The sequence below is a fragment of the Vigna unguiculata genome, chromosome 5 (assembly GCF_037176805.1).
Source record: "Vigna unguiculata cultivar grain cowpea cultivar isolate G323 ecotype 2 chromosome 5, ASM3717680v1, whole genome shotgun sequence".
Classification (NCBI taxonomy): Eukaryota; Viridiplantae; Streptophyta; class Magnoliopsida; order Fabales; family Fabaceae; genus Vigna; species Vigna unguiculata.
The window spans coordinates 46598292-46670380 of record NC_140796.1 but is presented as its reverse complement, the minus strand read 5'-3'; the positions used below and the strand labels follow the sequence as shown (position 1 = coordinate 46670380).

At 29.0% G+C, this 72089-nt stretch overlaps 4 protein-coding genes across 4 annotated transcripts; 2 read left to right on the top strand and 2 right to left on the bottom strand.

Moving 5' to 3' along the window:
- The first annotated feature begins 32917 nt into the window (after positions 1–32917).
- LOC114183577 (chaperone protein dnaJ C76, chloroplastic-like) lies at positions 32918–36113 on the top strand. The gene is made up of 9 exons (XM_028070650.2): positions 32918–33244; positions 33524–33652; positions 33752–33881; positions 33972–34092; positions 34242–34323; positions 34881–34934; positions 35136–35174; positions 35564–35663; positions 35845–36113. The coding sequence occupies exons 1-9, from the start codon at positions 33014–33016 to the stop codon at positions 35973–35975; spliced, it is 1017 nt and encodes a 338-aa protein (XP_027926451.1). The 5' UTR covers positions 32918–33013; the 3' UTR covers positions 35976–36113.
- A 1614-nt stretch (positions 36114–37727) lies between these two features.
- On the bottom strand, positions 37728–38880 carry LOC114184007 (uncharacterized). Its single transcript, XM_028071233.2, has one exon. It carries the CDS (start codon positions 38715–38717, stop codon positions 37971–37973), a length of 747 nt encoding a protein of 248 aa, XP_027927034.1. The 5' UTR covers positions 38718–38880; the 3' UTR covers positions 37728–37970.
- Positions 38881–55751: 16871 nt separating this feature from the next.
- Positions 55752–58100, top strand: LOC114186332 (putative WRKY transcription factor 69). The gene is made up of 3 exons (XM_028074397.2): positions 55752–56108; positions 56200–56343; positions 57400–58100. Exons 1-3 carry the CDS (start codon positions 55957–55959, stop codon positions 57875–57877), a joined length of 774 nt encoding a protein of 257 aa, XP_027930198.1. The 5' UTR covers positions 55752–55956; the 3' UTR covers positions 57878–58100.
- A 1203-nt stretch (positions 58101–59303) lies between these two features.
- On the bottom strand, positions 59304–64194 carry LOC114184999 (ras-related protein Rab11D). Its single transcript, XM_028072459.2, has 2 exons — positions 63717–64194; positions 59304–60027 (listed from the first exon to the last, which is right to left on the bottom strand). The coding sequence occupies exons 1-2, from the start codon at positions 63935–63937 to the stop codon at positions 59592–59594; spliced, it is 657 nt and encodes a 218-aa protein (XP_027928260.1). The 5' UTR covers positions 63938–64194; the 3' UTR covers positions 59304–59591.
- Between the last annotated feature and the right edge of the window lie 7895 nt (positions 64195–72089).

The following is a 72089-nucleotide window of genomic DNA, read 5'->3' as shown; positions in this document are numbered from 1 at the left end:
TTTATCTTTTTTTCTTTTTTTTATTCATGAACAATTATTCTCTCTATTCATTTTATTTTATTTTTAATAAATATAAATTTACTTTATATATTAACTTAATAACATTACATTAATATCATCTACTAATATAATATTATTCATATTTAAAAAATAAAAAATACATACACACAAGCGCGATAGCGTATCGCGCCTGTGTTTATGATAATTAATGATAGGTTAAATTAGTCTTTTGATCCCTCTATTTGTTATGAAATTTCAGTTTGCTCCTCAAATTTTTTGTTGTCTCAATTTGGTCTTCATTTTCTTAAAAATGACTCAATTTGGTCATCACCGTTAACTTTGACCAAACGGTGTTAAAGTCAATGCCACGTGTCAATTTCTGTTTTTTTTAATATTTTTAATATTTTTTAATATTTTTTTTTAAATTTTTTAAATTTTTTAAATTTTTTTTATTTTTGACACGTGTCACTTCACAATTATGCCACGTGTCAAAGTGACTCAATTTGGTCTCTATATTTGTTTTTAGTTTCAATTTAGTCTCAATTTTTGTAAAAATGAAGCAATATTGTCTTTCATTAAATTGACACTAAATTTACTTTTTTATAAATTTTATGGTGATATTCTTACTAAAATTAATGTTTTTATTAAATATTTCTATAAATATTTTAAATTAACTTTAAATTCTACACAAAAACATTAGACTTTGATTTTGTTTTGAACTTGAAATTTAGTTCCTAAACTTATGTATGACAAGTTATTTGATTTTTAATTTTTACTAAGTTTGTATAATATGATACACTTGATGCCTTTATATATGATGACAAAATTGTTAACTTTTGAAATTAAGTTTGAGGTTTAATTTTGTTTAATAATAAAACTAAAAAAAAATTATTTAAAAATATTTCTACAAATATTTAATAAAAACGTCAATTTTATTAAGAATATCATCATAAGTTGTATACAAAGATTAAATTGAGTCTCAATCTAAGGACGACAATATTACTTCATTTTTACAAAAATTGGGACTAAATTGAAACTAAAAACAAATATAGGGACCAAATTGAGTCACTTTGACAAGTGGCACAACGATGAAGTGACACGTGTCAAAAATAAAAAATTTTAATTTTTTTTTAAAATATTAAAAAAAATATTAAAAAATTCAAAAAAACATAATTTGACACGTGGCGTTGACTTAACATCATCTGGTCAAAGTTAACGATGAGGACCAAATTGAGTCATTTTTAAGAAAATGTGGACCAAATTGAGAAACAAAAAACTTGAGGACTAAAATGAAATTTCATGACAAATAGAGGGAGCAAAAGAATAATTTAACCTTAATAATAATAGTAATAGTTGTTAATAATATAATATTTTTGGAATGCCAATTTTTTTAAATTAGATATGATACTAATTATATTAATAATTTAATAATTATTAATAATTTTACTACTATCGTTATAAAGAACATTTATAATAATATTATTAATAATTACATATAATAATACTTATAAAAATATTACAAATAATAATATTACTTACTATTATTATTGTAATAATACTAATATTGCTTATAATCAGGGTCATTCAACGGTTTGGGAGGCGTAAAGAAAATTTAAAAAGTAAAGCCTTTTATTTAAAATTTGTTTTTTGGGTTTTTTCTTTATGAAAAATTATTTATTAAAGTGTCATAATTAATTTTATTTAACATTTCATTTCTATATAATAGGGCTAATCTACTTAATGTTTCTTTAGACATTGTTGATCTTAAATAAGTCTTTGAGAACCTCCTTCCTTTCGACTAAAGTAACTATTGACTCTTACACTGAAATTGTTAAGATTATTCTATAAGCTATATATGCATTTGGAAAAAAAATTATTATTTTTATATAACTAAGAATGTCAATTGGTTTATCATTTTCCAAACTTATAATTTTCCTTAAGATATTTAATTATGAAAATAAATCAAATCTATCGATATCCAACAAATGATCATGTTTTAAAGATTTTTTAAGTTTTAAGCATTTTTCTTTCAAAGATATATAATCTAGTGTCTTTAACTTCCAACACTAAATCAAAAACCAAAAATATCTTCATATATTTTAATTTGTTCAAATTTATTCATAGCTCATGTTTGTGATGCAATTAAAGCGTCAATTCTTCTTTAGAATATTTGAATAGTCTAATTCAAATTTGTTAGTTCACATATCTATATTTTTTGTGAAATAAAAAGTTATAATATATAAAATATTACTAAAGATAAATATATAAAACAAATGAATTAAAACGTTTTAGTTGTCAAGAAATAAACTCGATAGTAGACTTGTAGTATCTTGAAGTCTCAAGTAGAGATGTCAACGGGGTGGGTAGGGTACGACTAATAGCTTCCCCGTACCCTACTCGGTGGATAAATATCCACCTCGTACCTGTACCCATATCGTTGGGTATCCGTTATGCGGGTTCCCGCATAATTTTTTAATATCCATGAATATCTACGGGTATCCGTGAGTATTTACAAAAAAATAAAAACAAATATTTAACAACATATTTTAATCATAAATTTAAATAAAATATAATACATAACATTCATAAATTTTAAACAAAGTCCAAATAACCCATTTAAATGTGTTGAATCACAGTTTACAGAAATGAATCTATTTTTAATCTAATTGGTAAAAAAACAACTCATTCGAAATCAATATGTTAATATTTTAATCATGTTTTTATTATTTTTTAATTTAAATTAGAGTATAGCGGGTACGGGTACAAATATTATGATACCCCGTTCAAAATACCCATTACCTGCGGATATCCATTTACAATATTCATTTCCTACCCGTTGCAGGTTTTATCCGTGGATACCCACGTGTACAAATTTTTTTGATATCCCTAGTCTCAAGTCTCTTTTTCGTTCTCAAGTCTCAACTTTTTCATAAACCTGCAGAGTAGTTTATTTTAAGATTAATCATCAATGATAATAATTAAAAAAAATTATTAGTCTTCTCAACTCATAGTATATATTTTTTCCCTAAACTTGACTTATTTTTCTACAAAAAACCCAAATTTGAATTATACTCCAATTAATCTATTATCCACTAAAAGACTAAACCGCAATCTAATTAATAGTTTTGGAGAAAAATTCAGTTTCTCGGCAAGATATATGCAAAAAAAAAAACACTCGAAACTCGTAAATTGAAAAGTATCAAAAAACAAAATTGGATAAAAGAAACACATTTCTAATTATAATATAAATCCAAAATAGAATAAAAATAACAACAACACAAATAGAAAGAAAAACATACTAACAATAATGATGATGAAAAAATTAGTACACAAGGACAACATGAGATTAAAAATATTGAGGAAATGTAATATACCAAAACCTTAAAAAAATGACTCTTAGTAGTAATTTTTTTTTTGAGACCTTCTTTACCTTGAAATCTAGAGGGAGTGTTTCACTTGCTTTATTCTTGAGCTGACCCTGCTTATAATTTTACTACTATCACTACAAATAATATTTATAATAATAATAATATTATTAATAATTACAAATAATAATATTACTTATTATTATTGTAATAATACTAGTATTGTTTATAATTTTACTACTATCACAACAAATAACATTTATAATAATAATATTATTAATAATTACAAATAAAAATATTACTTATTATTATTATTATAATACTAATATTGCTTATAATTTTACTACTATTACTACTAATATTTATAATAATAATATTATTAATAATTACAAATAATAATACTTATAAAAATATGGGTTAAATATGTTTTTGGTTATTCAACTTTTAGTGAAGATTGAAATTGGTTCAAATTAGTCCCTTTTGAAAATCTTGAACCAATTTAGTCTCTCAACTTTATAAATGTGTGGATTTAGTCCTTTTAAGTACATTTTATTAAGTTTATTTCACGTTTTAAACACATTTCAAGGTTTTCAAGAGGGATTAATTTCAATTTCACTAAAAGTTGAAGGACCAAAAACATATTTAATCCTAAAAATATTACAAATAATAGTATTGCTTATTATTATTGTAATAATACTAATATTTCTTATAATTTTACTACTATTACTACAAATAATCTTTATAATAATAATATTATTATTAATAATTACAAATAATAATACTTATAAAAATATTACAAATAATAATATTACTTATTATTATTGTAATAATACTAATATTGCTTATAATTTTACTACTATTACTACAAATAATATTTATAATAATATTACTATTAATAATTAAAAATAGTAATACTAATAAAATATTACAAATAATAATATTACTTATAATTAATACTATAGTTGAAATCATAAATAAATAAAAAAATTAAATTAAATTGACTTTGGTAGGATTTGAACCCGGGTTCTTTTGTACCAGAGTTTTAAAATGATGAAAAAACTAATTTTTGACATTTTTTAATAGAAAAAGATGGATAATGTAGTAATTTTGCTAGTATTTTTTTTTCTTAATATAATATATAATAGATATAGTAATTTTGATAATATTTGTTTTTAATATGTAATAGATTTTGGGACAAATCACCTTAAAATAAAATACATGGATAAACATGTAAAATAACTTCAATGCACAAGTTTCGGCAAAATGAATATAAAAAAAGATAATTAAATGGCAAATGAATAAAATACTAATTTTGGGACATTTGTAAAAAAAAAGTAATAAAGTAAATTTCTGAGTATCTTCTTTTCTTATATTATAATAAAGTCAAATAAATAAAATAAAAAATTAGCAATGTCACACTACAAAAGAAACTAACTTTTGAAACATTTGTCAAACAAATAAAATTGATACTAAAATAAATTTCCTAGTATTTTTTTCTTATATTATAATTATAATAAATATAAATAAAAAAATTAACAATGTAGAATGATTAAAAATTAATTTTTGAGCCAGTAGTAAAAAAAATAAAACGGGTAGTAAATTTCTTAATATCTTCTTTTTTTATATTATAATAGATAATCATTTTAAAATCATACTAAAACCCTTTTCTATATTATAATATATTAATAAATATGGATTATTTTTGGAAATAATATTATTTTTAGAAATAAAAAATACATATTTCTTCTAAATTTAATTTTGTTAGAAAATCAAGTAATTAGAAATCATAAAATAAAAATAAAAATAATAATATAAAAAATTACTAACTTAAATATAAATTATTATATAATAATTTATTAAGTGACCAATTAATTAAAAATTATAAAAGGAGAAAATTAAAAATGAAAAAAATAATATACAAAATTTAATACTTTAAATATAAGTTATTCATTAACAATTTATTAAATGATCAATTAATTAGAAATTATAAAAAGATAAATTAAAAAAATTGTAAAATAATATATTTTCATTTTCAAGACACATAAGTTTAAAAATAATATAAATGGATAAAAATGTAAAATAACTTCATTGCTTATGTTTAAGCAAAAAAATTATAAATAAAAACAAATTAAAAATGAATAAAATTACAAAATTAACCTTTGGGACAATTGTCAAAAAATAAAATGATGATAAATTAAATTTCCTAGTATCTTCTTTTCTTATATTTCTTATATTGTTCCTTTTATATATATATATATATATATATATATATATATATATATATAAAATAGATGATATATTGAATGACCAATTAATTAGAATTTATAAAAAGAAAAAATTAAAAATGAACAGAACATTATAGAAAAATTAATATTTTAAATATAAATTATTCTTTAATCATTTATCAAATGACCAATGAATGATAATTTATAGAAGGATAAAATCAATAATAATAAAAATGTATAGAAATATATTTTCTTTTTAGGACAAACTAGTTTAAAAATAAAATAAATGGATAAAAATATAAAATAACTTGGATGCACATGTTTCAATAAAATAAATATAAATAAAAAAATAACAATACTAAAAAGTTAATTTTTGTGACACAGTTAAAAAAATAAAATGGGTAATAAAGTAAACTTAACAGTATCTTTTATTATTTCATTATAATTTTAGGATAAATTAATTTAAAATAAAATCAATGGATAAAAGTGTAAAATAACTTCGAAGCACGACAAAATAAATATCAATAAAAAAATTAACAATGTCAAATGATTAGAAAATTAATTTGTCAACAAAATAAAATGGATAATAAAGTATTTTTTTTTTATATTATAATAAATATAAAGGTTAAATATGTTTTTTTCTCTTTCTGAAATTTTAGCCTAATTTAGTTTCAAACTCTATAAATGTGTAAATTTAGCCATTTTAATCAAATTTTGTATTGAACTTTACAGTATCTATAATGAAAGCAAAAGGGAAAGAGAAAGAAAGAGAAAAACTTCTTATGAAAAAAGAAAGTATATTGTATGTTTGTGTACGTGAAAGAAACTATACAAGTACATATATATATAAGAAAAACTACTGATAACAGAAACCTAACTACCAAAACACAGAAAGCTAGGGGTAAGAGCGGGAGCTGAACGTTACAAATATGGGTATATTATCAGCCCCCCTCAAGCTGGGAATAGATGTTTTTCATTCCCAGCTTGGAATGATGTATATGGAAGGTTTGTGGGGGTAGAGGCTTAGTAAAAATGTCTGCAGCTTGGGAGGAGGAGGAGATAGGGAGGAGTTTAATCAAGCCATGATTGATCTTCTCGCGTATAAGGTGGCAATCAATTTCGATGTGCTTTGTTCGTTCATGATATACTTGGTTGGAGGCGATTTGAATAGCAGAGTGGTTGTCGCAATAAAGGGTTGCAGGAAGTGTGAAAGGAAGCTTGAAGTCCTGAAGAATGTAGGTCAACCACTGAATTTCACACGTAGTGGAAGCGAGGGCACGATATTCAGCTTCAGAGCTGCTGCGGGAGATGGTTTGTTGCTTCTTGGATTTCCATGATATGAGGGAATGTCCAAGATAGATAGAGAAGCCGATTACAGATTTGCGTGTTGAAGGACAAGATGCCCAATCAGAGTCACTATAAGCCTTAAGATGAAGATATGTGTTGGTGTGGAAGAAGAGGCCCTGACCAGGAGTACCTTTTAAATAGCGGAGGATACGTTGTGCAGCTTGTTGATGAGAGGTGGTAGGAGCATAAACAAACTGGCTGAGATTGTTCACAGCAAAAGCGATATCAGGACGGGTGTTGGTGAGATAGATCAGACGGCCTATGAGTCTTCTGAAGGAGGAAGCAACATTATCATCAAGGAGGTGGCCATCAGGTTGTAGGCGAGATGTTTGGGCCATTGGAGTAGGAGCAGGTGCACTATTCAGCATGCCTGTTTCATGAAGCAGATCAAGGGTATACTTGCGTTGACTGAGGTGAAGACCAGTGGAGTTGCGTGCAATTTCAAAACCTAGAAAATAGGTAAGATCACCGAGGTTTTTAATGCGGAAGTGTGAGTGAAGCAGAGTAGTGATGCGGGTGATTTCTTGAGCGTTATTTCCCGTGAGCATAACGTCATCGATATAGACAAGGATAGCAGTAAGAGATTGATTAGTATGGTTGAGAAATAAGGAGTGATCAGCAGAGGAACATATGTAATTGTTAGATAAAAGAAAGGAAGAGAGCTTGGCATACCATTGGCGCCCTGCTTGTTTGAGACCATAGAGGGAACGTTGCAATTTGCAGACTTTGGAGGGATGAGGGGAATGAAAACCCGGGGGAAGTTTCATATAGACCTCCTCGTGAAGATCACCGTGGAGAAAAGCGTTGTTTACATCAAGTTGTTATATTATCCAGTGTTGAGATGTGGCAAGGGCAAGTAATAGGCGAAGAGTGGTGAGCTTGGCAACGGGTGCGAAGGTGTCGAGAAAATTGAGTCCCTCAAACTGGTTGTATCCTTTGGCAACCAGTCGGGCTTTGAAGCGTTTAATGGATCCATCAGAATGATGTTTAACCTTGTACACCCAGCGGCAGCCAATGACAGTTTTTCCAGGTGGTAAATCTGTGAGAACCCGTGTGTTGTTATCTGCTAAGGCTTGTAATTCATCCTGTATTGCTTGAACCCATCGAGGATCCTTTGAAGCATGGGTGTAACTATGTGGTGTATTAGTGGAAGATATAAACAATATAATATGTTTAAAAGAGGGAGAAAGTTGACTATAATTTAAGTATTGAGTAATGGGGTATCTAACAGTAGTGTGTGTTAGGAAATCATTAAGATAAGAAGGGACATTTCGTTGTCTGTTAGACCGTCGTGGTGGATCAGTGATGGTAGTGGAATTTGGGGCAGTAGCAAATGGTGGAACGATGTCAGGTAAAACAGAAGCATTATCCGTGGTAGGTGTAGTAGAGGGGCAATGTGGAGTATCATCAACATGTGTACGTGTAGTTTGATCAAGGACAGTGAAATCATGCATGTAATGTGCAGGGGTGGGAAGGGAAAGGGAATTGTGATCAGGTGAGTTATGAGTGATGACAGAATAAGGAAATGTGTTTTCATGAAAAATGACATGACGTGATATATCAATTTGGTGAGTGTTTAAATTAAGAAACAAATAGCCTTTAGTGTGGGGTTTCAAACCCAAAAAGATTCCTGAAATAGCTCTACTGTCAAGTTTTGTGCGTTTTACAGAATGGGTGGATATATAGCATAAACAACCAAATATGCGAAGCAGAGAAAGATCATATAGAGAACCATATAAGCGTTTGTAAGGAGTGTCATTTTTAAGCAAAGGTGTTGGTATGCAATTGATTAATAAAACAACATGTTGAGCTGCAAAGCACCAAAAATTATGAGGTAAGTGAGCTTGGAAAAGGAGAGCACGAGTGACATTAAGAATATGTTGGTGTTTGCGTTCCACAATACCGTTTTGTTCAGGAGTATAAGTGCATGAAGTTTGGTGAATAATGCCATATTTAGTGTAAAAAGCATGCATAAGAAATTCAGAACCATTGTCTGTTCGAATAACTTTAATAATAGTTTGAAATTGAGTATGGATGTAGGTAACAAAGTCAGAAACATGTTTTCGAGTTTCAGATTTAGCAATTATATGAATGAGCCAAGTATAACGTGTACAACCATCAACGATAGTAAGAAAATATTTAAAACCATTTATGGATGTAGAACATGGTCCCCAAATGTCAATATGCATGAGATCAAAAGGTTTTAAAGTGCGATATGTGCTAAGGGGAAAAAGGAGTTTTCTTTGTTTTGATCTATGACAAACATCACAAGTGTCGGGATTTTTAGCAACAATGTAAGAATATTTTTTATGTAACAAACATAATCTTTCATTGGAGGGATGGCCTAAGCTGGAGTGCCATAGAGTAGTAGGTGTAGTATTACATAAAGAATGAGAAGAAGTAAAAGCCGCAGGGGTCAGTACATATAAACCAACATGAACTTTAACTAAACCAATCTTCTCTTTGGTTTTCACATCCTGTATCATACAGCCAGAAGAAGAAAAAGTGAGATCAAAGTGATGAGAGTTAACAATTTTAGAAACAGAAAGAAGATTGAAAGAGAATTGAGGGACATAAAGAACATCAAGTAAGTGAAAGTTAGTGTGAAAAGCAACCGTGCCAGTATAGTGTGCAGAAACAGTGGAACTATTAGGAAGATTGATATAGATGGGGGTGATGCGTTTATAAGAAATGAAATGATGTAAAGATGTACATATATGATCTGTAGCTCCGGAGTCAATGATCCAAGAATTAGCAAGAGTCATGTTGTGGACATTACCAGCCATTGAATGAGTGGAAGAGATAGATCCAACTTGGTTTACTTGTGCAGTGGGCGTAACTGTAGCTGATTTTTGAAAAAGATCTGAAAGAAGTTGAAATTGTTCAGGAGTAAGTCGGATATCACCACTGTCAGTAGAATTTGAGGAAACAGAAGTTGTTTCTTAGGAGGTGACGTGATGAGCTTGAGGTGATTTCCCAGAGTGAAGTTTATGTCCGGGAGGATAGCCATGTTTTTTGAAACATATATCAATGGTATGACCCAATCTATTGCAGTAGGTGCATATTTTCCTGATGATTTTTGTTTTAGAGGATTTACAATCTTGGTTGGGAAAACCATTTTTGCGGAAGCAAGCAGATTCATTATGGCCAGGGCGTTTGCAGTAATTGCAAGTATTGGAAGATGTAGCAAGAACAGTATTGGTTCCAGTGTTAGGTGATGCATTGGATGATGTAGATGGAGATTGATGTGTGTGTCGAACAGACGCAGTGAAAGATCCAGCAGCAAATTGGCGTTCTTGTTGGATGACAGAGGAGAAAATCTTTGTGACAGGAGGTAGAGGTTCAAGCAGTAACATGTGAGTCTAGATGTTGTGAAAATTGTCATTGAGGCCACGTAAAAATTGCATAGACTGGTCTTCAGACTTACGGAGAGAAAGAACAGAAGAAAGAATGCAAGAGCATTTGGGTTTGCATGTGCATATGGGGTCGGGTCGGAAGTTATCTAATTCATCCCATATGATACGAAGTTTTGTGAAATAGTCAGAAACAGATAGGTCACCTTGGCAAAGGGTTGCAACATCCATTTGGAGAGTTGAAATGCGTGATCGATCACCTTGAGAGAATCTGTGTTGTAGGTCGTTCCAGATAGTGGCAGCATTATCCATCCATAAGATACTGGGACGAATGGAGAGGGATACTGAATGGACAAGCCAAGAAATCCCCATATTGTTGCAACGGGTCCATAAAGCATATGTGGATTCTGTGGTGGCAGGTCGAGGAGCAGTTCCAAGAACAAATTCAACCTTGTTCTTGGCATTCAAGGTAGTAAGCATCGATCGTGACCAAGAATGATAGTTTGAATCTTCTAAGACAGGAGATACAAGAGGGGTTGCAGGGTTTTCATTGTATAAGGTAAGGTAACTGGGTAGAGGGGTTGGTTGGGTTGATTCACAGGTTGGTTAGGTTGATTCAGTCATGGTGTAAGAAAGAAGAGGAAAGATAGGGTAAAGAAAACCAAGAAAGGAAAGAAAGAGGATTTAAAGGGGTACGTCTGATACCATATTGAACTTTAAAGTATTTGTAATGAAAGCAGAAGGAAAAGAGCGAGAAAGAGAAAAACTTCTTATGGAAAAGAAAGTATATTGTATGTTTGTGTACGTGAAAGAGACTAATTCAAATTTTTATTGAAAGCCAACGAACAAAACATATTTAATCCTAATTATAAATAAAAAATTAACAATGCCAAATAACCAAAAAAACTAACTTTTGAGATACTTGTGAAATAAATAAAATGGGTAATAAAATATATTTCCTGGTATGTTCTTTTCTTATATAATAATTATAATAATTATAAATAAAATAATTAACAATTTCAAATTACTAAAAAATTAATTTTTATGACACTTGTCAAAAAAATAAAATGAGTAATAAAGTAATTTTTCTAGTATCTTATTTTTTTATATTATATAATATTTCATATAATATATAACATTTCCTATATTATAATATTAGAATTTCTTATATAGATAATATATAATAGATTAAATAACCAATTAATTAGAAATTATAACAGGATAAAATTAAAAATTAAAAAAATAGTATAAAAAAATTAATATTTTAAATATAAGTTATTATTTAACATTTATTAAATGATCAGTTAATTATAAATTTTAAAAGGATAAAACTAATAATGAAAAAAATTGTATGAAAATATATTTTTAATTTTCAAGACAAATAAGTTTAAAATAACATAAATGGATAAAAATGTAAAATATCTTCAATGCACACATTTCAACAAAATAAATATAAATAAAAATAATTAACAATCTCAAATGACTAAAAAATTAACTATTGGATAATTTGTCAAAATAATAAAATGGATAATAAAATAAATTTCTTAGTATCTTTTTGTTTATATTGATAATGGAAAATAGATTAGATAAGCAATTAATTAGAAATTATAAAAGGATAAATTAAAAATAAAAAAATAGTACCTAAAGTGTAAGTTACTTATTTTAACAATTTCTTAAATGACCCGTTAATCAGAAGTTATAAAAGGATAAAATAAATAATGAAAAACTTTTTATAGAAATATATTTTTATTTTCAGGCCAAATCAATTTTAAAATAAAATAAAGAGATAAAAATGTCAAATAATTTCTATATACATGTATCAGCAAAAGAAATATAAATAAAAAACTTTAACAAGCCAAATGACTAAAAAACTAAATTTTGAAACATTTGTTAAAAAAATAAAATGGATAATAAAGTAGGTTTACTAGTATCTCATTTTCTTATGTTATAATATAATAGATAATTGAGTAGTATCTCCTTTTCTTATGTTATAATAGATAATAGATAGATAATAAATAATAAATAATATATAATAGATGGTAAATAATATATTGATAAATATATATTATTTCAGAAAAAAATATTATTTTAAGAAATACAAATAAAATATATTTATTTCTAAAATTAATTTTATTAAATGATCAAGTAATTAGAAATCACAAAAAGAATAAAATTAAAAATAATAAATAAAATAGTTACTATTTTAAATATAAGTTATTATTTAAGAATTTATTAAAGGAAGAATTAATTAGAAATTATAAAAGAATAAAATTAATAATGAAAAAAATAGTATAGATATATATTTTCATTTTTAGGAAATATGAATTTAAAGATAAAGTAAATGAATAAAAATGTTAAAAATTCTATGCACATGTAACAGCCAAATAATTATAAATAAATAAAAAACTAACAATGTGAAATGACTAAAAAACTATCTTTTAAAATACTTGTCAAAAAAATAAAATCGATAAGAAAATAAATTTTCTAATATCTTTTTTTCTTATTATAATTCTTATATTATAATAATAAATAATAATAGATAATAAATTATATTATAATAAATAATAGATAATAGATAATAAATTTTTTATTAGTTCCTAGAAAAATATAATGATAAACAAAAATAAGTTTAAATTTACAACATATTTCCTTGTTGTTATCGGTATTGTTCATAAATATTCTCAATTATAATATATTTATTTGTGTAAGAATTAATAATAAATTATTGGTATTGTTGATATAATATTCTCAATCATAAATTATTTTTTATTTTATTTCTTTTTTTAAAGTAATTAAAATTTGAACTCGATACTTTTAATTAATTATTTAAAATTATTTTTCCATAATTTAAATTTTTTATTTTTATTTTTCCTCGCCATTCTAGAAGAAAAAAAAAGAGCAAATCGAATAAGTCCATAAGGAGAAATAATACTGTAACAGGTCTGTTTAGGAAAATATGTTCCGATAAAGTTAAAAAAAAAATCCTTTGAAAATTATTATTTTGAGAAAAAAATTATTTTTTATTTTTTATAATATTTAATTTTATATTTTATTATTTATTAATATTAAATGACATATTTTATTACCATAGAATATTTACATACATACAATTTTTAAAGTTTGGGAGTCATTGCAGCTGGAGATGGCAAATAAACTTGTATCAATGGGTATTGTCCGAACCGTTCTCATTTTGACGGAAAATTCTCGCATTGACTAGGTATGGATATGGGTATAGAGAATCTTCGACTTTTCAATTGGGTATGGGGATGGGTTTGGGATGTAGACATCCGCCCTGTCTCCATACTCGCCATAATATCCGTCTCTGTCATATCTCTGTCCCTGCTTAAATTATTAAAATATTCAACAATTAATTAATTAATTATATATATATATATATATATATATATATATATATATATATATATATTACTACACACTTTCTATATTTCTTCTAATTGTTTGGTTCATCATTAAATTCATTCGCATCTTCAATAAAACTCTCAATCTAAGTATTTAATAGCATAAACCTTTCTTTTACTAGTTAACATAAAAAATTTATATTCTTTACTCTATTATTATTAATTTTTGTTTCATTTGAAGAACCATTTTTGTTTCGCTAAAACAATTTTCGTTATTTTTCAATTATTGACTATGTTTATATTTGGAAAGTTTTCTGATCTATAAGGTATTTTTCATCTTATGTACCTTAATTATACATTTGTTTTCCTGTGTGCAATTTCATTCAATAGTCTCTCAAATTGTTTCTAAGACATACATTTGATAATCTTTTAATATTTTTATATGTTTATTTTTATCATATAGAATACTATTTTGATATATTTTATATAATTATTTTTTATTTCCTAACTCATTATAATCATACTGTAATTTTGTCATTATAATTGTATAAATAAATTTTATTTACTATAATATAAAAATTTAATGTAATTTTCATGAATGTTTTTATCACCAACGTATATTGAATTTTAAAAGATAAAAGATCTATGTTAAAATCTTATTATTATTAGTTTAATATTTGTTCTTTGCGTGATTTTGATCAAGTGATATATTATAATTTTTACTAGTGTATAAAAAAGATATTTATTAGAATTTAAAAAATTGAAGTAAACAGACATTTAAAATATATTTTAATTTGAATATTTGATATGCAATAGTGAATAAACGAAGTATTAAAATCAAAATGATAAACTTTATTATTGAAAGATGTTAAAACTAGGGATATTTCTATTTGGATAATTTGAATTGGAAAAAATTAAAACACTCATAATATGAAATGTGATTGTGCTTCAAGTATTCTTAACATGTCATTTATTTGAACAATGACATTTATTTCAAAGTTCATGATAAATGTGGTGAAAGTTCATGATCTTGAAGATTGCTAAACATTGAACAATGACTTATTATGTCATTTATTTGAACCTTCCAAAACTAGAACATTTCTTTTAGAAAATTCATGGAACCATTTTAGTATTGGATGAAGGATGAGTTGGTGGCTAACCATGATGATTTGAGTTATTTGAACTACCTTCCGGTGGAATAGGTCCTTTGGGAAGTTCATGGAACCTTATACTTTGATAACCTTTGACAACACACTTATTGTTGGAGTTAACTGAAAAATGCGAAGGTGGAACATTTCCTTTAGAAAGTTCATGGAACCCTTTAGTATTAGCTGAAGGATGAGCTGGTGGCTGACCATGATGATTTGAGTTATTTGAACTACCTTCTGATGGAATAGGTCCTTTAGAAAGTTTGTAAGACCCGTAGAATTTAATTAATTAAATAAATAATTAATTAATAAATATGGGAGGGGTAATAATTATGACATTAAATTATGATTGGTATGACGTGGAAAAATGCTAGCTCATATGGTTGAGAGCACTTTGATTGTGCGAGAGGACTTAGGTTTGAGTCCTATGTATGCCATTTTGTGTTATTATTCATCGTTATTTTAATATAGCACGACCATGTGGTGAAATAATATGATAATTAAATTATAATGGTTAGCATGAAATATGAATTGGCTTGGTGGTCTGGTATTGATTTAGCTTTGGCAGGGTGAGGGGTTCAAATCTTGGTGAACTTCAATTGAACACTTTTTAGTCATTTTTGGTTTTTGGCATGAAGGTGAAGGGTTAACGTAAACCCTAAAGAAATGGCAGCCAAGAGGGGGAAGAGAGGCTGGGAAACGGATCATAAAGGGGGTCCATGAATGGCAATAAACATCACCATTAAGTTTAGGTTCGTTTTGTATTATTACCTAGTTTTAGGACACCTTTAAAAGGCCAAAGTGAGGTAAGGAGAAGGGTTTTGGCAAGCTGAAAAATATACCAGAGAGAGAGAGCACGAAAATCTGAAACTTCTGTGAGTTGGAGTGAGACTTGAGGGGGGGCTGAATAGAAAGGAATCAAGGAGGGTTGGTGATCAAGGGAGGTTTTCTCAAAATATCAAGGTTGAAAGCTAAGGAACCAGGTTAGGGGAGTTTTCACGTTAGTCCTTTTGTATGAACATGTTTTATATGGCTTGTGATACGAATTGGATGCATTATTTTCGTGCTGTTATTGGTTTTCTGGAGTTCTGGAAATTTTCCAGAAACCGCCTGGCGGGCTGTTCATAGCCGCTAGGCGGTGCATGTTGTTTTCTGCCATTTCTGGGTTCCTGGGAAGGAACCGCCTGGCGGTACATACCCGACCGCCAGGCGACGCATGTGATTTCACCAATTTCTGGAATTTTAGTATGAATTGCCTGGCGGTGATGATCAATCGCCAGGCGACGCGAGTTGGTATTAGCGATTTTTGGTATAGTTTGGGTTCAGGGTGAGTATGACTGGATAAAAAGTTAGTGGTAAATGTTAGGGGGTGATCTGACATGTGTTTTATTGAATTGTAGCGTAATCGAAGTCGTAAATTGATGGAACAGTGCCTATGAGTTTAGGGTTGATTGTATGAGATCAGAATTTATGGGTTGAAAGAGGTTACTATGAAATAGGGTTATAGTAATAGTGGGTCATTGTAATTAAATATTGAAATTTGTTGGGTCTGTGATTGTATTTGGATTTGTGGGTGATGAGGATTCGTAAAGGAAGAAAAACTAGTTGGGCTTCGTGTGCTGGAAATTCTGAGAAAACCCAGAACTGATGTACCGCCTGGCGGCGCGAAGCTGGCCGCCAGGCGACGTAGGTGACAGTGCAGAGGGAGGGCTTATTGTGATTGAGCGAGTGTTGAGTGTCAGTAGGAGCTTGGTGAAAAAAAAAATGAGTGCATCTGGTTGAAGTTCGGAGACATAGGGATAAGAGTTGATGGAATGGATTGATATAGATGGTGGATAGGATGCGCGAGGGCGAGTATATTAGGGTGACGAGGCATAACAGAAACTGAGGTTTTGGTATGAGTCTTATAATTGGGTGAGGACAACATTGGACCTTGAGAGGTCTTGTTGGATGGTGGTAATGTAATCTGGGTATAGTAGAAACAAGTACAAAATATAGTGAGATGCACTTGTGTATCTAAGTAGGTTATAAAAGGGGGGGAAAGAAAAGAGGATGAGTATGGTAGGAGCATGAGTGCTGTTTGGTGAAAAGAGTGAGCTATATTAAAAAAAAAGATTATAAAAAAAAAGAGCATTGTGAATAGTCAAGTCCAGGGGACTTGTTACGAGTCAGATAGTGAGAATCGTATTGGGAGCTAGAAGCAGTGAACCATGAAAACTCGTGACAGGGAACTCAAGTGGAGTGCTGATGTACTGATACAGCGCCTGGCGGTTGGATAGGCTCCGCCAGGCGGCGGCGACACGAACAGTGGCTCCTGGAACAGCGCCCGCCTGGCGGTGTAGACTGTCCCGCCAGGCGGTGGTTGCAGACTTTGTGGGTTGAGGCGCTTGGCGCCTGGCGGTACGTGTCCCCCGCCAGGCGGTCTGGAAGTGGTGGCGCCTAGCGGTACGTGTCCCCCGCTAGGCGGTTTAGATGCTGTAAGTCCCAGTTGTTGGACTTCATAGGGTGTTCTACAAGGCTTCTGGTAGTGCTTTAGAGGTGAGGTTGCTGGAGTTCCTTGAGTTGTGGCTCGGAACGTATCCCTTGAGTTGTGGCTCGGGATAGGGGTTAAGCACGTGGTATTCCTTGAGTTGTGGCTCGGAATAGCATCTCTTGAGTTGTGGCTCGGGATGGCGGACGAACACGAGGAACCCTTGAGTTGTGGCTCGGGTTGGCGAGTGTGGCCGGTATGAGTGTGCTGGTTGTGGCCAGTACGGATGGGTCCAGATAGATTGCCCTCCTCAGTTGTTGGCTAACGAGTTTGGTAGTCTTGGGACGATACGGACTTTGTTTGTATGTGGGAACTCTACCTGGCGTTGCGGTGTATGATCCGTAGCATGTATTCCCGCACGTGCTCTATCGGTTGTGGCCGATAGGTATGGCAGCAAATCACCTTGAAGTAATTAGCAGACGAAGTAGAACACGAATAAACGTATTGGAGATTGAATTGAGAGAATAGAAATATTGGTCAATGTGGGAAGTTAATTTAAGTGATGATGTGTTTAGGAATACTGATTTATATATATGTGTAATAGCTTTGTGTATATATATATATATATATGTGCTTTATCTGCTAAGCTCACCCTATCTGCGTGTGTGTGGCGATGATCGTGTACGCGGTACACGGGAGCAGATGCTGGTGATGCAGGTGACTCAGGTGCAGCTTAGGAGCGGAGAGGGGATTGATCTGGGGAAACTTTTACTTGTATTACTTTGTTTTGGAAAAATTTGTAAACCCGGATGGGTGACTTAATAACGTTGGATTTTATTATATGATGGACGTTCTAAGTTTTTATCAGCAATTAATAAAGCTTTAAATTTTCCCACGTTTTGGGAAAAGAGGTATTATTAAATATGTTGTATTATTTATTCCAATTATTTATTTATAAATTAGTAATATCCTGACGGGATGTTACAAAGTTCATGGAACCTTATACTTTGATAACCTTTGATAACACGTCCATTGTTGGAGTTAACTGAAAAATGCGAAGATAAAACATTTCCTTTAGAAAGTTCATGGAACTCTTTAGTATTGGCTGAAGAATGAGCTGGTCGTTGACCATGGTGATTTGAGTTATTTCAAGTACCTTCCGGTGGAATAGGTCCTTTGGAAAGTTCATGAAACCTTATACTTTGATAACCTTTGACAACACATTCATTGTTGGAGTTAACTGAAAAATGCGAAGATGGAACATTTCCTTTGGAAAGTTGATGAAACCTTGTATTACCTTTGATAATATTGGAGTTTGGTGCTTTAGGGTGAATACTCCCCTTCTCTAGATTTGTGAAAAATATAGCATTTGTAATTGCTATATTCCATAGAAGAAACAATACCAAAAGAGAGCTTAATCTCATGATTTGAATGAGATGTGAAAATAAAGCTCGAGTTTGTTTCTAATATCTTATTATTTATTTGTGTGAAGAAAGTATTCGTTTCAATTTAAATTTATAGACTCATAAACATGAAAAGTTATCACAATTTTAACCCTAATTACATTTATATAGTAGTTTATTAATGAGTTATTCTGTGTGGTATGTTCAGTTTCTTCACCTTAATAAAACTATTGTACCTAATTGTTCTTCAATTATTTTTATTTGAAACATAATTAAGTGAAAAATACAAATTATAAAAATATGAAGTTTTTCAAAAATTTTACTATTACAATCAAATTAGGTATAAGTTCCTTAAGATTGAGGACATGTGAAGATAGAGGAAAATATAGTTTAGCAAACTCTTCTAATTCATCCTTTTTCGAAATTCACTAAGAAAGTTATACCTTAGAGTTTTAATTAAGTAAAGTTATAATTTTATCAATTTAGGTATTTTCATGTGAGTCTCTATTAAATTTTCACTGTTTAGTAGGTGTTAACATTTTTCATATATTTTAATTGAATTTCTATAATTTATAGTTTTTGTTAATTAGGTGACAAAATTATTATCTTGTTAAATCATCTTATTTTATCGTTTTATAGTATTAAAAAATTTGATGTCTATTAGTTAATATAAAATATTATTGATATTATTATTATTATAAAATGAGTAATCATTTATATTACTCATTGATGATGATATTATTTTATATTAACTACAAATTCTTGCATTTATTTAATACTGAGACGAAAAAAACAAAATGATGAAGAAATATATTAATTATGTCACCAAATTAAGAAGAAAAAAAAACTCAATTAAAAATATTTAAATTACGATATACTTTAAATTTAATTTAGCATAACTTATTTATTAAATTAATTATATTTATCAAATGAATAATTTTATGATATAATAAGTTATATGTTATTAAATAATTTACTAGTTCGAACAATAATACATTTAATATGGTATTTAATCAAGTTATTAATTATAAATATTAATTACAACAAATATGATTTTAGGAAAATCTCTAATAACTTTTTCTGAAAATATGTAAGAAATTTGTAATTTGGCTTAATTATTTCATTGGTCATTGTTTTTGTTAAGAAGTGTCAAGTTGATCCTCTAGTTTTTTTTTCTCAATTCGGTCCTCTCATCGTTAGTTTTTTCACAAACGATGTTAAAGTCAGTACCACATATCAATTTGTGGTTTTTTAGAATTTTTGTTTATATGTGTCACTTTATAGTTGTGGAATGTGGCACAACCAATGTGACATGAGAGTAGTAGTGTGATGTGACTAGAGATGTTAACAAAATTCGTACCTGCGAATATCTATTGATAAAACCCGTAATGGGTAGGAAATAAATATTGAAAATGAATATCCGCAGGTAACAGTTACGGTATGGGTATTTTTTATACCTGCATGTTAATAGGGCGGATACATGTATCATAGTATCCATACTTGTGGATACCCATACCCGCTATATTCTAATTTAAATTAAAAAAAATTATTAAAACATTAACACATTGATTTTGAATTGGTTATTTTTTATCAATTGGTTTTAAAAAATCTACATTTATTTCTAAACTATCATTGAACACTATTTAAATGAGTTATTTTCACTTTGTTTGAAATTTATAAAGGTTATGCATTGTATTTTTATTTGAATTCATGGTTAAATTTTTTTATTAAATATTAAATATTTCTTTTGTAAATACTCACGGGTACATGTGGATATTAAAAATATATGCGGATACCCGCACGAATATGGATACGGGTACGTGACAGATATTTATCCAGCGGGAAGGGTACGAGGGAGCTACTACCCGTACCTTACCCGCCTTGTTGACATCCATAGATGTGACAGTGTCACGTAGAGAAAATATCAATTTGGTCCTTACATTTGTTTTTTAGATTCAATTTAGTCTTCTTCTTTTTTTTGTAAAAACGAAGCAATATTCTCTCTCTTTAAATTGAGACAAAATTTATTTTTTGTATAAATCTTATACTAATACTTTTATTAAAATTGACATTTTTATCAAATATTTTTGGAAATATTTTTAAATTAACTTTAAAATCTATACTAAATATTTAGAACAAGTCACATGGGTGAATTGATATTAGAGCTGTCAAAATGGGTTGGAACCCGCGCGCCAACCTGGCTCACCACGGGTTTGGGCCGGGTTGGGTTGAAATTTTTTTTATAAATTTCAATACGGGTTGATTTTTGACCCGGCTCATTTAGAACCTAGCTCATCCAGGTTGAACCCGTGGTGAGTCGAGTTGACTTACCAACCCGCAGATAAAAGGGTCACACAAGTGTTTTTATTTTTTTTAAGTTGGGCTTTACATTTGGGTCATGTTAGGTTGTTTTTTTATCCAACACATAAATAATTTGTATTTTTTTTATTTTGGTTTGTATTTTGATTGTATTAAATTTTATTTAGATTTTAATTAGAATTACAATTTAGTTTTGACTGAAAAAAATAAAAATAATAATATTTTTTTAATTAAGTGAACCCGTGAACCAACTCGTTTAACCCGCCAACCTGTGGTGGACCGGGTTGGGTTCGAATTGTTTTAGCTTGCTAAAAAATGAGCCGGATTGAGTTGGCTCACTAAATCATTAACCCATAGTGGGTCGAGCCGGGTCGGGCCAGATTACCCGTTTTGATAGCTCTAATTGATATGGAGTTAACACATATTTTAATATTATTCAACTTATTAATTTTAATTTGTTCATATATTTTTGTTGTTGCATGATTTATGTTCCATTTCACATTAGATTTAATAATAACATTCAAACTCTAAATAACATGATTTTAAATATAACATATAAATTATATTTATTAAATGCATTTTTTATGATATAATACTTTATATATTATTAAATAATTTATTAGTCAGCATTAATACTTAATATGTAAAAGCCTTCCTTTTTTTCTTTTCTTTTCTTAAGAAACCAAACAGATAACCATTTTCTATATACATGCTAAAACATTTTTATTTGTTTTGGCTCAAATGAAAATCCCTTCATTTCAATTTATTTCATCTTTCCCCTTTCTCTTTGGGCTTAGGTTGTGAGGCAACCTAAAGAGAAGAGCTTCTCAACTCCACTCGACTCAAATAAGCTCCAAGGTAAGGGAATGTTGCTCTCCCATTCCCTTTTTCGTGAGCTGCCTTGAAGGCACATGCAATCTCTCTCCTTTTCTTTTTCACGTGTCGTTAGAAAGTCTATTAAGATTTTTCTCTTATTTGTGGCTTCAATGAAACTTTTGGAGTACTCATTTATGTTTCTTTTGTGGTTCTAGAAGTACCTTGAAGTTTGGGAGTCTTAGAGCGTTTTGGCAAGGGTACATTCTGTCTGGCATTCATAAGGTAAGAGAAGCTAGTTTTTTCAAAAATTCCATGCATATTTTTGCCAAGTAGTTGTTGCATTTTGAATCTATTTTGATAGGTACTATTGCATGTGTCTTGTTGCTATATTTTGTTGGCTAGAATTTTTTGCTATGGAAGCTTGAGCTATGAATCCTGGTGTACCATAATGGCCGAATCGACTACCATGGACCAGTGCCTATGTTAGTTGTTATGTCACAACACTCGAATTAGATCGCTAACTTAGGAAAGCCGCTAAACCGCTAATTAATAAGTACTCATTGAACTTAGAGGAATGCTACACGGTGAAACAACACTTACATGGTAGCCATACTTGGTAAGTAAACGGTCTTTCCTTAACCGGTAGTGCTTCCTACCTTAACTTAGAATAAAACAGTTAAACCCTTAGGACAAAATGTTGAATCTAAGGTCTGGGCTTAATCAGGCCCATATGACCTTAATAAAGGCCCAGCCCATAACCTAAACCAAGCAAAATATGATTAATGTTCTATAAATAAGAGTGGACCCCAGTAATTGAAGGTACGCATTTCATTAGTGCTTAAGACTAAGATTTGACTTTGAGAGCCCTTGCTGAATTGATTGTTAGAGCTTTTTTTTTGTAGGTAATCTCCAAATGTTTTACCAGGTGTCAAGATGCAAAGACATGACAAATAGGACCGAAGAACATCCATCAGAGAGGTTCAAGGATTGGGGTAAGATGAGATTTGAATCTCATAATAATCTATTATTGTCTCTATAGGAACACTTGGGGTGTGTCTATAGAACACTTGGGGTGTGTCAAAACATGCTTGTATTTGGGTTACATTGTGGCTTTTATGAATTGTTGATTGAAAGGGGTTATAAACCGAGCAATTAGACCAATTGGCACTAATTTACAACTTTTTGAACCGTCTAAAATTTTATAAAAGTGAAGGGTACCAATTGATGTAATTGAACAACTTAAAATCTTGAAAACTTTGGTTTCTGTTGATGTACCATTGAGCGACGCTTTAAGGGAGATGAGCGCCATTCAATTCACAAAAATAATCAAAAAGTGGTTAGCAAGAAAGGGTTGAGCAGTAGTTTTTACCGTTGACTGCCACTTTGATAAGAAATCCCATGACTTTGTGGCACTAAGCGCTATTTCCTACTGTTGGGCGCTTCCCAATTTTCTACTCTTCGTCCTTTTTGTAAAATGAAGATTCTTGTTATGTTAATTGTTGGACCGAGCTGCAATTTTAAAAGTGGGTCCTAGACATATAGTTCTTTACTTTGTCTGGTCAAATCTTGAATCAAAGGTCTCTAATGAGAGCAGTTGTTCTCGTTAGGTTCCCATAGATTAGGTTGTTGGCAACTTTGACCTTTGTTACTTGTCTATTGCATAATGTCTTTTCCTATATTGGTCCAATTAATTTGGTTCTTTTTGAATTGCGTTCTCGATTCAATTATCTTTAATTTGAATGTAAGAAAAGAATTTTTTAAGTTTTGCACAAGATGCACTTTTATTTTTAAAATCTCAAATAGTGTGTACCTATGTTGTCAAGTTGCCATTTGTATCTTTAAATAATTGTGTGAGAATGTGCATATTAATTTGGGATTTAGTAAAAGCATATGAACTATTTGGGTTTTTTAGAGATTGCAAAATATATGTGTGTGTGTGTGTGTGTGTGTGTGCGCGCGCATGCTTTTTATTTGGAAGGCATGATGTGAAATGCCAAAGATGCATGTTGTTGTGTTGTTAATTATGAATGGTTGAGGAACAATGTTGTTGTATGTTTTGGTGTGATGAGTTGAGTTGTATGAGTTAAGTATGATGAAGCAAAGTATGTGTTTCGTGTAATTCCAAGGGTCTCGTGAGTAGATTTTATGGTGACATATTTGTTTGACATAATTCCATGAATCTCGTGAGTAAATTCTATGGTGGTGTATGTGCTTGACGTAATTCAATGGGTCTCGTGATGGTAGTGTATGTGTTTGTCGTTATTCTATGGGTCTAGTGAGTAGATTCAATGGTGGCGTATGTCTTTGGCATAATTCTATAAGTCTCCTAAGTATAAATTCTATGTTGGCGTTACTTTAATCTTTTATAGTCTTCTCTTGTAAATTGTATGTGTTGATAAATGATTGATAAAATCTTATAACATGAATTATATGTTCTATATATGATACTAATTTTGTAAATTAGCTTACTCTCTCTTCTATATATGATCACCTTATTAATGTGAGCATATGAAAATGCAGGGGATAGAGACACCTCTCGTGGTTTGGGGAGTCAATTGTCTACGCATTTGAGTGGTATTGGCTCAAGTTAGGTATATTTTCGTAATAGAATCACAGTATAATAGTTCGAGAATGTATATGAGTGATATTACTATAGTTCTATCTTGTAAGACTGTACTAAGATACTGTTGGAAATCTAAGTATGAATCTAAGTCCCACTTTGAGTAAAAATGAGAAAGTTGAGCATCATATATTGATGAAGACTCATAAACTCATTGTCTTAAGGTTTTGGGTTAGAGGTGGTGTCAATCCGTTATGTATGGTTTGGGCTCATGTTTCATTGGTGATATATCTCTGAAGGGAAAATACTAATGTGAAGGGACTCACACTTGAGGGAAAGATTGTTGGGAATCCAAGTGTGAGTTGCAGTATCCTTTCTCGAAAGATCCATTAGTAGTATCAGAGACAAAGTGCTTCCTCTCGAGGGAGGGAAAATGTGAAGGGACTCACACTTGAGGGGGAGTGTAAGTCCCATATTGGGTAAAGACGAGAAAGTGGGTTACCTTATGTCTCATTGGTGATGTATCTCTCCAATGATCCTTTCTCGAAAGACCAAACATATACGATATACATTGAATTATCTTTCTTCTAAATATTCATAATTAAATATTTTATTTTAATAGTATTATACTATTAAAATGAAATGTTACATAATACTCAATCTATTTTTATAATATTTAGTAAAACTATCAATTATAAAAATTAATTACAGTGGACATGATTTTAAACTGTATATAACATGTATTCAAATTAAACAGTATGCTAATATGATTTTTTAGGTATATCTTTAATCTATTATATCAAATTTAAAAAATGAAATATGTGATGTAATAGTAAAAGATAACTCTTTTTTTTATCAAAAGGGACATTTATTTTTTCAAGCACCCTTACTCTTTGTTCGAGTGATAGAAGGAAGTATTAGTTTCAATTCAAGTAGATAGACTAATAAACATGTGATCACAAATTTCCTCATTAAGTAAGGAAGTTAATAATTTATACGTTATATTAATTATGTTTATTAAATGTATAAATATTAAGATATGGATAATGTAATATTTTTTTATACTTTACAATATTTTGTCTTAATTTGTTTTGGTGAAATTTTTATATTAATAGAGTATAAGATATATATATATATATATATATATATAATAATAATAATTTCTGAGACACATATTTTATTATTGTTACATTTTTTTTTAATTTCTTCTACCTTTAAAAAACCCTCCTCAATTTGTTTTCTGGAAAGCTGATTTTTCAAAGGGTTTCTCGGTATAAAAAAATCAGTTAAGAATTTCACTTCCGTATATTTAAAAAAATAATGTTCTACTGGGTTTATTTGAAGAATTCTTATTGAAAGATATTATTTATGAAACAAATTGAAGATATCAATTTTGTTATTCATTGTTAATGAAACATTTTAAACATATTATTTTGACTCCAAAAAATTAATGGTCAAGATTAGTCAGTACTTTCAAAAGTAAAAAAAAAAAAATACAAAAAATTATGTAATTTTTGTTAATTATAATAATTCAAGTACATATTTTATAATTATTAATTACGATGACATATTTGAAAATATAAAATGTCTATATATTAATTAACTATATTAAATATTATTAATTATTATTTAATTTTTTGTGAACGGTATTAAACTAGTTTATTTCACAAAATGCAGCATGTTGATATGAAATAGTAAATAAACGAATTATAATCATAATGAAAAACTTTATTATTGAAAGATGTTAAAACTAGGGATAATTTTTATTTGGATAATTTGAATCGGTAAAAATTAGAATACTCTTCGAATATGAGATGTGATTCTGCTTCGGGTATTCTTAGCACATCCTTGAGTTCCTAAACGTTAAACAATGAAACTTTTACTTTTGGAGTTTCTAAAAGATCTGTTGATGACTTATCATGTCATTCATTTGAACCTTCCAAAGCTAGAACATTTGCTTTAGAAAGTTCATGGAACCTTTTAGTATTGGCAGAAAGATGAGCTGGTGGCTGACCATGGTATGATCTATTTGAACTCTGAGAAGGTGGAGTACTTCCTTTTGGAAGTTCATGAAACCTTTCATGGAACCTTTTAGTATTGGCAGAAGGACGAGCTGGTGGTTGACCATGGTGTGATTTATTTGAACTCTGAGAAGGTGGAGTGCTTCCTTTTGGAAGTTCATGAAACCTTTCATGGAATCTTTTAGTATTGGCAGAAGGACGAGCTGGTGGCTGACCATGGTGTGATCTATTTGAACTCTGAGAAGGTGGAATACTTCCTTTTGGAAGTTCATGAAACCTTTCATGGAACCTTTTGGTATTGGCAGAAGGACGAGCTGGTGGCTGACCATGGTGTGATCTATTTGAACTCTGAGAAGGTGGAATACTTCCTTTTGGAAGTTCATGGAACCTTTTAATATTGGTAGAAGGACGAGCTGGTGGCTGACCATGGTGTGATCTATTTGAACTTTGAGAAGGTGGAATACTTCCTTTTGGAAGTTCATGAAACCTTATACTTTGATAACCTTTGACAACTGGTTTATTGTTGGAGTTAACTAAAAAATACGATGGTGGAACATTTTCTTTGGCAAGTTCATGAAACCTTGTATTACCTTTGATAATATTGGCGCTAGGTGGAGTATTTTCTTTTGGGTAAATACTCTCCTTGTCTAGATTTGTAGAAAATATAGCATTTGAAATTGCTATATTCCATAGAAGAAAGAGTAGAAAAAGAGAGCTTAAGCTCATTATTTTAATGAGATATGAAAAGAAAGCTCAAGTTTGTTTCTAGTCTCTTACTGTTTGTTTGGGTGGAGAGGAAGTATGTGTTTCGATTCAAATTTATAGGCTCATGAATATGAAATGTTATTACAATTTTAACCCCAGTTACATTTGTATAATAGTTTATTAATTAGTTCTTTTTGTGGGGTAATGTTAGTTTCTTCACCTTAATAAAATTATTGTATACCTAATTGTTCTTCAATTAATATTTATTTAAAAAATAATTAAGTGAAACAAAAATTACTAAAATAGAAATTTTGAAATTTTTTACTATTACAATCAAATTAGGTATAAGTTTCTCAAGAACAATGTACTTCTCTGAAAACCATGAAAACGATTAAGAAAAAAAGATAGTTTAGGAAACTCTTCTAAATCATACTTATTCAAAATTCCTCAATAAAGTTATACCTTAAACTTTAATTAAGTGAACTTATAAGTTTTTGTATTTTCAGGTGAGTTTCTACAAATTTTTTATTATTTATTAATATTTTTCATATATTTTAATTGAATCTTCATAATTTTTTTGTTGTTAATTAGGTGACTAGATTATTTCTTGTTCCATCATCTTGTTTTCACATGTTGATGCGATGATATTCGATTAATATAAAATAATATTGTGATTATTATAAAATGAAGGGTTAAATATGTTTTTGGTCCCTTAAGTTTCAGTGAATTTTGGAATTAGTTCCTCTTCAAAACTTTATATCAATTTACTCCTTCATCTTTAGAAATGCGTATATTTAGTCCTTCTTACCAAATTTTGTTAAGTTTATTTGACATTTTAAACGCATTTTATGATAATATTTGAGTTAACATTAAACCGAAAATGTGTCAAACTATATAAACAATTCAAATACTATCATGAAATGTGCTTGAAACGTCAATATTATTTATTAATCACAATATTATTTTATAGGCTTAATTATGTTTCGGATCTTGAAAAATTTGGGAACATTTTAGTTGAGTTTACTCAATTTTTGTGGTCTATTGAGTCCTCAAACTTTCAAAACTTTTCAATTTTTCAATTATAGTTATTATGTTACCTATGTTACCATATGGCGTGACAATTATCTTGCACTGTCACTCTACTTAAATATCGTCATATAATAAATTGTTGCAAATTACAATAATGACAAGAATCTCTATAGGGTTTGTTGTTGAATTTACCTAAATTATTTTTAAAGCTAATAAAAATTATAAATTTATAAAATTAAAAATTAAAAATATATATATTTTAAATTTATAAAATTACAAGATTATAAGATTATAAAATTATAAGATTATAAGATTATAAGATTATAAAATTATAAATTTATAAATTATGAAATATAAAATATAAATATAAAAATATATAATTTTATAAATTTATAAATTTATAATTTTATAATTGTATAATTTTGCAATTTTACGATTTATAAACTTTAAAATTTATATCATTGTATAATTTTATAAAATTATGAAACATGAAATAAACATATATCATTTATGATTTTAAAAATTTATATTTTTATAATTTTATATTTTGATTTTTTAAATATTATATATATATATATATATATATATATTAATGTTTAAATTTTATATTTTATAAATATTAGCTTTAAGAATAATTTTAAGTAAATACAACAACAAATCCTCAATAGAAATCTTATCATTGTGGTAGTTTGCAATAATATATTATATGACGATATTTAAGAAGTGACAATGCAAGATAACTACTATGTCATATGTCATGTAGGTAATAGACAAATTTAACTACAAGGACTAAACTGAAAAATTTTAAAATTTTGAATACTCACTGAAACACAAAAATCTAATAAAAATTTAAGTCATACGAATTTAAAACGTAATTAAACCTATTTTATATTAACTATAAAATCTCTCATTTATTTAATAATAATGACACATTATACTAATCATGTCACCAAATTAAGGAAAATTTTAAATAATAAAAGCTCAGTTAAAAATATTTAATTTATGACATACTTAAAACTTATTTGAGCCTAATTTATTTATTACATTAATTTTATTTATCAAATGACTATTTTTATGATATCATAAGTTATATATTATTAAATAATTTATAAACAATATTCAATACATTGTAAAAATTAATTACAATAAATATGATTTTAGGAAAATCTCTATAACTTATTTTAGAAATATGGTAAGAAAGTTATAATATTTATGTTATATTAATCATTTTTATTAAATGCATTTTTTATGATATAATAATTTATATATTATTAAATAATTTATTGGTCAGTATTTATAAAAAATAATTACAGTAGTCATGATTTTAAACTGTATATAGCATGTATTCAAATTAAACAGTGTAATAGTAAAACATCACTTCTTCCTTTTTTTTATCAAAAAAACACATTTTTTTGTTTGAGTGATAGAAGGAAGTATTGGTTTCGATTCAAATAGTACAGACTAGTAAACGTGAAATATGATCACAAATTTCCTCATTAAGTAAGGAAATTAATAATTTAGACGTTATATTAATTATATTTATTAAATGTATAAATATTAAGATATGAACAATAAATTCGCTTTTATTGGTACTGTATAACTTTGTCTCAATTTTCTTTTAAATTCTTATATATATATATATATATATATATATATATATATATATATATATATATATATATATATACTTACTGAAACACTAATTAGTGCAAAAATATATTATTTAAGATATAATTAAAAATTCTTAATTTTACTATTTTTTATGTTGAAATATTGCATAATATTAAATAATTAACTCTGATTAAAAAAATATAAATTTATGGTATTATTTAAAAAATAATTAATTATATTTGATTTTACTATATTGATGTTGAAGTTTGAAATAATTAACTCAATTAATCAAAATAATATAAATTCAGATTTTTAACTGACAAAAATATATTTTTGGTCTATAGTTTTTTAAACACAAAACAAACACTTCTTATTTTATTATTTAATTATTGATAATTTTTGTGTACATCAAATAAATTATTAAATGGTATAATATTTATGAACATTTTTATTTTCTAAATAAAGTAAAATTATATTAATGATTATTAAATAAAAATTAATTTAATATCGTTATTAACTAGTAGAATTTGATGCTTATTAATTATTTCTTAAAAGAAATCACTTATCCCATTTATTTTTCTAAGGGCTAATAAACCCAAGGCATTTTTGTACACGTCTCTTTTTCTCTTTTCAAATGGATTAACAAGCCAACGCTTTTAATGTTGACCCTACTATTCTTTGTTGACACCATGCTTTCACTTGATTGACCATTTTGCTTCTAATATCTTCCAATTTCCTCAATCAAAATTGATAGAAGACTGATCTTCTACAAAATTATCCAATAAAATATTCTTTTAAGTCACTCTTAGTCACTTTTCTATTGCTTCTTGCGATTTTCATTGTTTATGATTAGTAAAAGCATTATGACCGTTAATTTTTTTTTTCTTCTTTTTTTGTGTATCTTCTTATGTATATTCTGGTTTTTCTTTTCTTTGTGGTGTTTGTTGGAAATATGAAGACTCCTACCCGAAGAAGTTATTTTAGGAGCTAGGCTCCAAAGCATGAGGATAAGTTACAAAGAAATCCCACATGGAAAGGAAACATATTTGCTAAGCCACAAGTGCATCGCTCTACATAGTTTATAGAAACAGAGTTATACCTTTGTTTTAGGAGAGATTTTTGGAGAGAGATTTTTCTATATTAGTCTTGGGTTTTAGAAACCCTTTCTCTATATTTCTTGAATATCTTTAGAGAGCATAAGAGGGCATGGTTGTTCAAAGCATTGTAATATTTTCATCTATCATGAGGAGCTAAAACCTATGAATAATAATTGAACTAGTACAAGAGAGAAACAAAGTGGTGAAATCCACATCAATACATTTTTATTATACTGAAATAAACTCTTTCATTCAAATATGTTTTATACACTTTTCACACAACCCAAACATTATTTTATTCAAATCAAACTAGTTTAAAACATTGTGTATTCTTTCAAATCCTCTTTGATACGACACTTGTTGTATTACATCTATGCACTATACTTGTTAGATAAGTGATTGCATAAAGCATCCAACAATACATGAAAGACACTCTATTTTATGGACTTCATTTTCAATCAACTTTGTTGCCTAGTCCAGTTTTCCTAACAATATTTTGTGATGCTGATTGGGCCTCCGATGTTAATGATTGATGCTTTACACCTGGTGTAACTATATTCCTGGGTCCAAATTTAATTTCCTAGTGGTCTCACAAGTAGTAGGTTATTATCCATTCTAGCACATAAGCTGAGTATAGAAGCATGGCTCAAACTTCTGCTAAATTGACATGGATTTCCAAACTTCTTACATAATTGAATGTTCTTTTACTACACCTAAACTGTTCTGTGAATCAGAGTACAATACCTATAGCAAACAATCTTGTTTTTCACAATCACACTAAACATGTGGTAATTGATGTGTTCAATAATTGTCTATTTCTCACATTCGAGCTCTTGATCAGTGGATGCTATCTTGACTAAATCCCTCTCATATACATGTTTTGCTCTTTATGGCAAACTCAATGTGAAGAATTTTTCTACAGAATAATCTTCCCATTAATTTTGAGAAGGACCGTTAGAATAATATAGTTGATAGTTTATTTCAATTGACTTGTTTTAAGTAAGTTCTTTGTGTTTTGTACAACAATGTATTGTCTTCTATCACGTATAATTTCATATGTGACAATTGTAAGATTTTGTTAGTATTAACAAAATTTGTATGTCATAAATAGTTTTTCATGTGCATGCTTTAAGTGGTTTTTGATATCAATGGGATAGTTCTATTCATTGTTTATTTTTTTTCTCTGCTCCGATTATCTAAGAGAGTCTAATATGTGATAATTCTTGATATCGAAGAGTGGTACTTCTCGGTCGTACTTTACAAAATATTTATAAACATTATTTATTTTATCATAATTCCAACTAATTTATAATTATGACGGTCGCTGAAGGACAAATTTTTTGTCTATTTTTCAATATATGAAATTTCTTTCTTGCAAACAAGCTTCAACCTTAAATCAGATATTTCTTTTTTGTTTTGATGCCTTAAATTCAAATACTCCGGTCAAAATATTAGTTGCATGCAATCTTTTGCTTCAAGCAACAAAACAGGTTAACCATGCGTGCACGATAGCAATTCGCAACTTGGCATGAATATTTGGATAAAGCATATTAATCTTAAATTAAAAGGAATAAACTTAAATTAAAAATATGTCGTAGTCAAATTTAACATTTAATCCAACTTCATTTCATCCAATATGATGCACATTAATCCATATTAAATCTTTATCTATACAAATATCATAAATAGTATTTATTTAATTTTTAAAAATAATACTTTATTTATTTATTTAGGTAACAATTACTTAATTAATATTTACTTATCAACTTAAACTTTGCTGTGCCAATATAAATCAAATTTGTAATTGACCCAGCTGCAATGGATTATCCAAATGGGCCGAGCTATACAAATCAAAAAGCACTAAAGGCCCATTGTCGCTTTCTTTTTTCTGGGAACATTGCCTCATTTTCCGTACTTGCTAGATTCATCTTACGTTTGTTCAGACTCTGAGGATGTCTTGTGGCTGTTAGAGTGACATGTCAGCAAATTTTCTTCCCCTCAAGAAGTTAAAATGTATAATTAACCAAAATATTTGTCTGTTCAACTACAGCATCCTTTTTTTTTTTTAATATAATAATAATAATGTTTATGGCTGAGATTGTTTCCAATATTTTACAACTGCAGCAACCCAAGTTCACATATTGATTGGAACAAGGTTCTTCTGAGTGGAATTTGGTTTGGAATTATGGCTCAGTTATTGTCTCCAGTGTGTATGGAGGCACTGAAAATCCACAACCCATCATTGAATTTGTGTTCAAGAGGCTCATGGCGGATGCTGGTGAAGACTCCAAGTCATTGCACTTTTGTGACACAAAGTGGTAAGCGAAGAGGGTGTGGCAGAGTAAGGGTTACTGCTGAGGATTCAGTTTCTCCCACTGATACCATTGCAGATGATTATTATGCAGTTCTGGGTCTGGTGATGCATCAAACTCTCACTTCCTTCTCTTTACTTTCTTCTTAAAGTATTCAAAAACATGCACACATATTAATGAGTTAGGAAGTATTTCTAAGATGAAAACGTCTAAAAGTTTTGAGCTTACTGTAATCATTAGCCATGATCTGAATGTTTGCCAAATCTTAGAAAATGGAGAGTGAGAAAGATATTACTGGTAATTGGCTAAATCAGGTGGATTTCAAAAGCAAAATAGGGTTTTGTATATAATATAATTAACATGTGGTTGGTATGGTTTTGTAGCTTCCTGATGCCTCACCAGAGCAGATCAAGAAGGCATACTACAATTGCATGAAATCTTGCCACCCTGACTTGAGTGGCAATGATCCTGAGACCACAAATTTCTGCATGTTCATTAATGAAGTGTACACGGTTGGTTCCATTTTAAGCTTCTAAAGTTTTAAGCTTTGGAGGGAAACGTTGTTGAAGTTTTCTGTGTGCTTTTATTGGAAATTGACTATTGCAGTGCAGGTGCTAAGTGATCCCATCCAGCGCAGGATTTATGATGAAATTCATGGCTATTCTTTAACTTCAATCAATCCTTTCCTCGATGATTCAAGCCCAAGGGATCATGTCTTTGTTGATGAGTTCAGCTGCATAGGTAATTTCTCCTTCTCCATGCAAACATTATTACCTTAATACCGGTTATACTTGTAAGTTTTGCTGTGAGAAATTAAAAAGCCTTTTACAGGCTGCAAAAATTGTGCAAATGTAGCCCCTGATGTGTTTGCCATTGAAGAGGACTTTGGAAGAGCCAGAGCATTCAACCAATGTGGGAACCCTGATTTAGTTCAACAGGCCATTGACAGTTGGTATTTCTAATTATTTTTACTGACTTGGCGTTTTAGATTTGCTACTGTTTCTAAGAGTAGACTTAGATTTAGAACATTTGCAATCACAATAATATTTTGTCAGAGATTGCTGGAACCAATTTAACTTAACCTTTGTTTTTTATTTTCAGCCCTGTTAGCTGCATTCATTGGACATCTGCTGCACAACTATCATTACTTGAAGATGAGATGCGCCGTGTAGAACGTGTTAATGTAAAGCCTTAGTTATATAGTATATAAGTCTTCCACATTTTTTTGCTTTAACAATCTCTAAACACTGAAGATAAGTTCATTACCTCTTCAAAACAAGCAAAATCATCACTTCTTGTTTTGGCACATGCTTTTGAACTTTTCAGTTCGAGCTTCTTAACAGTTTTCTTGGTATTTTAGCATGTGAGGAATGAGTTCAGATTCTCTACTGGATTTTTCAATGTTGTCCTCTGCTGGATAAACAAAATACAGTGATGTTGATGCTTTAAAAATATATTTAATATATTTTAAAATATCAAAATCAGTGTCTATCCGTGTATTTTGAAGACACAACAGTAAAAGAACACAAAAGAAACCCAATAGAGAATCTAAATTCATGAGGAATAATTTCAATGTTCTTCCACATGTATAGTCCCTATGGCTTTTCTTTATTTCTTTTTTTTTTAATACACGAAGCTTTCTCCTGGTTAATTTTTTTAAACGAAAGAAGATACTGAACTTCCATATGAAATCAACAAACCAGTAAGTGATTTATTATATTGTAACTCTTCTATGAGCAGGTTGCCCTGATGGTATCAGGAATGGGAACAGCATCAATTGATGTTTTCAGAATGGTAAGAATAAAGAAACAAATGCAGGAATATTGAAATGTTTAAAGTAGCATGAAATGATAAAAAAATTTCTTTTCAGAATGTTATAACTCTGAATATTTCGTCTTTTAACTTGTAATCACAGATTTGACAATTCTTAATTTTCAAGCAGATTAAGTGTTGTAATAGTACTTCTCTAACATGATATCTATGTATTATTGACAGGCAAGTTCTAGATGGGAAAAGAGGCAATCAAAAGTCTTGGTTAGAACTCCTATATTCAATGTCTTCATTTTTATGTTTAATGTTAAAAATTTCACTTATTTACATGTAGTCAATTAATCTCATTATCATATTTATTTAATTCTCTCTTGAGTATAATATTATTATTTCTGGGTTGTTTCTGCATCCTATTATGTAAACTAAAAAAAATGTCACGGTACTAGAGGGAGATTGTGCTCAAATATTTCAGAATTCTGAGTTTATTAGTCCTGAGCTAATATTATTCACTTTTATAATGCTAGTGATCAATCAATGAGTGGTTTAGAAAATACCTATCTGAATAGACTTTTGTTGATATATTAATGAAAAATAATTTATGCATGACTGATTTAGTTTCAAGAAAAATCAAATATTCATGGAGCTTCTTGCAGGAAAAGGCAAAATTTAGAATGATGAAGCAAGAAGGTTCTGATAAGAAAAATTCATACTGGGACAATCTGTGGGGCAAACAAAAAGACTACCAAAGTTCAGGTACGAGGATGTGAAACTACAAAGGGGATATAAACTTCAAATTATTGTAAATTATTAAAATTTGCATTTTAGAAATCTCTGTTTTTTGTCTTTTTAGGTGTTGTATTGTTTTAGAACTTGGTTTTTTTGTATTTCTAGTTGTAGAAAATGATGAAGTTTTCAAATGGTAATTGTTTTGCAGATGAGGAAGTTGCAGAAAGAGCAAGAAGAGCTGCTTCAGCAGCACGAAGATGGAGGGAATATTCAAGGAAAGGTGTTGATAATCCTCTGACATTTAAACTCCCAGAAGCAAACCCTACCAAGGAAAAATGAACATTACTTAATTTACCTTCTGTATAATTTACTCCCATGTAATTAATTCATTTATAGCCTCTCATGAAACTATATGCATCAACTATAGTTATACAATATAAGAAAACTATTACTAACTCTTTTTACTTTTTTGGTTAAGTTAAGCTCGTCCTTTTACTTTTTTTTTTTTTCATAAACAGCTTTTTCTTGAATCATGGTTGTAGAATATTCTTTCACGTGTATCATAGCAGACGCATTCTTTTTCTTTTCTGTGCACAAATAATTGCAAACGAGTCTTCTCTTTGCAGATTCAAGTATGCAACCCAATAGACGAACATGAAATGCAAAATACACGACCAAAGCATAAACATTATACGAGGTTAATTATGTGTGATAAATCTTTTGCATAGCATATGAAGCAACTATATAGGATCGTTTAAGGTAACTTAACTTCTGGCTTGGTCTTAACGGAAAATGGAGAACTACCTGAATCTTTGTATGAGTGAGCAACTTTATGTTATAATCAGAAAATGATTAACATAATTGTAGCCTCCTAAGAGCACCAATGTTGTGGCCCATATCAATACTTGAGAGAATATACTTTGCTCGCACAAAAAGACGTTTCATACTTGACTTTTATGTATGGAGCTCCTCAATAATGTATATTTTGATGAATAATTTAGTACCAATTTGGTTCATGTGTAACTTCTTTTTGGTATTCAATGTCTAACTTCAACTTTAATTTGAAATACTCTAATCACATTGAGTTCGCCGTAGCAGGTACAGAGAGTCTTCAAGTCAGAATTTCTCACCATGTTCAACAATTTGCATCACCCGTTTATATGTAATTTTTTGAAAATAAAGATAAAATAAATAATAAGGATGAAAAAGCAATTATTTAAAATATAAATAAAGAGGCATTAAGAAGTAGTAATTATAAATTTTCCATTTGGGAATTGTATAATTGAATCCAAAAATATATTAAGAAGGGGATTTTGGTGAAATATACATGAAGAGTTAAAAATACCCATTGGATGATGGAATTTTCAAAACAATGTATACTTTTTAAATTCCTTGCTTAAATTAAAAGCTTGTGTATTTGATCACTCTCAAATTTGTTTAAAAGTATGAAAAAGTCAATTTGATCTAAAAATCGAGAAACACAATGATTAAAAAAATTGAATTTAATCTCTAACCTCTTTAAAGAATGCTTTTTGAGTATTGTCTGATACAATCATGAGACCCCATTTGGCAGTGGAGTTGCATGAGTGGATGGAAAGTGGAGATGACTTTGTTTTTATTTATCTTAAAGTGCCATAACAATGGGTCTTAACATTACATAATTCAACATTATACTAAAAGTGGCTGCATCCACTCGAGTGTAAATAATTACTAGCGGCCCTGTTTTTCTTCTTGTTTCTATCACTCAGACCCGGCCATTCATTTTTTTTCACTTAACAATATTATTTATTCAACTTGGGTTGGTGTGAGCCTGTGTCGACCACATCATTCAAAACCTATTGTTCAACCTATTGAGTTGTTCAGTTATCTAGAAAGGAGAAAACAAATAATTGAAGAAACATCAATAGTGTCTCAATGCACTTCAAAACAAAAAACAAACCAAAATTCTCTGGAGGTAGAGTTATGCTCCAAACAAGATGGAAAAATGGACCATTCATGTACCTTCTCTTCCTATCATATGCTTCATTTGTCAAACAAATTGATGAAAACTGCACATGGGAAAAATAGGGAAAAAGGGTACAAATTACAAAATATCACATTGGAAATGTATATGTACATGTATTATTGTTGCAGATAGAGTCAAACATATACATCTAAGGACTTTCAAAACATAAAAAACAACATTGTTGTTGCAGTTGACAATACTTTCCGTGGCGAAAGCCTAATAGATCGAATCACAGTCGTGATATTCGGAACGGTTACGCTTTTAAGTAGAAAGAGTTTGAATGCGACTAATAGTTATAGTTTTTAATCGAAAAGGGAAATCATTCATTGTTATCTTACACTAGATGCTACTGTATGAGCCCAGAACCTGAGATTATCCTTCATGTCTATCTCATTTCCTACAACTGGTACCCTCCAATTTAGCAATGGATTCACATATTTCTTTTGGTCTAGAACACCCCAAGCTTCTGATAAATAAGGCCTGCAAATCACAGTTTCATCAATGTTATGTTCTGAACTCACTTCTTCTGCATCTTCTCTTCCTAGCCTTTGCAACCCTGGAATCAGAGAAACCAATCTTGAGTCTTTGTCTTCCTCGGAAAACACAAAACCCAAATCCATAAACCCTTTTAGCTCCTTGAACTCAAGGTCTGAGAGGCTTCTTGTAGCTTTTCCTTTTCTGAAACTTCTTCTTCTTCTTCTTCTATCACTGTGACACACTTTTTTGGCAGTGACTACTCGTTCATCTTCGTGCTTTCCATTACCTTTTTCCAGTGGAAAATATCCCACTTCCTTCCCAGAAAGAATTGGCATCAGCTTCGGTGGTGTGAGCACAGAATTTGGTGATGGAAAATCAGAGAAAACACCCATGCTTGACCCCAGGTTTTGGTCACTAAGAGACCTCACTTGCAGTGTTGGAACTCTGAGGAGGTTTGAATCAAAAGGAAGCGCTTCCTTCACAAGGGACAAAGAGGTTGTGTCCGCTGTCGCATGAAAAGTTGACGAGGTTTTGTTGGTGAAAATTGTTGTCTGAAACCAGAAGGTATCAAACAGTTTCAGAACTTGTTCTGCATCCATTGCTTTGGTTCAAATGAATGCTGAGTAAAGAAACGTGTTTAGGGACAAGAAGAAGAAGAAGAAGAAAAAGAACCAATAATCAAGAATATTAATGCTAAAGGGCATTGCTTGATTGCCCCATACTTTATAGCTCCCATTTTATTGCAATGTTGGATATCTGAAGCCCTTTTCTCAAAAGATTTTGTTTATAAACCTATTATTTTAAAGAATTATGTTATTTATCATTAATTCTCAAAACAAATGTTTAAAAAACGAAAATATATAGAGGGTGTTTTCTCATACCTTGTCTTTCTAATTCAAAGATGTATGAATGGTAGCTTTTTTTAATTAAAAAAGAAATCAAACACACCCATAAAGTTTGAATTATTAAATCTGCATCTCTCAATAATGCAAATGTTACATTCACACTCTTTTTTTTTTTTTACTTTCCTTTATGAGAGTTAAGAATTTTATCTGTCAAATAGTGACTACCGTCTTAACTTCTTTTAAAAAATCAAACTACAGTTAAATGAATTGACTGATATTTTAAAGTTACAGTTAAATTTATATTTATTTGTCTTAATAGAAATGTATTTATTGAAAGAACAAAATTGTTTTAAAAAGTGATTTATCTATTTTCATTTTTAACCAAGGTAAATAAATTTATCCATTTTTTTATATGACTAGACTATATTCTTATTCAAATATCATTTGAAAGAAATATAGCAATATAAATATAAATTTGATATGATTTCAACACTCTTAAATGTGAAATGCCTTAATGAGTCAATTGCAAAATTAACTACAAGTATGTGAACATCAACATTAACCACACACATATTCTACAATTTTAATTTTAACGAGTAGGAAAAAAATGGTTAGAAACATATAAAAAATGGTTGAAACATTTTAATGTGTATTAGTTGTTAGGTGTTAGTTGAAGAAATAAATAAGTTGTGAAGGACATGATCAACAATTTTCTTCGCTCATTTATTTTGCAGATCAGTGAAGTCTTGTTCACTTATTTGTGAACTTATGAGAACTGAAATATGAATGTGAGTAGATTTGACTTCTGTATCCGACTAGGCTATTTATATTTATAGTTTTCTCTTTGATATATTTTTTTCCTCTTTACGTATAACAACGGGGTGCTCATACATAATTCTTTTCCTTAATATTCCGTGTTCGTATTTTTTAATTTTTAAAAAATTTAAGTTAAAATTAATAATAAATATATATTAATTTTTAAAATAGTTATTAAATATAAAATTAAAAAAATTAAAATATGTACATAAAAAATTTTAAAATAATAATTTAAGACAAGAAATTTTTAGAATAACAATTAAAAATAAATTATTTATAAAATAATTAACTTTTAAAATAATTAAAGGTAAAACTGATATTATGAAATGTGGATATAAAAAAAATCATCTTTATATATTAATATAGATTTAATAATAAATAATTAATGCCTAATTTAAAGAGTGACTAATATTATTAAATAAAAATAAGGCTAAAATATTTTTTTAGTCCTTAGATTAAATTTTATCTGTCCCCAAATTTAAAAGCATTATTTTAGTCCCTTAAATATAATTTTGACATTTCAAGTCCTTCAAATTTAAATATAATTCTTTTAGTCCTTCAAATTTAAAAAGTTTAAAAATTTATAAACATAATTAACATATGTTTAATTTGAGAAAAAATGTTTTATTAGTGTTTGAAATGTTTTCATATTTTTCTTTTTTACATTCTTCCTCTCTACGTGTAATAAAACAGAAAATTTAATAAAAGTTTTAAAAATTGTCATAAAGCTATTTGGATAACAGACATGAATATATAGATTATCTAATTACTAACATTTACTAGTTAAAAACATTTTCTACAAAACTTTTGTGCAAAGGGATAGATAGGATGAGCACCAGGTGTATAATGTAATAAAGACTTTTTATCTTGCTTTATTGAGATATTATTATTATAGCATTTATTATTAATTAGGAAATATTTTCTTAATCTATTTATTTATGCATATTATTTTATTGATATAATTATGGACAATATTTGATTGGATATTATTTTATGAACATAATTATGGACAAGATATTGATTGATATAATTATAGACATTATTTGATAAACATTTTTATGAGTGATATTTTTTATCTTTATTTAGTTAAGTGTATATATATATATATATATATATATATATATATGAGTGAACATATGAATAAACTAGTTATGAGTTTCCTTGTTATACTTTTTGTTTATTTCTTAAAATGGTATCAGAGTCATGGATTATATTTTATCCTAGTAAAATTTCTTGTTTGTTAGGTCTATTGTTCCACTCGTTCTCAAACCACCCATTATTGTTTAGTACCATGCTCGACATGTATATGTCTCAGCATGAGGTGGTGTGTTGGAAGTCTCATATCAACTAGAAATAAGACAATTTCATAGTATATAAGTAGATGAAAATCTTATCTTACAAGCTGGTTTTGTGAGGTTGAGTTAGGCTTAAAGTTTACTACTTAACATGTTTCATTTAACTTGATCCATATCAATTACGATTTTATATTCTTTTAAAATAAAAAACATAAATATTTTTTAACACTAACTTTTAACTTCATGAGTATCCTAAAACTTTCACTCATGGACTTACAAACAAAGTTTAGGATTAGAGATACAAGACTTTTAAATTTTGAAAGAGGATATAGATTTCAAGCTTCCCTTAGTAACTTCATTAAGTGGAGCATTTACAAATAAGGGTTAAATATGTTTTTAATCCCTAAAATTAGACACAAAAGTGAAATTAGTCTTTATCTCAAATTTTATACATTTTGGTCCTCAAACTTAAACAATGTATGGATATAGTCCTTTTTAACCCAGCGATGTCAACTTATTTTACGTGTTAAACAATGTTCCATGATTTCATTTGTGTTAGAATGTGTCAAATGGTGTAAATAGTTCAAATGCCTACTTGAAACGTCATTTAACATGCCTATCTGAAACAATTCTACGTTTTGTCAAAGTTGGTAATTATGTTATCATGACACCTTTTTTTTATGTTTTCTCCTTTAAACATTATTCCTTTGCACCAAAATTCTATTTCAAGCATGCTTTTGTTCAATTCTACTTGCATAAAACAATTTTATAGTTGTTGTTTAATGCCTTTTAGTAATCCACTTAGTTATGTGTTTATCTTTAGAAATGGAAAATAAACTCTCTTCGTAGGTATTGTCTAAACTTAATCCCATTTTCATGAAAAATTTTCATATTTACTAGATACATGTATGAATATAGATAATACTAGATGTTTTCAATTGGGTATGAGGACAAGAATCGGTATGTACATATCCAGCCCATCCTCGTTCTCATACTTGTGTCAATATATATTTCGTCATAGTTTACTAGGTAATCTAATATATATATATATATATATATATATATATATATATATATATATTATCTTCTTCCTCCCTTGTTTGGTTTATTCTATATTTTCAAAATTCACAAATATCTCCAAGGTACTTTTTTTCTTACCATAACCTTGATTACACTTTTTTTTTGTGGTTATGTTAAAATGGTGTATTATTAATTTTAATGAATAAAATAGAGTTTAGGTTTCACATTTGATTATTTTTACTACTTTTTAATATTTTTATTTATTGTTTATATTTTTTTCACATAAAAAATTTGACTCTAAATTTCAAGTGTCCAATCGCGTAATCATTCGTTTACTAGGTAATATATAAACTTATCTTCTTTGACTCCTTTGATCCTTAACTTTTGTTTTTTTTTTTTTGGCTAAAATAACTTTCATTATCTCTCGATGGTTCGATTATTTTGATATTTGTAAAAAATTTAGAGTTTTTCAAGATATTTTCGATCTTATCCTATTCTTAATTATACAATTTTTTTCTTTTTATGATTTTATTAAATGGTGTATCAAATCGTTTGATTTTTATGCTTTTTATTAATATAAAACTGTATTATATCATTAATATAATTTTTTTTAAATAATATATCAATTTAAGTAACTAAACTAATAACCTATTAACCCATTTATTTATTGAATTTGGATTTTTAATCAATAATTTATTTTAAGGGTTAAATATATTTTTAGTTCTTAAACTTTAATCCAAAATTATAATTCGTCTTTGTTTGAAATTTTAATACAATTTTGTCATCAAACTTAAAAAATAAATGGATATAGTTTTTCTAACTCAATTGTACTAATTTTTTTTTATGTGTCAAGCGATGTTTTGTGTTAGCATTGAGTTTTTCACCAGTTGGTAGAGTTTAGTTCAAATGTTAGTCTTGAAGGCCCTTTAACACGTAAAAATAGTTAAAACTTATGGGTTAAGCGGACAATAATAATATTCAAGGATATATATATATATATATATATATATATATATATATATATATATATATATATATATTCATTTACTTTTAAAGTTAGTAGACCAAAATGTATCAAAGTTTAAAATAGGAACAAATTCCAATTTCATATTCAAGTTTAGGGACTAAAAATATATTTAACTGTTACTAAAAACTCCACATAAATATTGAACTTTGATTTGTCCAAGTAAATCACTAGTTAAATTTTAATATAATAATTAAAATAAGGGTTAAACATATTTTTAATTCCTAATCTTGAACGTTTAATTGGAATTTGTCATGCCCTAATTTTGATACATTAAACTTTGAAAATAAATGGATAAAATCATTCTAAGTCGACTATGAAAATTTGTTTGACGTATCAAAAGCAAAATAAACTTGAACAAAACTGAATTCATTAACATAAAAAGACTGAATTCATTTTAAAAGTTTCAGAATAAAAAGTTATTAAATTTCTGAACAAAAATAAATTTCAATTTCGTATATAAATTTAGGACCGAAACATATAAAATTTTATTTAATTTCATAAAATAAAACATATTTACCCGATGCTAAAGTAAATCACTTATTGGGAATCCGATGCTAAAATACGTTAACTTTTTAAAAAATATTGATATGGATATTAAAATTCAAAAGGAAAATAATTTAAAAATTTGACAAAAATGCACAACATTTAAATAGATAAATTTAAGATTCAACTAGGTGGGTAATGTTTACATGTAACACAACATTTATGTAACGCATGAAAAGGTGCATTGTGGGTATTATAAAATTAGAGAAACATTATTTATTATTTTCAAAAATTCAAGCGTCTTTCTCCAAAATTTTATATATATTATCTTATTTTAATAATTAACTTAATTTTAATTTTGTATATTTATTTAAATAAAAATATGAGTAATTAACAGACCAACTCTTTGGCCTAGTAGCCAAGCCTGTTTAATATAAAGATTATGTAGATCTAGTTGAAAAGACTTGTATTAACATTATTTTAAAAATTTTGGTCACGTGATACAGTGTTCATATTTATTTTTGTTTATACTTACGTTACATGTATACTTTTAAAAATAGTCAGATAATAAAAATAAATACTTTTAATAAAAAAAAATGAAGTCATAATTCGCCTCTTATTAGTGTGAACATGAAGTTGTGGAGAATCACGTGTTGCCAATGCCTTTCACAAAGAGACAAAAGATTCAACAATAATTGCGATTTCTTTGTCACGTGCATAATAGAATATGAACACCACACTTAAATACACATTTTACCTACTACTTTTCTATTTATTAACTCTGCTCTTTTTATGCCATTTTTTAGGTTTTGAGAATAAAATAGCCTTAATTTTAATTTTAACAAAACATTAATTTATGTTTAAAACAAAAACAGTCATATAACTTTTTAATAATTCCCCATTTTCTACAAATGTTTAATAACTCCCACAATAAATGTCATTTCTTCCTTCAACTACTCTTCCAAAACTACATAAACTTCTTTTTAAGTATACAGTTAGGTAGACACTTGTCAACCTGTTTTAAAATTCCATATATATATATATATATATATATATATATATATATATATATATATATATATATATATATATATAATTCCTTTTATTGACTATTAGTTTTGTTTAGTGGTTATTTATTTCATACAACATTTAACTATAGTTTGAGTAGCCTCTTTGAACATATTTTCAAATCTTTGAAAGCAATCTTTTATTGTGGTTGTTACCCTCTCTTTTTTCTACAACCATGACAAAAATGCAATATTCTTTCCCACTCTTTTGAACATAATTTTTTATTAGTTAAAATTTATAAAAAAATACGAAATAAAACTATGATTTAGTTATTCTCTTTTATATATGATTTTTCGATTTTTAAAAGATTTTAACTAGCAGAAAATGTAATAGAAATAATATGACATTCTTTAAATTGTATAATTTATTCATATAATAAAAGATCTATGTTTTTTCTTCATGTAAAAAATAAATAAAATCGGATTAATAATAATCAGTACGATGAACAATATTAGTATTTCGGAAATACTATTTCTATAATCTTTCGTCAATTAAACAACAGAATCGACCTTTATATGTGAAAAAGAAAAGGAGTTGTATTCTTAAAATGATGGTTATAAAAAGAAAAAAAAAAGAAGAAGCAACAAGCCCACATGTGACAATGGAAATGGGCCTCACTTGAAAAAAACACTTATAAATTATAGGATAATGCATGTTGGACAAGAAGAGAAAAAGCATATGATGTATGGGAGAATAAATTTTATGGATATTTTTTCTGTAAAATTTAAATTAAATGATAACAATTAATTTAATTTTTGATTCGTGCAGAGTTATTAGACTTTAATGCTTATCATGAAAATTTGGTTTTGAGAATATAATTTTTTATTTGATGATTTTTATTAAATCTTAATTGATAATAAAAAATGTTTTAAGGTAAAGAACTGTATTCAAAACATTATATTCCATTCTTACAAATTAAGTTTGATTAAATATAACCATTTTGTCTCCTTAAAGTGTCTCAATACAAAAAGCGATTTAAATATATTTTATTTTAACGGAGTAGTGACGTTTAAAAATACTTGTAATCGAATTGGGATAATGCAAAAGAACTTAGATTGACAATTAATTAAACTTAAATTTTATTAATAATAAGTGTATAATTTAATTACACTGTAACTTTAATATTGTTGTTTTACTTTAATCATAAAAGTACAGCTTTAGGGAAAAGAAAAGGCACTACAAACACTTTACAATGCATTTACTTTTGTCCTCTCATTCCTTCAATAACCAATGCGACAAAATTAATTTTATTTACTCATCTAATTAACTATGTTTGAGGATCAATAATCTCATGGTTAGACAAATAACAGCCATTAGAAAACTTCATAACACTCTTAATTACATAAGAATTAGGTATAATTATATTCATTTACTTTTAACTCATAAAACAAAACTAATAATAAATTCATAGATATAATCATTCTTTGGATTGTACAGAGCCAAGCCAACGATAAATTTCTACTTTTCGTGCATTTACACAGTCAACAATTGAAACTAGTGAATAAAAATGCAATTACTAATGAGAAAAGGAAAAGGAAAAATCAGCATTCAACTACATGAAAAATTATAATGTTATCCTGCTAATACTTTAAATCCGTTAATCACATAAATCTAAAATAAATAAATAAATCTTGTAATGCAGACAATAATATTAACAAATATTTAAGAACAGCAGCAATAATAAGTAGTTAAATTATAAAATTAATTTTATACGTTAGAAATTGTTTGAATGGATTAAAATACACTAATAAATAATACATTTATGTTAAGTCGGAATATAGAAAATTGCATAAAACAATAGGTGAAGAAGATGAAGAGTTGTTTAAGGAATTATGGAAAATAAAAGTTTTAGCATTACATACATTTTTTTTTTGGCATGGAAAGTGTTGTTAAACCAAGTGCCTACCAAAGATAATATAATTAAAAGGGAAGTCACCTTACAAAATAGATAATGTAAAATGTATCAATTATTAGATGAAAATATAAATCATACATACAGTAAAAAATTTAAATCTAAGTCAAGGGGACAATTAGAAGTTAGTGAACTATGTAAGGCCCAATTTTCCTGCCCTAAAGCTTTAAAGGCTGCCCTTGAGTTATTGGGCCTTAGAGTTGGCCCAAAAGATAAAGCCACCGAGTCTGACCTAATTCCACACTTTTCAGATTTCTGCTACCTTGGTACTTAGAGCCGCAGCCGCTCTCTCTCCGTTAGGATTCCGCTGTGTTGTACGCCTTTCGTTTGGTCCCGTTTGGCCCCGTTCTCAGCTCATGTAAGTGCTCTCTGACTCATATTTTCCTTCCTTGGCCTGTTTTCATAAGTTGTTGTTAGGGTTCCGAAATGACCCACTCTCACACTGTTTTTCCAGCTTCGAGCCCGTTCCTAGAAGCTGTTCGTACTCCACGGTTTGGGTGTCGAGGTTTCCAGCTAGCTTGTCCAGGTACAGGAAGCTAGAACCTCTCTGTTAATGTGTTTGTAAACTGTTTTGCGGTACATTTTTATGATTCTTGAACTTGTGTGTTGTTGAGAATGCTTGAGGTGGTTGGTGTTGTTGTTGGCATGTGTAAAATATGACTGTTCCAAGCATGGCAGTGGCGGCGACTGTTAAACTTGCCCAGGCGAGCCTGTCTCGCCTAGGCGAGGTGGGCAGAGGCTCGTCCAGGCCTTCTCGCGCAAATGGCCGCCTAGGCGACTCGCTCAATTTCGAGCAAGCGAGCGTCTCACCCAGGCGAGGCGAGTCTCGCCTAAGCGAGAACGTGCGGAGGCTCCTGTTCCAGATTCGCGAACTCTCGCCTAGGCGGTGAGGACTCGCCTGAGCGAGAGACTCTCGCCTGGGCGAGGCTCCTCAGCCTGAGCGACGGGTTGAGCGAGAATGCGTTCAGTTTGGGGTTTTCTTGTCTTTTGGTGGTTGAACTGTGTTCTATTGTACTATTATATGATGGCATGGGGGGGGGGAAATGAGTATGCATGTTGGGAGGAAATTATATGTGGGGGAATTGTGAGCTTGGCATGATTTCTACATGAATTGTATATGAGAAGTTGGGTACATATGTATGTGCGTGTGGTCACCAACTTGGCATGAGCAACAATGAATCTTGGTGGTTGGTAAACCTTTGGTATGGTTGGTATGAGGAGAAACATTTTACTCATGATTGGAAATAACGAGTTGGTAATGATTCAACGTATGAGAAATGGGGAATTGTTATGGGTTTTGGTTTGAAATCTTATGTGCAACGTATGTATAAATTCTTGCTTGTTTATGTATGTTGGTCCGTGTTAGTGCATAATTCCTTGGGGTCTCTAGGTGAGACTTTCAGGGTTGCGCTTCAGTGGTGGGGACATAATTCCATGGCCCCTGTTAGTGGGTGTCCATGGTGTGCCCCATCTGTATAACTAGGTAAAGATTCAAGGTAAGGTTGCATCCTGACACTCTAAGGAGTCAGTTAGTCTCACCTAGAGCGGACTGACTCCTGTGATGAGGGTAGTAGGAGGCCTGAAATTCATTAAGGGCTAACCTTGTGGTGAGGGAAAATTGATTCATGGTAACACTTGTAACACATAGCTCGGGGGTGAGCAGAGGTATCCACCACAGGTGTAAGCATCTGCTGAATCCGACCAGGTTATACGTATTTGGATGAGTCGAGTCGAGTCGTAGTGTATTGATTGAAAAGTCATAACATGCTTGGTTGTTGTATGGACACAGGATGGTGAAAATATATTTGACTGTATGATGAATATGTTGTCGGCTCTAGCTTACCCGTTTTGTTGTATGGTTGTATTGTATGTGGCTACTCTTTCTCGCGATGATCATCAATGTGATTGATGGGAGTAGATGGGCGAGGTTCTCGTGGTCTGCAAGGGAATGGCGATTCCGCTACTTAGCCATCTGGGCTGAAGTTTATTTTCTTTCCATCTTGGTTCTTTAGGGCTACGGCCCATGTATTGCCTTATGCTTTACCACTCTATTCTCTTTTGTTAGACTTGTATCTGGTTTCCTTTGGCATCATGGTGTGTCCAGGTTGTAGGGGTTGGGTTAAGGACCCCAGGACTATGCTACAGTACCATCCTTGTGTGACGTTTCCTTTAATTTCGCTTATTAATTAAATGGGACGTTACAAACTACAATTCAAGAATGTAGGAAACAAAATATAGGAAGGGTATGAATAACAATTATATATCTAGACTCTATGGTAATAAATAAATTTTATTTATTTATCAAAATAGAAAGGTGGATGCATAAGAGATTGTTCAGATTCATATTGGTATTTTAATCCAGTATTATGCACAAATTTACTAAAAAAAACAACATCAATAGCACATAAGAGAGGGTATAAAACTACAATATATTTTGAGAGGATGTCCTTGGGTTTAAAAAGTGTAGATAGACAAAACGAAGATCACATAAGCAAAGTAAAATAAAATTGTCAATAATATCAATTCAATGAACGAATTCAACACAAGTAACAAAGATATTTTCAAACTGGTAAGTTTTCTAATAAGGAGGAAAAGCAAAGGAAGGAAACAAAAGTATTAAAAGAATAATTGATTAAATCTAAAGACTCAGAGTTTTCATAAAAAGATCAAATTTTGTGAAAGTAGAAAGTATAATTATAGGTGTCAAAATAGATAAATTGACAAAACAAGAGGGATACCAATGATTTCAACAAAGGTAAAGCTCTCATCACTATAGGATGACCCAAATTCAAAATATCAAAGACAGAGCATCAATTTGTTCATCAAAATTTTTTTTCCTACTAATAGGGCCTTTCAAGTAAATTTGGAGAAAAGAATAATCACTTTCCAAATGCAATAACACATAACACCCAAGAAGAGGAGCAAAGAGAAAACAATAGCAGGCTTAGGCTACAAATAGTGGAAAAGCAAAGAATAAATGTATTAGAGGATCATGAAGAGAAAATCACAACATAAAGACATACAACTTGAATAAAGCTTATGAAAAAGAGATTATTGCGTAGAGGAATGATGTGTCGAAATAGACAAGCCCCAATAATTAATGAGATATTGATGATAACAAAACAATTACTCTATCAAACAAGTAAGTCTCTAGTTAGAAGTGAACTCGTGTTAGACGACTAAGAGAGAACGTTTAACAAATATAATGATGCAAATGATTTGATCTATATGGCTTGAAGAACAAAATATTTTATCTATATTGTTGCTTGCATGCACTTAAATGATTAATATCCATATATCATGTATGTTAACAAAAGCAAGAAGTCTGACAAATGCAAAGGCCAACTTTTAGTATTAGATAGTCTAAACAGTAGATGAGTCAATGTGATAAACGAGTTCAAAACTTGTGTTCCCCAAGTTTAAAGCAATAGCCAACCCAAGTCTCTAGACAACCTAAGTCACTACATAACACAAAGTGTTAGACGACTAAGGTGTTAGATGACTCAAAGGGTTAAACGACTAAAGACATCTTAAGATATTAGATGACTAAGGTATTAGACGACCTCAATGGTTAAAATAATTATAAAGTGCTATGATAGTCTGATTATCCCTGATTGATCATGTGAATTGATATATTGATCTAAATGTTTAAAATAGAAAATTAATGATATGAGCTTTGATATTTATGAAAATTATCTTATGATAATTGCATTCCAAAAGAAGAAAGCTTTAGAAATCAAACGGTCAAGCAATATGAGCATCAAAGAAATTTTCTATGTGATTGATGAATAAAGTGTTTGATTGATTTAATAATATTATTGTTCTAACAATTCAAATGCACAATCAAGTTGCACAAAGTCTCATTAACAAGACAATTATGAATGTTGAAGAAAGAGCACAATTCAAATCAAGTTTAAGCTCAATAATAAAAGGAAAAAGGATATCCTAAAGAGCATTAGTTGATTCATAATTGAAGTCTTTAAGAATGAAGTTCAAAGTTCAAACTAAAAATCAAATTGAAGAATTGATCAAGTCATTCCATATCAAGAAGATTGCAAATGAAGAATTACAATTTGAATTCTTAACGACTATCAAATGCAACAACTATATAAAGGATGTAAAGACACACAAGAAGCACAACAAATGCATATTAAAAATATGAAAGTAATTAGAAATTGCATATCATTAGTTATTAGTAAATTAGGTTGAGAGCTTTACATATTGTATATCATCCACTGAGTCAAATTGTAATATGTGAGTTCTAATTGATAGTTGTTGATCTTTGGGATGATTAAGAATGATAACTGAAGAGGTTGATACTCAGTGTAGCTAGGAAGACTTGTACTCATGTACTTGAAGAGGTTGAAACTCATATTACATGGAAAGGATGCTACTCGTTACTAGTCAAAGGTTTTGATTAGTGGAATTTCTTATGCAGGCTGCTTAAGAGATTAGACGTAACCTCATATGAAGATGAACAATATAAATTTGTTGTGTGCATTTTCTTTATCCATACACTTTTACTTTGAGTTAATTTGCTTGTATTTGTATATTTATATGCATAGTTTTTGAATTTGTTTTCAGGCTTTATTCATCCTCTTCTATCGTCTCTGGTTCCTGCTCCTACTCTTTTTCCCTCTTTTCCTCTAACTTTTCATCCTCCTCCAAACACCACCTTCATTGATACTTTGTTATTGCCAGTGTTACCGATTTCGATTCTTCTCTTCCTCTTCCTCCTGATTCTCTTATTTTCCCCTTCTTTTCATCTATTTCCACTTAATATATAAAAAAAGATCATCATATTTAATGGAAAATTTTTCATCCTTTTTACTGACAAATTTATTGCACATAAATCCATTGATTAAGAAATGTAAATTATTGACAAATTTTATCGACGAAATTTAAGACATAAATAATTACCAACTAATGTTATCAATGAATCATATTTCTTGTAGTGAAATTTATCAACAAATTTTATTGACACATTTTACCGACTAATTCATTATCGATGCATATTTCTATTAATAATTTAAATACAAAAATTCATTGACAAATTTAATTTTAACAACAAATTTATTTCCTTTAGAAAAAATTTGTCAGTAATTACAAGAATTCTAGTAATGTTATGCAATATTATTTCTAAAGTTTAATATTAGCTAAGATGGTTCTAAAATTAAATTTTGCTACTTATATTCGATTAAGCAGCCTGAACTTTGCACCCTGAGACTTTAAAAAAATGTTTGACGTAATCCCTTGTGATGCAATTTAAAGGAAAAGTGGATGGAATGTAATATTAACAATGCTTTAATTCATCATCTCAAACTTCTCAGGATTTTCCATTGTCTTTCCATCTTAATTTTCCCAAAAGAATTAGGTGGATTTTAATTTTCAATGCTACGAATTCAAAATGAATTGTTTTCTTATTTAATTTCCAACCACCACGTTCAAGGAAGAAAACAAGAACGTTATATATTACTTAATCCAATAGCTATTTGGATCATTATCACAAGTTAACTAAAAAACCATTTATATTGTCTTCATGTCAGACTTAGCATTTTTATAATAGTTCATTATCAACGCTATTATTACTTAGTACATAACACATTGTCTTTAATATTAAGTATATATATATATATATAATATATAGTACCTAAGAAAAATAATGGTCTTAAACAACCAGTTGGCATAATAACAGGATATGATTGCAACTGTTTAATTATATAAAAGTCAATTAGACCAAAGGATAATGAAATCCAAGCGAAAGAATCGGACCAATAATTACTCATTTACAAAATTAAATGTCTTCATTCATGTATACGTAATGAGACTTTATTATTTATTTATTTATCATTGTTTTATAATAATTGTTTTTGTTTTTATAAAACTAATTAACCCCTTTTCAAAGGAAGTTTATAGACCAAAAACCGGCATTTATTGCCCTAAGTGACAAAACATCAATTACAGTTTTCTTTTACTATTAATTTAGGGTTTTGTCTCACAAATTTTATTGTGTAAATGATTTACCAGTTTTCTTAATTAGGTTTTGTTTCTAGCAAAACCTCATCACGAAACAGGAGTTCAGCACACAGTTTATTCAAAGATGTTAGGGCATCAACCAGAAAAGAAAAAAAAAACAATATGTTTTCATTGGACTTAGTGAAACTGATTTTTGTTACTTAAAACTTCTACAAACTATGCTTTAAATTAACAAGAGTATTATTTTGAAACGAGTATATATTTTTGTATATTATCAGTGTAAAATATTTTAGATAAAGATTTAATAATCATTGTATTGTTGTATCACATTACTATATAGGATTATATAATAAAATAGCATTACTATATATGATTGTATAATAAAATAGTTAAGTTTTATTAGATGTTAGTGTGATAATATTTCCATTTACAGTTTATACAAATTATTCTTTTGTATATACACTTGCAATTTTAGAACTAAACCATTTTCTATTGTGTGAATAATCATTTTGATATAAAAATAAAATTTATTGTATTTATTGATTTTTGTAAAACAATCTTAATTGACGTATAATATATAAGCAACGAATGAATGAAATAATAAAATTGAAAAAAAAAGTATTCGTTGTAAAAGCTTTTAAAATTAGTTATCTGAATGGTTTGTAGTAAAAGTCATGGAAAACAAAATCAATGGAGCCAATAAAACTGATAAAAAATATTCAGGTTAAAAAAGTAATGAACTACTATATATTTGAACTTTTTCTTAGAAGCTAAAATATTAGTTTTATTTTACTCATAAACTTGTTACTATTACTAAACATGATTATTATTAAAATATTTAATTTGTAATGCATATTTGATTTAACCTTTTTATATGTAAGATTAAGAACCTATGTATTTTTATGTTTTAATTTTGTTTTTAGTGTAGTAAAATCTTAATATTATTTTTAATATTTTTTATATTTTAATTGTTAAAATAAATTTATTAACATTTACTCGGTTCGGATTAAATCATTAAATATTATACTAATACTTTATTTGTTATTAAAATAATCCAAAAATAATAATATTAAATATATTAGTTAAAACTTTAAGTTAAGTTTGAGTAAAAAATGTTTAACAATATTAATAATACATAAGTTAATTGTTTTATGATAATAAGAGTATAAACATGTTGGTAAAAGAACATGTCAAGTTACTCTTTGTTCATGTTTAAGTTGTGTTAATTAGAGATAATATTCATATTGAAGAGGTATCTAAGGTAAAAAATGTTTTCAGATTTCAAATCATTTTTTAACTTTGACATTTTAGAATACTATCCAACACTTTTAAATGCGTGTTTGACATGTTACATAAATGCGTTCATACCTTTTTTAGATATAGACACTATTCTGGTCACCAAAATTTCAAAAAATTGATTTCAATATCTTTTGTATCTTATAATATCTGAGTTTGTTTATTTTTTCTTGTTTTAAGCTTGCAAGTCTCATTTCTTTTAAATATTTTTGAATGTCCTTTTTTTAGTCTCTGTTTAGTTCTAAAATTATAAAAAAATGATTAATTATACTTTTTAGTTTATATATCTAACATTTAAAAATTCTTTTGATAGAATTTAGTGAAAAAGGAGAGTTAGAAGGATAAATAACAAAATAAGGAACAAAATTAATGAATCAAGATAGTTAAATCTCTATTCTTGTTTTTAAAGAGAAAATCACAAAAATGTGGGTGAAAGAAAGCTAATTCAACCTTTATGATTCCTTACTCCAAAATAATTTATTGTGTAACCAACCTTTTTTCCTACATTATTTTTTTCAGGAGTTATTTTATTTAATTTTTGTGGATTTCATTGTACCACATCACTTTTAAAATCTTCTTGTGTGTTTACTTTAATATAAGAGTGTTATAAAACTCGTATTGTTAATACTTTATTTTAGTTGCTCCTAAGTGTATATTTTTAAGAGAAAAAGATAATTTTTTATTCTTATGACTCAGGGTCTTAAAGACTCTCAATCTTATCTTTTTTGTGTCATCTCAGCATATTTCAATGGAAAAATCTTCCTATGACCCAAGTCATAATATTATGATCTAATATATGAGCTCAGCAATGATAATGTATTTAGTGAGTCAATTTTTTACTACCAAAATTAAAGAGAGTAAGTAAATTCTCACCCAACAAGCTTTACTGAACACTGTTTTACATGATATCCTTCTATTGTAAGAGATTAAAAAGATAAGTTATTAACCTGAAAAAACAGTCAATAAATAATTTATATAAAAAATTAGAACGATTTAATATCATCTTAGATCTTTGAAATAAAAACGTGTTTATTCTATTAAATTTTGGAAGATATTATGATTCAATAAAATTTACTTACATAAGTTGGGAGAAGTTGAAATATAAATATTAAAAATAAAAACTATAACAATGAAAAAAATATTTAATAAAATTTAATCCCAACAATAATCACATATTTCATCAAATGTAATTTATTTTAAGTTACTATCTTAACCCCATTTCTTCTTTGATATTAAATATAATATAAAAGTTACTATAGCTCATAGTATTATTTCATGACTATATATACACTCAATTTAAAATTAAGCATAACTATGGTTTCCTTGTCAGAAAATCAACCGTAACTACTTCCATAGTAAATTAATTAAAAAAATAAGCATTGTAAAATCAGATACCATCATGTGATCGTGACCTATGATTTGATCCCTAACAAAGAAATTCAAAACTATAAAAACATAAAATTAACAACCATATCTAGGTTCAAGAGTTCGGCTCAACACTAATTAAATCAATAAAAAAAGAAATTCAGTCCAATTCTTATTTAAAAGTACTTTATTGTTTTCACACTTCACTGAAAAATCTCAGAAATTTCACTTGTTAGTTTTAATACCACCCAACAACAACCCAGAAAACTCAAAAACCACATGCACACACATATTGGTATACGATGCCGTGTAACCAAACACAACCTACACAATTTGAAAATATGAAACATCGCACACATATTTTACTAACCCTACCCAATAATAATACCCTATACACATTCAAACATAGACTAATAGGGTGATGACAGAACAACCAATGAATGAATCGAAAACATTGTGTGTCATGAACCTAACCTCACCAGATAAAACCCCTCCCATGTAGCAGTGTTTTATTAATTGGGTATTTGCTCGCACGTCCACAATAAACTACACTGCTGCCAATCTGTCACCATGGCGGCTCATATTAAACACCAACCCCAACCCCTTCTCTCTCACTCTCACTCTCACCTTTCTTCTCTTCTCAACCCAATCCTCATTCATCAATTCACAATTTCTACAACATAATAATTTCTACAAACATCCACCACCCAGATTCAGTTTCACTCCAAACCCGTCATGTATCACCGTAGATTCAACAAACCAATACGTGTGGCTAACCCAGATGAGCCCGAGCCCGAGCCCGAGCGCGAACCCACATCAGAACCTGGGCCTGCTTCTCCTTCTTCCTGCGATGACACTAAAACAGAAGCACCGTCACCTAAGAAAAGGTTTGTTTTTTTTTTTCTTTATATTTTTTTTTTGTCATGGGAATTGGGGAGTTAAATGTTGAAAGGTTTACGTTCATGGCACCGTACGTAGGAGGGAGATGAAGAAGAGGGTGGTGACGATACCGATCGGTGACGTGGATGGATCTAAGAGCAAAGGAGAGACGTATCCACCGTCCGATTCGTGGGCCTGGAGAAAGTACGGCCAAAAGCCCATCAAAGGCTCCCCTTACCCAAGGTATTTGCTCTATTATGTTTACCACCTTTGCAGGCATACATTCATTTACCTTAATTGTTTTACTTAACCATCGTTGTTTAGCGAAATAAATCACATGCTAGTTTCAAGGATGATAATAATTGTGCTGAAGAATGCTAAATATCTTTTGGAAGAAGAACCAATTTACTACTTAATCATATAATTTGAAGTTCTTTCCTAGAACTGGAAGTGTGTGGCTGCAGCCGCCGTGGCCGCCGCCGTGGGAAAAACCGGCTGAAGGCGGCTGTGCTAAAATGCGGATCGGGGTTGTGTTGTGGTGGTAGTTTGGGTGTTGTGACCGCACACGCGACCTACGAACCGCGTTGCCTTCACGCCACAATAATTATGGAATATAAAAATCAGGAGTCGGAAGCCGTCATTTTCTATGTTTGATCTTTTTGTTTATGAAAGTGGACATTTTTTTCTTCTTTTCAGTTTATCCCATTTCGTTTTTATCACTGCGTTTCACGGGCTTCACTTGGATAAGAGCATGCATGTTTTTTTCGTGCAACATTGTGTTCATCAGTTAGAATAACTTCCAACTAAATAAAAATCAGTGCATTTGCCGAAAAATAGTTAACTTATTTATTATTTTGAATCATATGATGTCAACTTTGTATTTAACGCAAAAATAATTACAGCCATTTGTAGTGGATGTTGTTATTGCCTATTCATTTTAATTTCATTTAGTTTAAATTTTGACAATTTTTTGTTAAGTGTATAAAAGTTTGCAAAGGGGGTTCAGGATTAGAGATTTAGTTTCGAAAAAATGATTAAAAATTAGACATTGAATAAGGATTAATGAGGGAAGAAAAAAATGAAATAAAAATTTGGATTGAGAAGCACGCGCTTCAGATAGGGCAAAATTGATGAAAGTGGCATTTTCGCTGGTTTTGTTGGATCATCATCCCAATCCACATCACTCTTCTCTCTCTTAATTTTTCTATTACGATTTTTTTTTTCTTTTCATTCACAATAATGTTGAATTGGTTAAACAATTAATAATTAATAACAATAAATTTGAATCTGAAAACGCAGGGGATATTACCGATGCAGCAGTTCAAAGGGGTGTCCCGCAAGGAAGCAAGTGGAGCGAAGCCGTGTGGATCCCACAAAGCTCATAGTCACCTACGCCAACGACCACAACCACTCCGTCCCCCTCCCAAAATCCAATTCTTCCGCCGTTTCTGCCGCCGCCTCGCCGGCCGAGTCCGCCACCAGGTTCCCGCTGGAGGAGGAGATGGCCGTGTTCTCAACTCACTCCGATTTTGAACTCGCCGGCGACGCGGCGGTTCTGCTCAGCCAGTACCACTTTCGGTGGTTCGATGACGTGGCGTCCACCGGCGTCCTCGAGAGCCCGATATGCGGCGAGGTGGATGACGTGGCAATGCCAATGAGGGAGGAGGACGAGTCGCTCTTCGCCGATCTCGACGAATTGCCGGAGTGCTCGGTGGTTTTCCGGCGGGGGAATATTCCGAGGAGCAGCGCGATCCGGTGCGGCGGCATCACAGGATAACGCGGCTGGACCCTTTTTCTTTCGTCCCGCGTTATTACGTAGTGATGTATTATCATATTCGCGGCCTGAAAATCGTGCGCTATTAAAAAATTGGAAACGTAAAGAAATAATTAAATAAATTAATTTACGATTCATGAATTTCTTTTTCTTTTTTTTTTTTGCCTTGCGTTGTACATTTGAATAATAAACAATTAATTACAGCAGGTTATCTTTTTCTGAAGAATTGTTGAGAATTGTTTTTTCTTCTGTACAGATTAGAATCCACATGCACCTCAATAGTGAAAGTTCACCATCATTGTTCCGAGATTCTCTCTGGAAAGACAAATAAGGATCTTATCCGTACCACATCTGAAATTTCTTTCATGTAATTTCAAATAGCAAATAGAAACTATTATATTTGTAAGATTAATCACCTATTTTAATTAAAATAGAAGTATAAAAAAATCTTTACAATTTTTGTATAAGTAATTATTGCCAAAATTCTACGAGAAAACTCTTGTTTGTTTATTTTACATGTAATAAAGTTTTGGATCCATTTTCGATCATATTGTTAAAAGCGTAGAAGGTTGAATGTATCTTTTACATGCAAAATTTTACGATTATCATTCCGTAGAGCTTTTTGAAGGAATGGAAGTAAAACCTATATTTTGCAGTCTTTTCCATGAACCGCTTATGGTCATTTGGAAATCCCTATCTTCTTAGCCAACTCTGTAGTCAATATTCTTGGCATTTCCTCCATTGGAAGTTATGCTTTGGATATATACTTGAACCTTTCCTTTCATGGTCCATAACGATTACAAACACAACAGGAACATACCTTGTGATGAACTTAATTATATAATAACTTTACACTTTAATAAACTGAAACAAATCATCTTATTACAACTTTCTTTTCTCGAGTCCTCTATACTATAATAATTTTAATTTTAAATGACAAGCACAAGATCGATGTCCTTATTTATAAATTCTTTCAAATTAAATAAATTAAGTATTTCTATGTTGATATCAAAGAATTAGTCATAAGGGAAATTTAGTTCTACTTGGATAAAATATTCAAATTCATTTGTAAGTTACATTTTTCAGAAATAACCCAAGTTTACTGTGATTAAAAAACCTATATTTGATGCTTAAAATTGGACGGGATTTTAATGCTCAAATTGTGGTAATAAATTTCCCATTTTCTGTAAAAACTACAGCAGACAACAGTACCGAAGGAAGGAAAAAACAGGAGAGAAAATTATAGTAATTTGGATTAAAAAAAAACAATATGCCAATATAGTAATTTTAGAAACATTCTTTTAATTCCAATCTTTATATTCAGCAATTAAAAAAACTTCAACCCTGACCATGTACAATCCATATGATATAACACTTCAACGAGACCAAACAGAAGGGCTCCATACCTTAACTTCAGTTGTAAAATAGATGGTCGAACTGCCACTAGCTGCATCATAATTAGAGAATAGCAAATATCAAGATCCTGCACATAAAACTTAAAACTATATGATGAACCTGGGTGTAAACCTATTTGTTTCAAACACGTTTTAGAATGACCGTTTTACGAAACATAAATCCTGCGTATGATGCTTGTGAATTGTAAACACTGTTCAAAATAATATGCAAGACTAGCCTTATTCTACACGATATCCCAATTCCAGTGTAGGCATTTACAAGATGAAACAGGCCATAAAAACCACTGCCATAGATGAAGCATCTAGTTCGAGCAGCATCCAATTTTCTTCAAAACTGAGGAATCGTCTTTAACGTTTATAGTCTGTCCTTTAGACGGGACAGTGGAGGAACTGCCGTTGTCGCCAGCCTCAACTGCTCTCTTGCTCACTATGCGATAAATCTGAGAAAGAACCTCAGTAAATGCATTTTCAACATTGGTTGCTTCTAAAGCAGAAGTCTCCATGAAGTACAGAGATTCCCTCTCTGCAAAAGATTTCCCATCTTCTGTTGGAACAGCAACAAGGTGTCGAAGATCTGACTTATTTCCAATAAGCATGACCACAATGTTGGGGTCTGTGTGATCTCTCAACTCTTTCAACCATCTTGCAGCATTCTCAAATGTGGCACGGCGCGTGACATCATAGACAAGTAAGGCACCAACAGCTCCTCGGTAGTAAGCACTAGTAATGGCACGGTACCTAATATAGCAGCACAAAAGTCAAATAAGTGGATTTATTGACAGCTACACCGATAGAGAAATCCTAAGTAACTATATTGTAACACAAATTTAGGTGTAGTTCAGCTTCTCATTGACATGTCATCAGAAACTTCCATTGTACTTGCAATGATCAGCATTACAGAAAAAACGAGGATGCTTTTTATAAGACAAGTTCAGCGCAGCATCTTAAGAAGTAGTGATACTGTTCTTTCCAATCAAATTGGAGTCTTACAATATTAATCTGCTCACTTACATACTATTGAACACTGATGTCTTTATGTTCATTTCATTTTTTAAGTGATAAAGAACTGATTTTAGGGGAGCAGGAGTTCATATGAACTAAGAAATAAGAAGCTCCCGTTTGACGTGAGTCAAATCAACTAGATTCAGCATCCCCATCATACATAACTCTACTTTCCATACATCTACTTAGGGTAAATATATTAATTATGCAACCAAGAATGAGCTCTTACATACGAGAACTTATTCATAAGCTTGAATATGAAACTTAATTGAGTAAGCTAAAAGAATAAAAGGATCTTATCTAATAGGCTGTTCCATGAAGGAATTAAAAAGAAATGTAACGACACTGTTTAAGGACTTAAAAGTAAAAAGGCTTTTGTTGAGATGTGTAGAGGCGTCCTCCCTTATAATTTTTTAATGCGTTCATATATGACTTTCAATAAAAACTTTGTCCTATTAATTATTTAATAAGCGGCCCGGGCGCTGCTTACCAATAATCTTTTTTTTTTTTTAATTTATAGAAAGGTCAAAAGCCACTTTTATATGCCCAAATAATATCTTCCAAATGTCCCTTAGTGTATTATAAATTATAATTATATAGAGATATTTTTAGGATAACAAACAAAACGTGTCAAACAAGTAATCAGCTGCACCCTACTATCCTAGTCATATAAAATCAAGACCTAGGTATTGAGGATAAGTTCACCAAGGCCACATAGATTGGAAAGGAAGAGGATTGCAAGATGCGTATGTATATTCAGAGCCAAATTGGACTGCCGTCCAAATAAGGGAATTTGAGGTAAAAATGACATATATTCCTAGGACAAAAGTTCAGGTTCTAGATGCTTGAATGTATATAACAATAAATTAGGAGAAAAATAAAAAGGCTGTGAAAACAATAAGATAATAGCAACTTCATGTTATGCTATATAATTTATTTATAATATAAGTTCCTATTTTGTTAAGGAACTTAATCATCAAAAGAATATGTCAGAAGCTCCTTATGGGTCACTCTAAATAATACAAAGAGTATACCTCACAGAAGTGACACTGTACATTGTACATTGTACAGCATGCTACTCACTATCAGGATATAGTGTCTTTGGCAAAACAAATAAGTTAGCCAGTAACTTATTTGACTAACTTATAAGCTAGTTTGACCAAACAAAAGTGTTTAGGTACATTAAAGTAGCCTATTTTAGAAAATTCTAATTTGTAAGTTATAAGCTACTTCAACTCATTTCTAGCTTTTGAAGCATATGTAATTTCCTTCCATTACTGTCCTTATATTTTAATATATATTTTTATTATCCTTAGAACTTTTTTACCTATTATTACCTATTTTTAATTTTATAGGGACAGAAAGAAACCTTTCTCGTCCCTCCCGTATTCACACTCTCTACATCTCTACTTGGTTGATCAATTTCTCTTTTAAGATATTGAATATTTATTTTAATTATTGCACAATTAAAAATATATATTTATCATTACAAATGGAATTAACTAATGTCTCATTACATAATCCTATGAGAAAATTATACAAAATAAAAATTATAAACGAGAAACTTGATGTAAAAGTAATTGAAATTGATAAATAAAAAAATTAAATTTACAAAAAAATAAAAATAAATTTGATTAAGTAATCATTAGATCAACTAGCTTAAATGAAATGTCTTGTCCAGAAAGAAACATATACATCTCTTTGAAAAATAAATGGAAGCACTAAATTTTTTAATAAAAATTGAATTATTTTTAAAAATCTAAAATTATAATTGCGTAATACTATATTTTTATCTAGAAAACACAAACTTTATTCATATAATTCATATAATGAGACTTACGTTATGCCATTTAACATTTACCAACTAGCTTATCATCTAGTTGTACCAAATACTTTCAAGTCAAGCAATAAGTTTATCTATGCGGGCATTATCAAATACTTTTAGTTAAATGGGAAAAAGAAAAATAAATAAATTTAAACTTGTGTGAACCACTTCACCTAATTGTACGTCTTGTTCTTTTCTTTGTCCAGTTTATCTTAGTTATTTTCTAGACGGTTTTGCACTAGACACCTAACCCGCTCACCAATTTTAAGCTGAAGCAATCAGTCTGGTCTATTTTTTAACCAAAACTTGAGGAAATGTTCCCATGAAACACCACCATTGAGTGGCCGTGGAATAAAGCCAGAAACTGTGTCAGAAGCTCTTTCCCATCTCAGCATCACCCCTTCACTTAACCAAGAACAGGAATCCTCCCCCCCCCCCCCCCATCCTCATCATTTGTGCACTGCAAAATCAGGAACCTTAGCCTCATCATCCCCAATTAAGTCCATCTCTCTCTGGAAAATTTTTGGCAGCACACATTATGTCTGGCCAGTTTAGTAGTAGCACACATATTTGCTACCCAGTTTCCAGCATGCTCAAAACTGTACTGGCCAGGCCATCACCATTTAAGCCTTGTTTAGCCATCAAATGCTGACAGTTGATCACTAATATGAATATCTTTAATTTTAGATTTTATAATTATTTTTAGTACGAATGTGAGTGCAGCATAATTTATGCAGTGTATTTTAAGAAATAGCGGTCATCCCACTATCCTGCAATAGTATTTTGTGGTCAGTCACTCACTTCACACACCATTTGGGGTTAAGGACTTCGATAGAAATATATACATACACGCACACACTCTCAAGTATAAACAAAAATTTGAATAATGCAAATCAATATAGGAGGTGAGCAACGAAAAATTAAACAATTTATGATGTAATAAAGCAGTTTAAATGGTCAATTGGAAAATAACCTGTTACCACAACCAATCTAATGTTCTTTTTATCAATTGAAGCATTATCAGAACTCCAAATATACACTGCACAAGTGACCTTATGCTAAAAGAGGAACAAAAAATAAAAAATAAAAACTCCTAAGAGCTTGTCGTACTTCACATCACTATATCAACAAGGACTATAAGAAACAATCAGTCCTTTCCTAGCAATATCACCAAATGACATTCCAAGAAAACAAACTGCCCAGCAAAGTATCTCCTCAAACCAATAAATCAATCGATGTTAGGACGCGCTTTTGCATGTTTTTCAAACCACTAAACATTGATTCACGATGTCCATGCATTATTGTCACACTGACAAAAAAACATCCCTAATTCCAATTCCATATATAGACAAACTCAAATCGCACAAATCCACAAACGCAGTATCAGAGCAACAAAACTCCAATCCTTCACAACAACGTTATCGAATTAATCGACTAAATCAAGCAACCAAAACAGTGAATCAAAGCGGTGTCCAACATCAAAATCCGAACACTTGAAAACAGTAATAAGAAACAACAGCAGCAGCAAAGAAAGCAGTTCCAATGAAAATGACAGATCGAAGTTTGTAGAAAGAGTAATTGAATTGAAAAGAAAATAGACCTTTCCTGGCCAGCGGTGTCCCAAATCTGAGCCTTGATAACCTTGGAATCGATATTCAAACTCTTGGTGGCGAACTCAACTCCTATGGTAGACTTGGACTCCAAATTGAACTCGTTCCGCGTGAAGCGCGAGAGCAGGTTGGACTTCCCCACGCCGGAATCGCCGATCAGAACCAGCTTGAAAAGGTAATCGTACTCGTCATCAGCCTTGTACCCCGCCATCGATGGATCCTTCCAGAACCTTCTCCAACTCACTCTCCTCTAAGCTTTCAACTGATCGATTACGATGTTACAGAAAAAGAGAGAGAGTGAGAGAGAAAGGGCAAAGAAGGGAGGGAATTCTCGATTTGCGGAATTGGAATTTTGAATTTTCTTGCGGAAAGAGAAAAGGTATTGAAACTTAGGTTCTCCAAACAAGGTTGCCCTGAATTGTGGGGATCGTGTTCTGCCAAACCCTTTTTTCTTTCCTTTTCTTTTCTCTTCTCTTCTATTTCCTTTCTTTCTTTTATTTTTTTCTCTTCCAATTCCCTTGTTTTACCTTTACGTGTTTTTTCTTCCCAACATCTCCGTGATACTCGTTAGTGTGGTAATATCAATAAATTATTATTAAATTTTTCATTTCCTTTTTTTTCCCTAATTTATCAATATTTTTTATATTCCTTAATAAATATTTATTTCCAAAATTACTCCAAGTAATTTATTTTACTTCAAGTAAATTAAAAGGAAAGTAATAATACTCTAAAAAACAAATACGTGACTCATCGAGCTACTTGAATTCTCAAAAAGGTGGTTGGATATAGTATGCATAAATACGATAATTTTTTTTAAAAGTACAATTTCAAAATTTTGGACTTTTAAATATATTTATGGATATATTTTACTAGTACGAATCGGTAGATAGTAATTTTGTGGTAATGTTATTTATGTATTTATTGCATGAAAGTGAGGTACGCTACCAGTCAAACACTTTTTTTTATCGTTACAACCATATACTTTTAATAAGTCATTAAAATGTTTAGAAAAACCACTTGTATTGTTTTCGTTTATGTCATTGGTGAATGAAAAAAGGAAAGGAAAGAAATAGTATACATATAAAAAAAGTAAAAATAATTTTAAAAAATAAATAAAAATAAAGTGAAGAAATTAGTAATATTAAGAATATTGTATATATATTGAGTCATTGTTTTTATTAAATTATTTTTAATAACTCATCACATGATGGTGAATTTGATTAGTTGGTGTAGAAATGATTTATGAAAACTAGTACAACCTCACATGGAAAGAAATTGATTGTGGACACTTTTCCTTTTCTTTAAGAGCATGATGATGTAACATTTTTTAAGCTCTTTCTCTTTTCTTTCATAGATGAGTATTGGAAGTACTTACCATATACTTTGTGTTTGATACATTTTATTTTATTTTTGTATTGAATTATCAGTACTCATAAGTATACAGTAAACCATGAAAATTCAATTTTGATTATGGAATATAAATTATACGTAAAAAAATTAAAAGAATTGCATGTCTTTGGACTCGCATTTTTATTTTTTGTTTTGTTTGGTGAACTAAGATATTATTTAGTTGAGAATCAAGCTTTGGAAAGTGAATACTTTGAAGAAGAAAAAAAGCAATGAAGTGGCAATCTCATTGGCCACAATAATCTAACCCATTTCTTTAATAAAATGAAAATAAAAAATTGAGATTTAGTTTCTTTTCGATTTGTTGTTCACTAATTCAATTTAAATTTTTATATTATCACTGCATATATATTAAACATCAAGCTATTACCGTTAAGGTTATTCTATTTAACCCGTTATTCCACTCATAAAAGTCATTAAATTATTTAATAAAAACGGAAATTAGACGCATGATATATAAACTAAAATTGTGGAACTATTTTCCGTTTCGATATGAAAACTAATTTGCATGTGATTTTACGGTTTTATGGAACAAAAATACGAAAATTAGTAGGTGATGAATAAAGTAAAAGGGAAGTGCGAATAGGATGGAGCAAGACCAAAATATGATGACTCGAGAATAGTAAGACCCAATCAGGTAAACAAAACCCATTGGATAATTTCTTCCTTCACCTCTATCATTTTAACTTGTACCTTCATAAACTTTAAAATTCCAAATTTATCCTATAATTTAGAATTTTCAATTTTAGTTTCAAATTATATAACTAAGAGATATTCTAGGTAATATAATTAAAATATTATTTTATTTCAAGATGTATAATACATAAGACAAATTACAAATTTATATTTTTGAAATATAATTTCAAATAGTACATTATAAAATATAAAATTGTATTATGAATTATACAATTCATAACAATATATTATTCCAGAATGTACAATTAGAACTACACATCTCTAATTTGGATTAATCCAAAATAGAATCCACAATACAAATTTTTATCATGGATTATATATTTTGGAATACAATTTGAAATTTATATTCTGATTTTACATTATTAATATAAAATAAGGAATGTATTTTGAATTGTACATCTCAAAATACAAAATAAAAAGTATGTTATAAATCACATAATTTATAATGTATTTTTCAATAAGGTAAGCTTAAGAAAAAGACAACACGAGAAAGAATTTGTTGGTTCTTGCTGAAATCGTGAGAAGAATTATACTTGTAGAGGAAAAGTTCACACCACAGGAAATGGAACTCCATCTACAAACTTATAAGCAAATGCATTGTTGGTATAAGAAGAAGGAAAAAAAAATTGATCACTTTAATGGTTTAGTTACCAAACTGGGTTAATTTACTTTTATTACTACTAAAAGGGGTTGAATTTTTAAAATTTTACGAAATAGGGTGCAGTCGGATTTAGATTTAGATTTAGATTTTTAAAATTTTTAAAGTCATCCTAGTTGGAAAGACTTAGATTTATGTTGGTTCAGGTGTAATCGTATGATGCATGACGATTTCAATTTTTGTTCAAACTGAAGTCGTGAAGTCGTCGTACCTATGAACACTTCAGTTTAAAGCTTTTTTTTTTCTTTTATTTTAAACTGAAGTCATCACATATATGAAGGCTTTAATTTAAAATATTTTTTTATCCTGAATTGGTTTTTAATTTTATATTTAAAGTAATTTTTTTTATTCTATTATGTTGAATTAAATTTATTTTTTCTTTTTATTTTTAATTAATATGATGTTTGTAATTAATTTAATTAATTGAATACATGACAAAGATTACCGTAATAAAATTGAGATTATTTGTTATAAAAAATTGAATAAAGTGGGCAAATAAATAATTCAAAATGAAACAACATTATTTATATGGACAATTTCCTGTATTGTGACCTTTGTTATGATAGTAAGAATATTTTTTTGGTTTATACTTAGTTATTTAATCCGTTTTATTATGGATATGAGTAGTAGTTGACCTTCTTGATTATTTATGATGCATTTTAGAATTTGGAATAAAGTTGAGACCCGTATAGATTGACCAATAATCCTTATTTCAGACACGATGAAATTGAGCTTCATAAACTTTGTAAATGTTTTGTAGATTGTAAACAAGGTCAACAAATGTTCCAAGTTCTAAGTGGCAACATGAACAAACAACAATAATATGAGGATAAGGCAATCTATGCAATGGTACATACAACATAATATTTGCTACATAACACCACAACAAACATCATTGTGAGACGACGATGTAAGTTCATTTTCTAATACATTTTAGGTTAAAGCATTCTAGAGGTTCCTATTTTTGTAGTGAAATCTCAAGTAGGTCTTTTCATTTGTATGACTCAATTGAGTTCCAATTTTGGAAAATTCGTTGCAATTAGGTTATTTCCGTTAGTAGTACACTAACAGTGTTAACTACGTGTCACGTGTCAGCATGTGGTTTTTTTTTAATTTTTTTTAATTTTTTAAATTTTTATTTATTTTTTTATAATTAAAAAATAACAATAATTGACACATGTCAATTTGACATTGTGCCATGTGGCAGTGCCACGTGTCACTATTGAATGTGAAAAGTCTCAATGTAGTCCTTATATTTGTTATTTTGTCTCAATTTGATCCCAAATTTTCTTAAAACTGAATCAATTTCATCCTTATATCAAATTTAATTTTTATAATTTATTTAAATGTATATTTTGCATTAAAATTTATTTAAATATTGTTTTAAATATTTATATATCAATAATCTATAGACAAATGTTAGAGTTGGTTTAAAAATAACAACTTTATAAATTGAATTGTAAAATTTTAAATAAATATATTTATTTAAATTATTTTAAAATTTTATATTTGAATTTATAAATTTTTTATTTATAAAGTTTTTATATTTGAATTTATAAATTGTTTTAAAATTGTTTTAAATTAAGGGACCTACTTGAGATTCTACTACAAAAATGATAACCTTTGGAAAGATTTAACCTATATTTTAAATGCTAATATTTGACTTTCAAAATAAATTAACAATTATATTTCCAATAGTACAATGCACTGCGAGAGTCTCTACATCCCCAACCTCCTCCACAATATGATTATATTGGATCTTCTTCTGGATATTCTCAACATTTTCAACAACAATATGGTGCTCAATTTGGCATGTTTCGGTCACCTCAAATGTTCGGATACATGGACAATATTCATAACATGGCTGCTCCATCTTCATGTATACATCATATTACTTCCACATATACCATCTTTCCATTTCAACCTAACTTCTTTTTAAGTAAATCTCATAATATATTCGGAACCTCTATAATCACACCACTATCTGCTTAAAATCCAACATTACATATGGATTGTTATCGACCTATAATGTTTTTAGAGTGGTATGATAATGAAAGTGGAAATGATGAAGATGATGGTGATCAAAATGATGATAATATTGAACAACAATTTATCGTGACACTAATTCACCCAGATAAATGTTTATATGTATTTTCATTTTAGTTATTTTTATTTTTCCTCTAGTTTTTATTAGTATGACTACAATTTTGTATTGTTTTATTATATCGTGTACTTAACTAATTAAACTAATTTCAAATATCATATTAATGAAATAAAAAAAAAGAAAAAATAAATGTCATTAAATATAATAGAATAAATATTACTTTACTTTAAATAAAATTAAAAAAAAATTAGGATAAAATATATATATATATATATATATATATATATATATATATATATATATATATATATATGTTAAACTGAAATCTTCATAGATATCACAATTTTAATTTAATAAAAAAAGTCATCAGATCTCATATGACTTCAATTATATCAGAACAAAATGTTTTAAATAATATATATATATATATATATATATATTTAATAAAAGTCATTAAATTATTTAATAAAACGGACATTAAAGAAAAATAGATAAACTAAAATTACGGGAAATATTTTCCGTATCAATGAGAAAATTAATTTGTACGTAGCTTTACAGTTTTACAGAACAAAAATAAGAAAATCAACGAGTAATACAAAAAGTATAAAAGGAAACTGCGAACGACATGGACTAAGACCAAAATATTGTAAGTTCAGAACAGTAAGACCCTTGGGAAATTTTTCTTCCACTTCCAAGATTTTTTCGGCATTTCCAAATTTTTTTTAAAACTAAAAGATGTGCTTTGACTATTTGGAAAAAACTACGCATATCGCACTTTCAAATTTATTTTCAGATGTCAACCTTAGTAAGATGTTTTCGGATATTGAGATCTGATAAAAAATTTATATATACAAGAAGTCAACTTCCAACAACAAAATTATATATATATATTCATTCGAAAATTGACTTTCAAGTGAAAATATTGACTTCCGAATTTACTTTTGAATATTGACTTCCAAGTGAAAATACTTCGAGATATCGAGATCCGATAAAAAATTTAAACTTCCAAATAAAAAAGATATATACAAGAAGTCAACTTTGGAATATATATATATATATATTTATATATATATATATATATATATATATATATTTTAAATTTATTTTTCTAATTATATTTAATTTTTACTCTTATTAATCTTTTAACAAATTATATTAAAATAAATTTAAAGTGAAAAATATAATAAATATATAATAAAACAACAAGGAAAAAATAATTAAATTTAAAAATTTAAAGTTTAAATTGAATTAAAAAAATTCAAGCAAAATAGAAAATAATATATATTAATTATATAAATAAAAAATTATAAAAATACTTATAAAATAAATAAAATTAAAAAATAATTTAATTAAAATAATAAAACTTCAAATTAATATATATATATATATATATATATATATATATATATATTGACATTTAAATTTTCCTTTTTTAATTATATTAATTTTTTTAAACAAATTATATTAAAGTAAATTTAAATTTCAAAACATAAAAAAATAAATAACAAAAAAAACTAAAAAATATAATTAAAATAAAATATACACATTTATTATATAAATAAAATAATTAAAATTTTAAAATAAATATATATATATATATATATATATATAATATTCGTTTTTTTAATTTAAAGTTTATTTTTTAATTAGAAATAAAATTTAAAAATAATTTAAATTCAAATTTTATTTTACTTTTAAAATATATATTAAGAACTATGAAAAAATAAAAGATAAATAAAAAACATTTAAAATTTAGAAAATATAAACTTTAAATAAAATTAAAAAAAATTAAATTAAATTAATATTTTTGTAATTTTAAGTTTAGGTATTTTTAATTTAATTTACTTTTAAAGTAATTTTAATATATATTTAAAAAATAAAATTAAACATTAATATATATATATATATATATATATATATATATATATATATATATATATATATATATATATATAACGTTTTTATATAATGTATTAAAAAATAAATTAAACTAAAAAAATAAAATTTAAAAAAGATAAACTTTAAATTAAAAAAATATGAATATATATATATATATATATATATATAATTTTATTTTTTCAAAAAGTCAACTTTTGACAATATTTATGTTTCGATAATTGATAGTATATTTTCCATCCGAAAATATTTTTTGTTGAAACTTAATATCCAAAATCAATTTGGGAGATGTGATTTGTATTGCTTTGTTTAAATGGTCAAAATGTATTTTTAGATTTGAAAAAATTTGAAGGTGCAGAAAAACATTTGGATGTGCAACAAGAAAACTGTAAACACTTGATACATGTACAAATTGAGTCTTTTTGGTCCTGTACCCTTATTATCATTCCCATATTAACATGAAAAATGACAACATAACGAGGCCAGAATAAGTTTGATTATTTTATTCTCATTTTTATATTAAAAATTTATCTTCATTCTCTTTTTTAAACTTAATAGGTATAATTTATTTTATCTCTTACTCATTCTAGTAGGAGAACAAATATATTCATATTCTCGTAAGAAAATAAGTATATTTATACTTTCGCTTGCAAATACTTTTAAATATTGATTAAATAACTTTTGTTTACATAAATAAAAGTTATAGCAAAGAAACTTGATATTATCAAATATTAAAAGAATACATATCTTCTTTTTTCCAATATCAAATATCAAAGAAATTATAATTGTATAAATAGTTAATTATGATTTTGATCCTAAACTATAACACAATTTTAATTTTCATTTTTATCTTAAACTTTAATCTTGTTAGATCTCTATATTTAAGAAATGCATGGATGCAGTCCTTTTTGCTCAACAATGTTAATAGTTTTTCATGTGACAAATGAAAAATCACGTTAAATGCAGTCCACATGTTCTCAAGTTCCCTTCTTGTTAATGTCTTACAAGGTCGATGAACCGTAATTTGTCTTTTGTCACACTAAACACTAGTTAACATCGTTAGACGAGAAGGATTGCATCCATGCATTTATAAAGTATGGGAACCTAAGAGGACCAACGTTTGATATAGGGACGAAAAACAAAGTTGTGTTATAGTCTAAGGACAAAAAACATAGTTAACTCTTGTATACATATTAAATAAGATTATCAAATAACAATTAGATAAAGATGAATTAATTATAGAAAATAGTACAAATAATAAAATGTGTGCTTTATACATAAGTTGCAAAACTAAGGAATAAAAAATAGTTGATGTAAGCCCCATTTTCAGTTTATTTGTTGGGCCTAGCCCCTTCGTAGGCCCAAGGCCAGCAGTAGAAATAGCAGCTTCCTCTTCCCCTCTGGTCCCCTACAAGGTGTCCTGCTAGGGCACAAGGTTATTCGTCTCAGAGCTAGCAAAAAACCATCCTTTTTCCAGGTAAGCTGAACCTTAGAGCTTCTGATCCATTCTTTCCCCTTTTCTCGCTGTTTGAGCATGTTGGTCAGTTAGGGTTCCGTTTATTTACCTCGTTCTGTGCTGATTTCCATGTTTCAGCTCACTGC

What these genes read in the sequence shown, in the direction of transcription:
- LOC114184999 (XM_028072459.2), bottom strand. Translation starts at nt 63,937, where the DNA reads ATGGCGGGGTACAAGGCTGATGACGAGTACGATTACCTTTTCAAGCTG. An exon ending in GACACCGCTGGCCAGGAAAG is followed by an intron (nt 60,028 to 63,716) that starts GTCTATTTTCTT and finishes CTGCTATATTAG; the next exon opens with GTACCGTGCCATTACTAGTG.
- LOC114183577 (XM_028070650.2), top strand. Translation starts at nt 33,014, where the DNA reads ATGGCTCAGTTATTGTCTCCAGTGTGTATGGAGGCACTGAAAATCCAC. An exon ending in AGAGGCAATCAAAAGTCTTG is followed by an intron (nt 35,175 to 35,563) that starts GTTAGAACTCCT and finishes AGCTTCTTGCAG; the next exon opens with GAAAAGGCAAAATTTAGAAT. An exon ending in AAAAGACTACCAAAGTTCAG is followed by an intron (nt 35,664 to 35,844) that starts GTACGAGGATGT and finishes ATTGTTTTGCAG; the next exon opens with ATGAGGAAGTTGCAGAAAGA.
- LOC114186332 (XM_028074397.2), top strand. Translation starts at nt 55,957, where the DNA reads ATGTATCACCGTAGATTCAACAAACCAATACGTGTGGCTAACCCAGAT. An exon ending in GCACCGTCACCTAAGAAAAG is followed by an intron (nt 56,109 to 56,199) that starts GTTTGTTTTTTT and finishes CACCGTACGTAG; the next exon opens with GAGGGAGATGAAGAAGAGGG. An exon ending in AAAGGCTCCCCTTACCCAAG is followed by an intron (nt 56,344 to 57,399) that starts GTATTTGCTCTA and finishes CTGAAAACGCAG; the next exon opens with GGGATATTACCGATGCAGCA.
- LOC114184007 (XM_028071233.2), bottom strand. Translation starts at nt 38,717, where the DNA reads ATGGATGCAGAACAAGTTCTGAAACTGTTTGATACCTTCTGGTTTCAG.